This window comes from Lissotriton helveticus, chromosome 8 (genome assembly GCF_964261635.1).
Source record: "Lissotriton helveticus chromosome 8, aLisHel1.1, whole genome shotgun sequence".
In the NCBI taxonomy this organism is placed as follows: Eukaryota; Metazoa; Chordata; class Amphibia; order Caudata; family Salamandridae; genus Lissotriton; species Lissotriton helveticus.
This window is the reverse complement of record NC_136069.1, coordinates 1,187,258,814-1,187,330,902: the sequence shown is the minus strand read 5'-3', so window position 1 is coordinate 1,187,330,902 and position 72,089 is coordinate 1,187,258,814.

Below are 72,089 nucleotides of genomic sequence, written 5' to 3'. Positions count from 1 at the left end.
GAGTAGAGTAGTGAGTAGTGAGTGCAGAGTAGTGAGTAGTGAGTGCAGAGTAGTGAGTAGTGAGTGCAGAGTAGTGAGTGCAGAGTAGTGAATAGTGAGTAGAGTAGTGAGTAGTGAGTGCAGAGTAGGGAGTAGTGTGTGCAGAGTAGTGAGTAGTGAGTGCAGAGTAGTGAATAGTGAGTAGAGTAGTGAGTAGTGAGTGCAGAGTAGTGAGTGCAGAGTAGTGAATAGTGAGTAGAGTAGTGAGTAGTGAGTGCAGAGTAGTGAGTGCAGAGTAGTGAGTAGTGAGTGCAGAGTAGTGAGTAGTGAGTGCAGAGTAGTGAGTAGTGAGTGCAGAGTAGTGAGTAGTGAGTGCAGAGTAGTGAATAGTGAGTAGAGTAGTGAATAGTGAGTAGAGTAGTGAGTAGTGAGTAGAGTAGTGAATAGTGAGTAGAGTAGTGAGTAGTGAGTAGAGTAGTGAATAGTGAGTAGAGTAGTGAGTAGAGTAGTGAGTAGAGTAGTGAGTAGAGTAGTGAGTAGAGTAGTGAGTAGTGAGTAGAGTAGTGAGTAGAGTAGTGAGCAGTGAGTAGAGTAGTGACTAGTGAGTAGAGTAGTGAGTAGAGTAGTGAGTAGAGTAGTGAGTAGAGTAGTGAGTGCAGAGTAGTGAGTAGTGAGTCCAGAGTAGTGAGTAGTGAGTGCAGAGTAGTGAGTGCAGAGTAGTGAATAGTGAGTAGAGTAGTGAGTAGTGAGTGCAGAGTAGGGAGTAGTGTGTGCAGAGTAGTGAGTAGTGAGTGCAGAGTAGTGAGTAGTGAGTGCAGAGTAGTGAGTAGTGAGTGCAGAGTAGTGAATAGTGAGTAGAGTAGTGAGTAGTGAGTGCAGAGTAGTGAGTAGTGAGTGCAGAGTAGTGAGTAGTGAGTGCAGAGTAGTGAGTAGTGAGTGCAGAGTAGTGAGTAGTGAGTGCAGAGTAGTGAGTGCAGAGTAGTGAGTAGTGAGTGCAGAGTAGTGAGTAGTGAGTGCAGAGTAGTGAATAGTGAGTAGAGTAGTGAATAGTGAGTAGAGTAGTGAGTAGTGAGTAGAGTAGTGAATAGTGAGTAGAGTAGTGAGTAGAGTAGTGAGTAGTGAGTGCAGAGTAGTGAGTAGTGAGTGCAGAGTAGTGAGTAGTGAGTGCAGAGTAGTGAGTGCAGAGTAGTGAATAGTGAGTAGAGTAGTGAGTAGTGAGTGCAGAGTAGGGAGTAGTGTGTGCAGAGTAGTGAGTAGTGAGTGCAGAGTAGTGAATAGTGAGTAGAGTAGTGAGTAGTGAGTGCAGAGTAGTGAGTGCAGAGTAGTGAATAGTGAGTAGAGTAGTGAGTAGTGAGTGCAGAGTAGTGAGTGCAGAGTAGTGAGTAGTGAGTGCAGAGTAGTGAGTAGTGAGTGCAGAGTAGTGAGTAGTGAGTGCAGAGTAGTGAGTAGTGAGTGCAGAGTAGTGAATAGTGAGTAGAGTAGTGAATAGTGAGTAGAGTAGTGAGTAGAGTAGTGAATAGTGAGTAGAGTAGTGAGTAGTGAGTAGAGTAGTGAATAGTGAGTAGAGTAGTGAGTAGAGTAGTGAGTAGAGTAGTGAGTAGAGTAGTGAGTAGAGTAGTGAGTAGTGAGTAGAGTAGTGAGTAGAGTAGTGAGTAGTGAGTAGAGTAGTGACTAGTGAGTAGAGTAGTGAGTAGAGTAGTGAGTAGAGTAGTGAGTAGAGTAGTGAGTGCAGAGTAGTGAGTAGTGAGTGCAGAGTAGTGAGTAGTGAGTGCAGAGTAGTGAGTGCAGAGTAGTGAATAGTGAGTAGAGTAGTGAGTAGTGAGTGCAGAGTAGGGAGTAGTGTGTGCAGAGTAGTGAGTAGTGAGTGCAGAGTAGTGAGTAGTGAGTGCAGAGTAGTGAGTAGTGAGTGCAGAGTAGTGAATAGTGAGTAGAGTAGTGAGTAGTGAGTGCAGAGTAGTGAGTAGTGAGTGCAGAGTAGTGAGTAGTGAGTGCAGAGTAGTGAGTAGTGAGTGCAGAGTAGTGAGTAGTGAGTGCAGAGTAGTGAGTGCAGAGTAGTGAGTAGTGAGTAGTGAGTGCAGAGTAGTGAGTAGTGAGTGCAGAGTAGTGAGTAGTGAGTAGTGAGTAGTGAGTAGAGTAGTGAGAGTAGTGACTAGTGAGTAGAGTAGTGAGTAGAGTAGTGAGTTGAGTAGAGTAGTGAGTAGTGAGTGCAGAGTAGTGAGTAGTGAGTGCAGAGTAGTGAGTAGTGAGTGCAGAGTAGTGAGTAGTGAGTGCAGAGTAGTGAGTGCAGAGTAGTGAATAGTGAGTAGAGTAGTGAATAGTGAGTAGAGTAGTGAGTAGTGAGTAGAGTAGTGAATAGTGAGTAGAGTAGTGAGTAGTGAGTAGAGTAGTGAATAGTGAGTAGAGTAGTGAGTAGAGTAGTGAGTAGAGTAGTGAGTAGAGTAGTGAGTAGTGAGTAGAGTAGTGAATAGTGAGTAGAGTAGTGAGTAGTGAGTGCAGAGTAGTGAGTAGTGAGTGCAGAGTAGTGAGTGCAGAGTAGTGAATAGTGAGTAGAGTAGTGAATAGTGAGTAGAGTAGTGAGTAGTGAGTAGAGTAGTGAATAGTGAGTAGAGTAGTGAGTAGTGAGTAGAGTAGTGAATAGTGAGTAGAGTAGTGAGTAGAGTAGTGAGTAGAGTAGTGAGTAGAGTAGTGAGTGCAGAGTAGAGTAGTGAGTATGACATCACAGGCAGCAGCTGTGCAAGCTTCTTACACTCACAAGGAGACCACAGGCAGCTGAGGTGCAATCTTCTCACACTTACAAGAACGACATCACAGGCAGCAGCAGTGCAAGCTTCTTACACTCACAAGAAGGACATCACAGGCAGCACCAGTGCAAAGTTCTTACACTCACAAGGAGACATGCCAGCAGAGGTGCAAGCTTCTCACACTCAGAAGAAGGACATCACAGGCAGTAACGGTGCAATATTCTCACACTCACAAGGAGATCACTGGCAGTACACACCACATGAACACACTCCACAACACATAGCAACAATACATTGGCATTTATAATGCCATTAGCTCAAACTCAAATAAATCCGAGCCCGATTGCATTTCTAATGCTTGTTTATTTTGCCCGCACTTGACTCCTATTCTTCCCCTTGATCCCACTCCCCGCCCGCCCACCACTCGTCCACAATACTGGACACTACTTTTACTATTGCCTGAATATTCCAATTTTATTCCCATTTTATATGTTTTGTGGCCAATCCACAAGGCATGTAAGATTGAGTAAAAGAGTACTACCAGAGTAGTAATTTAGGTACTCCAAAATGCCTTTGTAATTGGTACCGATGTGCGGCTAATTAAAACTCAGAGTTCAGGGTATTGAAGTAACCAACATAGGAAGAAACATGAAGAACAGAATTTTATACAGCAGATTACAGGTGTTGGTTGCTCAGAAACTTGAGGTCAGGCAGAGACAGGGCTTAATTTATGCCAGGGAAGAGTTGACATTCTTACTTTTTGCAGCGGTCCGAAAGATGCCTTAGCCATTTGCATGTAGGGGGATATTTATTAAGCCAGACCTTATGGGGATATAGTGTACCCGACGGTGAGCTGGTTTAGCATGGCATGACTTCTTAGTCACATGCTGCATTTACCAGCCAAATTTTGGACAAATTGCCTTTCCGTATTTGCTTCTTTGGCTGCTTCAAAGAAAATGCATCACAAAAATCCAACCTAATTACAACAAAGTCTCCTGAACTAGAAATTGGGCCTGTTGGTAGCCATGTTGACCTGCAACCTGAAAGACAATGCTGAATAGAACAGTATTTTGAGGTTGAGGGCTGCGATTACTGGTGCCCTAAGATGAAATGTATGATAAAAGGGGTTGGTCTAGTGAAGGGAGCCTGATTAGGAGGCATTTTGGGGCATTGCGCCACATGAACATCACTTTTAACGATGCTCTTGTGGCAAAATGCCCTCCTCTATAGTTATAAAGTGGCTATAAGCCACTTTCTGTGGCTTAATGCACTTTGTTAATATGGTACCCTTTCATGCAGGTATCTGCGTGAAAGGGTTGTGCAATGGGTGCTACTGTGGGTGTTGCTTTTTGACGCTGCCCCAGATTTACAAGGATCTGTAAATCTAATTGTAGATAAACTTACAGGAAATTGTCAGAATGGCTTCAGAGTTCTAAACTGCATTTTTATGTAGATGCTTTCCAGTGCAATCTATGTGCACATTTCCAGAATCCATTCTTCATTATTGTTTTTTCATTCCTCCAATTTTGTAAAAATCCTTCTGTTGCCCATTATTATTGTTGGGCTAACTTGACGTTTGGAGGGTACCAAGATCTGACCAAGATGAGGCAGCGGGTGGTACCTCAAATCAACCCCTAAACCCATTTATTGCCACCCTCACTCTCTCTGCACACAGCCCTTACTGGGAGCCTTTCCTGGATTTCCCTTTTAAATTACATTTGTTTTACATTTAGTGATACGAGGAGCTCTTCTGCTGTGCATGCAGAGATCCCACTTGCCCATCATGTGTCACCAGTCATCTCGTTAGCAGCTCTTTGGTGCAAACTGGGTCTGGAGTAATTCAGAAGTAGCTGCTTGTAGGGTAATCCCTAAGATTGTTCAATCTCCTTCTGTAAATGTATTTTTTAGTAGCACATGCACACTTCCATCAGGGTTATTCGTCCCCACAGCTAGTTTGAGTGGTACTTGAAATACAGAGAACACATAAACATGCTTGTCATACTAACATGTCTTTAATATCAATGAACGTTCAACTGAAACATGAGGGTGAGAGCAGTTCTTCTCAACCAAATATTTAAAAAGCCAGTGAGGGTGCAAGGGAATTCAGAATAGACCTTAAGTATTTGCAAGTTTACAAATTAGAAAAGTCTGCATCAGGCTGGTAGAATCATAGTGGTTAAGGGTAAGTTAGAAAAATATCCACAGTATTTTGAGAGTTCTTTTGAAAAACAGTGAGTGGTAAGCAAGAAACGACATTAAGGAAAGAATCCCCTTCCTTCCGGAAGCAGACGCGAAGACGAGGCAGTCAGTGTCCAATAAGTATTGGAGTGCACAAAGAACACACTCACGGGCTCCTGAAGCCTTAGTTTATCAAATACAACTTCACTATTGATATATTACCTTCCTTATACATATATACCTTCCATGTGCCTATATATCTAAATATTTATTACTTTACTCCGAATGTTAAAAAAAATAATCAGCCTCTCCAATGCACTATCCTATAGCTCACCCTATACCTCTCTCAATACATCCTCTAACTGCACTTTCTGACTCATCCCAAATCTCATTATACTGCTGTGACCCCCAAAATAACCCTTTCTAGACTCTTTCCCTACTCTATCCCTTCTTGCATTATCTCAAACCTCTTTTTACAATTTAGATCTCCCAAGCAAGCCTTTCTAAACTCTTCCCTCGGGGATCCCTTCTAGACTCATCCAATACCTCATCATCTTTCTCCCTATTCTGCTTTTCGATACTCTCCCTCCTTCCATCTCTCCTTTACTCATTCCAGATCCCACCTACTGCTATGTTCTCCAAATAACCACTTTCTAAACCCTTCCATCTTCTATCCCTCCATTATCCTTTTCACTCCAACTAACAGACTCACATGTCCAACATTCAAATGAATTCATATTTCCCTATACTAATTCACCACTAATCCTTTTTGTGTTCCGGAGTAGCATGCTGCTCGCCTAAAAACACTTTGTAGCTTATTTTTACATGTCTGTACATCCCTGCAATAGAATCCAGTCTGTGCTTCAACTGTCAGCAAACACGTGAAAATAGTAATTATTTGCAGCATCAGCTATATTCTTAATGATGTTGGTACTGAAGTGATATGGCAAGTCACCAGTAATGTTGTTCATGATTTCATTTCTTATATCATCTGTGTATATAAGTATAATTCCCGTTGCAGGTAAAAATACTAGCAACATCCTTGTAGCTTGTTCATAATTGCTATGTATAAAAACAGACTGTACTATTAATACTCCCTTTTTGGGATTCTGTTTTTTTTTAAATTTTCACCTGCATTTTGTATATATCTTTTTTTTTTAATTATTGTGATTTTGTACTGATGTTTTACTTGGTATATTGGATTTCAATAAAGCTTTCTAAACATAAAAAAAACAGACTGTACTTCCATTGTCTGAAAAAATGTCTCAAAAAGACAAATGCAACCATGCTTCAGTGATGATATTAATTAGCTGGTACTATTATTGACGACACCAGTGATGTCCTCTTTGATGCCTCCTGTGACGTGTGAGGTCCTGTGCAGTGCGTTGAAAGAGTTACTGTTGCCTATGGCACTTAAAATGATGAATTTCAGTGGGTGGGTCCTGCTCCTTTAATAGAAGTCTTATGAGGGAATTATTATGAGCTTTTTAATAAGGTTAACTAGACACTTAATGAAGAACCATAACATTCCTCTATAAACGTTATCTGTGATTCTTTTGTCTTCTTTGCTATATCTCCACAATTCCCTGTAACTTGCCGCTACCTCTGCCCTCAGCATCTGTCGGTATCCATTAACACCCAAACTCATTTTGTGACGCTTGACCACACCCTGCTGCAGCTATAGTTCTCCGATAAGCCAACTGAGCCCACAAGAAGGTTTTTAGCCTGCATCCAGTTCATTGTCCTCAGAGTCCACTGGGTGCTGGGGTTAGGGCAACGCTGTTAGCCCATGTAGGAAAGTGCCCCTTTTTAGGTTTCGGATGCAGAGTGCTTGCACTGCGCTTGGGAAATCTATTGTTAATATCAATCTTAAAAGAGACTTGCATCCCTCCTCTGGCTTTTCATTAGTTCCTGTGCTTGCAACTTACTTTTCCTCCGTGTCTATTGGCTGTAGCATATTATTTCCTGTTGTTCCTTGTGTCTTTCTCTTATCAGTCTCCTGTTTCACCTTTGACTTACCTGTCACCCAGCACTTACATTCCTCTCACCCTCCACACATACTTCTCACCCTGAACTCAAGCCACTCATCCTTCAATTATACTATTGAGGTACCGTGCACCCTATACTAGCACACCTCTTTCCTTGTGCAAGGTAACATCTCTCACCCTATACACTCACACAATTCTCATTCTGCACTAAACACACATCAATCCCCATGCATTGGGGCACTTTCACACTGTACTCAGACACTTATCAACCTTCATGCATGCACCACTCAACCTGCACAGAGAGCACTCACCCCATTCTCCCTGCACTCATACACTGCTCCCACACCCCTTAACTTATTATTAACCCCATAGGCGAAACCTAATGCATCTACCAATGCTTGTTTATAGTACTTTAAAAGCAGGATGTCCAACTTAGGCCCAGGAGGGACGGATGTAAGCTGGACTTTCGACATTCAGTTAAAATAAATGTATATTCAATTAATCTGAATGGGGATTATTTTCCTAGTCTGTGGTGATCCCAAAAGTATGGCAAGGATCCAGCCCTCCTGTAATGCATGTAGCCCTGAAAGTTCTGCTACACGCCAGTTACACAAAGGAGAGAATAGGCTCATGTATGATGCACAGCAGCCTATGCATCAAATGTAGAACTATAGATGGCTAACAGTGACTAACAGATGTTGTTACACCTTGGGATCGAAGTGACATCAAATAGGCAACTAGAGTGAAAATCGAGTTGTCGGTGAGGTCACTCAGAACCCCGAGGTAAAAAACACAACACGCAGCCACATCACACCCCACCTGAGAGGCCTGCACTGGCTCCCGGTCAGCAAGAGGATCACCTTCAAACTCCTCATCCACGCACACAAAGCCCTACACAACACCAGACCCACATACCTCAACAACCGACTCAGCTTCCACACCCCCACCCGAAGACTCCGCTCAGCCAACCTCGCCCTCGCCACAGTTCCTCGTATCCGGAAAGCCACCGCCGGCGGCAGATCCTTCTCCTACCTCGCCGCCAAGACCTGGAACACTCTTCCCACCAGCCTTAGAAATGGATTGATTGATTGATTGATTTACCTTTTACTCATCTATAATTGTATGGTATGTATGGTCCTCAAAATCATCTTCCCCTGCTTTCAAATGATGTGCAGGGGCAGAGGAGTGGTGGAGGAGCCGTGCATAACAAGGCACCTCCTCCTAGTTCCAAACGTTAATGAAAAATAAGTACCTGGCCTCGTGCCACCCATCCCCATCACTCTCTGTTCTATTGCACCTCCACCACACCTCCCAAAGCTGAGCAGTACACCAGCGCTGCTCTGACAGACTCTCAAACAGCCCAGCCAGAGAAGCCTGGAAATCCTTTATGAAGTAGCGAAAATGGATTCTGTTATCCGCCATTGCTACATCGTAATGGTGAATTAATGGTTTTTAGCATCCAGTTACTCACGTTAATGGCTCTCTACGAGAGCCATACACGACAAGTAGAATTATAAACGAGTAACTGTGAGTTAAGGGGATGTTTTTGCCAAGGGGTTCTTTAAAGGGCATTCTGAGTGATAGCCTACAGACAACGAGAGTGAAGTTCGAATTGTCTATGATATCACTCAGGATCCAGAGGTGAAAAACATCCCTGCATCTCACAGTTACCATCTATATTGTCATGTTATGTGTGGCCCCAAAATCACCTGCTCCTGCTTATAACTCCTAGGCTGAAGAAAAGGACCGAAGGGGAGCCAAATATAATATTGCCTCTCCTCCCTTCTCAAATGTGAACAAAAACTACCTTGCCTGCCATCATTGACCAACCCCCACCAAACTTCCCAGCATTCCTTTCCCCTCCTACAACTGTGTTTTCGGATTTCAGTCAAAGCAGACAAGCAGAGCTGGACTGACAGGCTCTCAGAGAGCCCAGTCACCTGGCCTGGAAGGCCTTTTTGATGCAGCACCAGTGGGTAACTAGTTTTGTTATAATCTGTTGCTACGTCATAGCAGTGAAATACCAGATTTAGAAAGTGGTGCAAACGATAGAGGCATCCTATGGAACCAGTGCATAACAAATACATAGTTTACAACTAATGTATCTTTTATGAAGCTAAACACTGCCACTGCAAGTACTTAGTATGTCAGTCGAATGATGCTCTGTTTTACCTGAAGACCTTTCTAGTTGATCAATATACTTTGATGGTATTGGAAAAACTCAATCACAATACACATTTTCTAAGCTGCCAATCTGCCACCGTAAACTTATCAAGAATCAAATGTCAGAACCAAAGCGTGTGACTAAATGCAGTTCTGAATTGGTTATGTTCTAGTAGTGGAATCTAGCCTAGGCTTGTCTTTGGTCCCTGCTCCCCACTGGCTACAGTGAGATGTGAGCAGCATACAATGCATGGTGTACCATGGGCTTCATCAATTTCCATGTGGGCTTTTGAAGACCATCGCTGTCACGAGGTGGGGTGATGGGCACATCATATTTCTGCACCACTTTCAAGTGGGTCAGTAAATTAAGCTTGCTGACCTCCACTGGACTTTTAGTTTATTCACAACATGAGGACAGTGCTGTCGGAAGGCTACGGGCTGTGGTGGCCGCTTCGCTGAGGCTCAGTCAGCGGGAAGCCTTGTCTTCTCAAGTCCACACTGTCATACGGTTAAGCTGTTTTGTCAAGGTGGTTGTTTGGACTCCATTAATATCAAGTGACAGTGATGTAGGTTTTGGGCAATTCATTTACTTCCTGTCCATAGGTGACATAAAGAGCCCAAGAATGTACACTGCTCCATTTCCAAGAGATTTATTGTCTGTGAGGTTTGGAGTGGCATTATTTTGTGTTTATGTTTGGTCAGAAGTAGTGTTGTTTAGCATGTTCAGTCGGAGATCTTTCTTTACAACCTCAATATAGAAAGATTGGTATAGCATTGCTCAACTTGATGTAGTGTGAAGTAACAGAATGTGTTTTATCGTCAGGTTCCACAATATTGCTTTAAATCAGTCTGGCTTTGGGAATTTTGGTGGGTGCTGGGTTAATATGGCTGATTTAGTGTGTTGTTTCTTTGAGGTATATTGCATTATGAAGAGAAGGGTGCTCAATGAGGTTTAACTATATGGTGCCGCTGAAATGCGTTGGATCGGTAATGTGCCACCTCGCGTGGTACGCTGCCCACATACCCAGGTACCCAATGATCTGATCCATAATGATTCGCACCAACAAATACTGTGATCGGTCCCGGCTCAAGGAAAATGTTTGGTCATGGTGCTCTAGTCACAGGGTGCCTGGCAAAACAGGCATGGACTCTGGGCCTCAACATCTGTCACTGCACACGCGTCAGAGTAGCTCCCCCTCAACACTACTCTGCCTCATAGAGCTTCAGGAAGACCCTAACCCACCCAGAACAGCAGCCCAAAACAGGAGTCGCAAGGGGCACAGCATCCCTTGACCCTATCAAAAACACAACCAGGTTTGGCAAGAAAATGGAAAGGGTCAGAGGCAACCAGAATCACTGTCATTCAGGCCCAAAGGCTAAGCTGAGCCACAAGGAACTTCTTGATAAAAAGGGCATTGAAGGTAAACGAGTGGGTACAAATTTTAATATGAAGCGCAAGAATCTTTTATGGGGTGGATGACCCAGGTACAAGGAGTATTGATGTGGATTCAGGCAGGCTGGTGTTGATTCAACTTACCTGTTGGCCATCTTGCACATCTTAAGTGTTCTGAACAGGGAACTCCAATTTATGTTTGTATCTAGGGCTCCAAGACCCCTTAAAATGGGTGTGGGAGGAAAGGCTTTGATAGAATGGTAGAGAGAAGTGGAGGGAGATGGTGCTAGATGAATGGACATGGAAGGGAGAGAAGGCAGAGCAATGAATGGAGGGAACAGAGTAAGAAGATGAGAAAGGAGACAGAGCACAGACAACATCATAGCCCGATATTAGTATATTCAAAGCCTGTGTAAGGTTCTTTATGACTTGTCTAGGACCAATGTGCTGACAGTTAACATGGTGAGTCCGATCTGGAAACTGGGAGTCAAAATGTAACTCGATTGCATCTGGAGAAACACATAAGCGCAATGTGTGAGTTAAATCCCATGGTCACTTATGTTTCTACACTGCCAGAATTCCTTAAATTTTTTTTTTTTAAACTGCTTCATGTTTCTACCTCCTTCAAAAAACGTTTGTTTTTAATTTTGCTGATATGACTATTTTTGCTCATTCTTTTTCAAAATTATCTTTTATATAGCTATACAAGCAGCCTGCTTGAAAGGAAGACAGTGTCATTCCAGAAAACCATAACTATCACTAAGTATAAGCATTCTGCATTTGAGAGCACTGTTACAGAACTTCCTAAAGGAGGCACTCTAAAGCATAACATTTGGATAAAGCACCTGGGTTCATTACTTCATTTCGATTCACGGCTTTCTTTCTGGATATCATTTGAATGTTGATAGTATGCAAATTCAATTTGTCAAATGCACAATCTCAAAAATACTCATAAGTGATTCTTCATGTTTTTCATGAATATATTTTAACTTTGAAATGTGACATCTATGAATTAAGACACGATGGGCCAGATGTAGGAAGCGTAATTCCGGTCGGTAACGGCCGAAATTGCCGAATTTCGGCCGTTACCGACCGGAATTAGGCTTTTCATATGTAGGTAGCTTCATTTCATATTCGGTAAATTACCGATTCTTAAAAATACAGAATCGGTAAATTACCGAATCTGAAATGTAGGGAGCACTCAAATGAGTGCTTTTCCCATTTTAGGATTCGTTATTTACCACCAACTAGAAGTTGGTGGTAAATAATGAAAACCTTAGAAAAAGCATTTTTTTTGCTTTTCCAACAGTGCCATGTTGCAGACATACATGCCCTTAGGGCATGTATTTCTGCAACATGTGCACCCATACACATTTGAGGGGTGCAACAGGGTGTCAATGTTTCCCCCATTTACCGAATCGGTATTTACCGATTTGGTAATTGACATTCATTCCTATGGGCCACCAGGCCCAAAGGAATGAATGGCAATTACAGAATCGGTAAATACCGTTCGGCAATTACCAAAACTTACCGATTAGGTAATTATTTAAGAAAAATTACCTACATCCCATTTGCCTGTTCTTAAATACCGAATCAGTATGATTCGGTATTTAAGAATCGGTAATCTGGGATTACCTACATCGGGCCCGATATCTTTTCTTTTGCAATAATGACAACTTTCTTTAACATTGAATGGAGGAATTAAATTTGCTAAAATACTTATTTTGCTGCAGCCTCTGTATTTATTTGGAGCCGTCCTCTGTTATATATCGGTCGTCCTTTCATAACTGACATTTCTTAATTTCTAATTTTATAGGGGATCCAAGGGCATAAGCTTGACAATGTTTGCCTTTTTATGAACTATCAGTTCAAGATGCAGTAGAAGAATGCATTTTCCGACTGCAGCGGTCTAATCAAAAAGTGACGGGTGGGACTGCCAACTACTTGCTGGCCGGTCTCACTCCTGCTGCCATCGTAATGTGCTCCGATGTTCTCACTTCTTCGGTGTTGTGTCCCTAGTACCTCTTCTCCCATTCTTGCTTCCCCACCATCTCTTGACTGACTTGGGACCACTCCCTGGCACATTAGCCACTTAGACTTGGCAAAATGTGAAACAGTGTGCTAGTTATCCTCCTCTACTGAATCATAACAGGTCATGACAAAAGATTTTGAAAGACAATATTTCTCTAGATGTTTTGTTGGGTCCACTGACTGCTGAGATTAGTTACTTATAGATCTGGAACTGAATGACTAATCACTGATAGCAGCCAGAGTTCTACTGACGCAATACTGCCTGCAACACTTTGAATTGCTAAATATTAATTGTTGTATTGTATTGCAATTGCATTTATTTTCCCCTGGCAAGGTATCGAAGTGCTTTTTGGTGAGTAGCATGCTACTTCGAAACCTCAAAAAGGATTAGTGGTGGATTAGTATAGTGAAATTTGAGTTAATTTGAGCGGTGGACCTGTGAGTCTGTTAGTTGGATTGAAAAGGATAATGGGGGGATAGAAGAGGGAAGAGTCTATAAAATGTTTATTGGAAGATCATAGTAGTATGATGAGGTTTGAGATGAGTAATTGGTATTTTTATGAATTATGCTTCTGTCTTTTGCGTGTGACCAGAACTATTATACCACATACGTACTCATTTGTAAGGTTTCAATGATTATTGTCTCTCTATTTGGAATGATACAATAATGCACACTGCAAGTCTTTCCCGATTGCTGAAGCACACTGCAGCTAGACTCGGGGTATTCAAATGATCCCTCAAGCATTTGACTTTAACAGTATTGTCTGTTTTGTAGGGTTTACGTTCACCTCGTTATCTACGCATCCGTTTTTCCAATCTAGACCGATTAGGCGCCATTTATTGTCACGCTGGGTCCAAAGAATGGGAATAGAATCTCATCCCTGCATTGACGCTTTTAAACACCTCGATCAATTAAGGTTTATCATGCTTGCCCTTATAATCAAGCATAGGCTAATTTAACCAGTTTACATGAAAATTGATTGTAGACACTTTAAGTGTATCTTTTATATAGGCTGTTTAATACTGCATTGAAACCAGTCCGTCTAAGGATTCAATATTCAGACTTTCGCAGATGGTTATTATACATTTAATTAGGTTGTTTATTGAGGTCTTACAGCCTTTGCAGGCTTCATTAAAGGCCATCAATGTAGTTTGGACTTAGCTCCCATTGTCTCAAAATTAGCCCCTTTGACAAATTCCTCTACTCCCGCCTCCAGATCAATTATATTGAACTTTGGTGAGTTAATTAGTAGCCATTGAAATGATTGTATAGATTTCATTTAGAATTGTATTATAGCAGTTCGGTTAATTGTTGCTCAGGGCTGGTCGCACATAAAGCCATTGACAACAGGGCTCTGGCTTCTACAGATCATGAAGAATTTTACCTTAGAGTAAATGGCATTTACGCACAATCAATTTCATAGGCGTTTTTAGAATCCAGTGAAATCCATTGTCAAACTATTTGACCTGTGATCGATTTTGTTGACCGCTATTTATGTGAAATGCCAAGTTCAATTCGTATTGGTTTTCACTTTATCTGACTGATGCCCCAATAATGATACAAAAAACAGTCGCCCTAGACCAATCTCTTAAAAGTAATAACTTTATACATTGAGTGATTAGTGCTGTATAAAGTTATTACTTTTGAGAGACTGGTCAAGGATCACTGTTTTTTGTACCAATCAACACCCAGGTCCAAGGACTTTTTGTTGGGTTACCCCATTGTTTATATTGATGCCCCAATAAAGCTTAAAAAAAGATGCCTATTCGCTTCCATGGGGCTCTAAGCATAAATTCATGAACACAACGTTTGCACAGCAACAGCTGGCTCAATCGTTGCAAATCCCACATTAAGAAAGGGATGTATTGTGCAGCATATGATCAAACCATCGCCTGCAATAAACTCACAACTGTAGATTGGTTACAAGCCAGTTGAGCAAGAATCCAACGACCAGTGAATCTATGTGCTTGCGAGCTGAAATGTGAAGCTGTGTAGGACCTCAAGTCCATATCAATTATTTTAACCTACGCGTGATAGCATAGGGCATCTCTTTTAATGGCCGTCGTGGTGGTGTGACCTCAATAACCAGGAAGAAGAGCCCAACTGATTCCAACAAGCCACCGTCTTTCCTTTACGTGGTCATTCTTGCTAAGTGAATGCGCGAGAGATGGACTGGCGTGCCCAGGCCCCTTTATATATTCATGCACAGATCAACCCGTAAACATTATGGCTTGTGATTTTTTTGTACTGCATAAATACACCATCTATTTCGAGATTCTTTTTATGTTTCCAGTCATGTGCATGTGTATATTGGTATTTCAATATAGGGCAACACTAGCTTGGGTGTAAAGGAGCACTACATATTATGGAAGGTGTTGGGAGAGGCTACAAGATCATCTAAATCAAGTGAGAAATTACATCTTTGAATTACACATTTACATGTTTAGACAATGGGAGGTTATGTGAATAGCCCACCATCATATGATTTTTAGGGGTGGGCAAAGAATTCCACCCCGCCGGCGGAGTTCGCTGAGTTTTGCCCACTCCGCTCTCCATGCGGTGCTCTGCAAAACTCTGCGAAGCGATTCGAAGTTAAGTTTTTTCTCTCGTACAGATTGTCAATGGCAAGTTGGCTAGAACTTGTGAGAGAAAAGTCACGCACTAGAGCTCCTTTCAGCAAGATTTCTCGACGCGGGCGGTTGCAACAGGTCGCAGCCGCTCACGTTAAAAAATCTCCTGCTCGCATTGAGGAAGCTGCCACTCGAGTAGAATGTCTACTCAAGTGGCAGAAAGTAGCAGGGCCCTCCGGCGTGATGCAGAGTGCCATTTGCTCTGCTTTTACAGCGTGTGACAAACTCCTGCGCTTAAAATCAGTGAGAGCAGCGCGACTTAACATAATCCGCTGCTGGCAGAACTCTGCAGAGCGCAGGAGAGTTTTTCTGTCACTTCACGAAGTTCCGCAGAGTAGAACCCCATGAACTCCGTCCAGGCCTAACATTGATTTTCAGTAAAGTACTGACGCTGTGATTCAAATCCAGGTTCCCCTTCCTTACAGTCAACAGTTTAGCCAGTAGACCACCTGTATTCTTTAACAACCCAATACTAATTACAACAACAGCGACTATAGTGATTGTTCTCGGCTTCTAATGAAAGTTTGTGGAAATGGTGACTATACTGCTCTAAGAGAAGACGGCAACTTTGAATCGACTGTTGAGGGACGACACCACTACCACAAACCTGGAACTGAGAAAAGCACAAAAGCTGTAGGGGTACTTGAAATGTGCTTGCAAAATAGTGTCACCAGGAAAACCATGTATAAGAAGCATGACCTTAGTAATGAGGGTCATCAAAGCCACATCTATAGGTGATGATAATAATGATAGTGCTGGACCACGCCCAGGCAGTGCACAGGTTTTGGAGGACTTCACCGGGGTGTGTCTGCGGTTACTAAAGACACAGGCTCATTTGCAAGTGAATACAACAGGGGCAATAGGGTTCAAGCTTCCACGCGAAGCTGTGGAATATGGGAAGAAAGGAGAGAGCCTTCCCATTTGTAGTGGCAACAATGCTGTGATGGGTCAGGGGAGGAAATGGTAAACAGGTAGTAGTTACTTTGCACTGGTGGTTTCAAGTAGTGGGCATCAGCACTCGCATTTTTTGACTAGGACTTATTTTTCATCATCCGACATTGACAGTGAGCAAGAGAAAGTCAGAAAAGGGAGGACAATGGAGGACAATAAGGTAGGAAAAAGTGACAAAGGAGGTAAGCAGGGAGGAAAAAGAATCTCCAGAGGTGAGAAAAAGAGATCTGGAATGTAGGGTAGTGGAAGAAATAGGCATGAAGTACCAATCTTGGTGTGTGGCATCCCAGGCATTTGGCAGGGGGAAGTTTCTAAGAAATACCTTGGCCCCCTGCTCTTATTGCTCTTACAAATAAAACACTGCAAATGGGGGCTCTTTTTTCAAGGAATAACCCAGCAGCAGCGTTCATCACCAACAGACAAATCAGGGACAAATGGATGACACAACTTCTCACAGAATTTGAATTTGATGTGCTTAAAATGAATGGAATATATAGCTTTCAGGGAAGCACATCCATGGTCCTGGAAGTTTGATAGTTGATGCACAGCTTGCAAGATTGCTCAGACAGTCACCAGAACTTGTCCTGGCTTTAACTCCACAGGAGATTCAGATTCTGGGTGTTTGTAGCCACTGCAGACAGTGGATTAACTCCTGTTTGTGTTGATGAAGGACAAATGCACTGGGACAAGGTTGGAATTTGTGAATAGTGAAACAAGCACCAGATCCTAAACTGGTAAAAGGTTGGGAGGACTGCAAGGAACATTTTAGTCCATTTCTTACTTTGACTGACAGAGTGAGGCCCTGTCCTCCAGTTTGGCAAATTTGACTTTGAGGTTTTCAGCCATCAGCAGATCAGATGGGTAAGAGGATGCTAGAAGATTGGGCGAGAATTAAAGGGAATAGAAAAGGATGTACGAGGCAGGGCCTTCTTATCAGCATTGTAGGCCCTTGGGCAAAGCAGTGCACTGGGCCCTGCCTACACAACCACTCACAGGAATAAAAATGGTTAATGAAAAATTAGTGTTAAATTCTGGTCTGCATGGTGCTCCAATGCTCTTGAGGCCCCCATGCAACTGCGCAGCATGCCATGTGCTAGGCCTTCACTGGTACGTGCTCCTTAACAGTAGTTTTATCACAATCACTGTGCTGTCTTCTTCTAGGGTGGTAATGACATGTTCATGAAGTTCTTCAAGTTCATGTTTTTTCGGGTGTGTGGCTCTTGAAACTGGTGGGAAGGGGAACAAGCAGTGGGGATAAAAAGAGATACAGATGTTACCATCTCAGGGAACATGGTCCAATGGGGAAGGGCGCATTGATTGTACTGGCGGCATCAGGTGATACCAGGCCATGCCCGCTACTAACATCCAAGGATTTTTGTAGGCCTGGGAATGTGGGGGGGAAGGGTATGTATTGGTTCAGTAGGATGGGACATGGATGCCCATTAGCCAAGTTTGGGATATTTTGAGAAAAAGTTGGAATACTTTGAGTTTGGAGGAAAAATAATATTGGATACACTTTTCTAAGAGGAGGGCTGCTATAGAAGAAGTCAGGACAGAAAGATGATCCAAGGGACAAACAGGTGGACATCATCTAAGTTTCATAGCTTTGTGACAATGTCCTCATCTACTGTTGGGAAGAAAGTATTTTTGGCAATTTAGTCCCAGTGCTTGGGAGATTGGGTGGAGAGAAGGAGGTGTGGGTCTGTGGACACTCAATAAATTAGTAATTAGTCAGTAATTTAGTCTACGAGTACATGCAGATTAAAGAAGTTTTGGAAGGCAGCTCTAGCTTGGTTCCAGAAACCTGGAGGTGTTATGGTCGAACAAGGTCATGGGTGAGAACGCAGGGCTCAACTGATACCGATGTTGCAGGAGTTGGCAGGAAGAGGGGTCCAGCTGATTTATTTATTATACACTTTGGGGAGAATGGTCTGGTACAAGATATAGATTCATTCTTGATAAAGAGAATAAAAGCGCACATGAAGGACATAGTGACATGATGGCTCCCAGTTATGAGAGATTAAGTCTTTTTTTTCTACTAGGAGGTATCAAGAGTCTCACATAGGAAAGGGGTACCTTTGTGCAACCAGAACCTGTAGCTAATGGCTCTGATCTGTTACGATAAGATGCAATACAGGGCACAAGTTCTAAAAAAGAAAGTGGGGGGACTGACCAAGTTAGGCAGTATGCAAGTGACATCATGACGTGTGCCATCAAAGCACATGATGTCATGACGGGCTACATTCCACGTGGCATCACAGGAAGTGACCTCACGGGAAGTGACATCACGAGAAGTGACATCAGATACTGAGATCTCACACATGTGTTTATAAGGTGCATCATGAGAACATTATGTTATTTAACATATGAGATTTGGAGTCATGCTTGTGCCAAAAAAGTGGCGCAATCCTGACGCAAAACGCTGGGCCTCAATGAATTTTTTTTTTTTAAACCTGCCACAAAGAAATTGGCAACAAGGAAAAGCATGGTAGTACATCTGTCCTGCTTAACTGGTTGCAAAGTCTCCATTTTAAAATATTTTATGGGATTAAGGCATCTGCTGCAGAGGTGACCCGTAGATAAATCTCAGGGAATAATAACATTAGTGAGATAACTTGGGAGCCTTATGCATTTGTTGGAGAGATCTGAATTTTGTGTAGTCCCAAATTTTAATCAAAGTAATATAGAAGATTAGGTTGTCTCCTGCGAAATATAATCACCCACTGTTCTTGGGGGGGCGATTTGGGATTGTTGAACCTCTATTTTGTGGCTACCGTCTTCAGGTTTATTATTCATGATATCGCAACACGCATGGTGAGCATCTTATACAATGTTGTGAGCATAAATATACCACTTAATTATGCAGTGGTGCTCTGAAATGTGTATGTTATAACATGTACCAACTGAAAATGCAATAAAATACGTTTTTAAAAAAAGTTGTCGCCTGGAAAGCATATCTTGTAACATGCAGATCACAGATTTGTATTTTGTGTTGATAGCTAAGTGGATTACTGCTTTGAACACAGAGATGCCTTGGTACTTGCAGTTAATAAATTGTAATCCTTCCAGTAGGCCACAGTGAGCTATGAAGGGTATTTGACTCCTACACCTTGTAACCCTGACTGTCTCTTGTAACACATCTTGTACATTGATTTACACACGTACATGATTTATTTGGAATGGATAATGTGTATGTTATGTAAAGCGCTCTCACACTCTGCATTGTGATGAGTAGCGCTATCAAAGAAATAAAATGGTGATATTTATATTATTTGTCTAAATACTGGGACTGACCAACACATCTGACATTCTTACAGTGCATGCACTTATATACAACAAAGTAAAAAGCATGCATCTCTTAAGTACCTGTGAACAGATACCAATCAGTGTGCTTTTGTTTCCTCGCTGGTGCATTTGTGAGGTTCCTGGATGCCTCCAGTCCAATACTCGATCAAAAGGAGGCCTGATGGCCCCTTAACTTCTCTCTTTATCTTCGTCTAGCTGGAGGTGAAAAAAAGCCCCGGCCTACCTGCACGTTGCTGCTGGGAATGGAAAGCAGACAATGTGCAGGAGCTGCTAAATGAGTCCCGGTGTCTCACAAATACACTGGAACAAGTTCAACATATTTCTGCAGGGCCCAACTTCTTAGCAGGGGGGACGGCGTCCACCCTGTGCAAATAGTGGGTGGACGCGGTGTACCCGCGTGTACCCCCGACTCCTGCCCGGATGAAATCTATGCGTCCTTCAATGAACTGGTCATTTATATACGATAGTCCAGGCGCTTATCAAGTGGTTTCAGATTGGAGTAAGGGAATATAAAGAAAAAGACAATAAAACAACCTGGGAGTATTCTCTCTAGTGGTGGAAACATCACCAAAAAGTACTGAATTTCAGGTTAAAAAGCAAACAAAGGGGAGTGGATGCCCCCCAGCAGAAAAGCATGATGGGTATCTTGTTGATCTGGATATCATATTGGGTTTTACCGGGGCGGAGGTGGTCATGACGCCTCATGGGGATCCTGAAGTTCAAGAGGATGGGTGCCAGAAGGGACCTGGAAGTGAGAGCAGAAGGGTTACTAAGCCATTCCGAATGCCAGTGAGGATAAGTAGTATAAGGGTACTTGGGAGCATGGCTGTTATTTTGTATTTGTGTTTTGAGGCAGAACTTTGTAGATGGTAGTGGTCTTAGAGTTGTGGGTTGTTGTTTATAAGCCAGATGTGTCTGCATACAAATGCAACCGTTTCCTCTAAACAGCGTCTAGTGGTGTGCGCCGCCCGCCCCAATGTACACCAGGGATTTGCATGAAACTATCTCTGATGCCATTTGGGAGTGGACAGACACTAGAGTAATCAGTCGCGTGTAAGGAATTTTTTTAATGTCACCTCTTTTGTTGAATTCTCTCCAGTCTGTCCCAGTGATGTATAAGGTTGAGGATTTCTGTTGTCGCAAAACCGCATTCGTCAACTAACATTGCAAGCAAGGTTCATGAAAGCACACGGAAGTTGGGTTTGCCTTCAGCAGCGACACCTCCATCAGTTCACGTATTTTTGTCTTTGCATGCACTCCTGTCGCCACACGCTTGGATCATACATAAACGCAACACGCTTGGACCGAAGGGCAACCCCCATGTTACCAAGCTTTGCATGTTTACCATCTCGCGTGTAGGCCATTACCAGCTGGGAGCTATGTTCCCCTTCTCAGATCAGGAAAGACAAGTGCTGGCGTTCTGTTTTTTGTTATTGTTTCTCGACTTTCCACCGCCTTGGATCTTTTCCTTGTCGAGGGGCCAAGCCTGTGTGGTTGTTGGCAGCCTGGGTGAGCTTCAACCGTGCATAGCGTCTGCACCAGATCTTCCATGCACGGATTCCAGCAGTGTCCGGGGGCGTCTGACGTAAAACCTGCTGAAATGAAGTCAAAATTCACGATATCACAGAAACGGGAGGCAGCCGTGAGGCTCTTACGATGTCCCAAAAAAGGCAACCGTGTACCTTGCCCTTCAAAAGTATGTTTTAATAATGTGAGATCTCTCTAGCGTCGCCTTTGCCTGACTCCGCGGGCAAATGGCCAACTTCCAGGAAAAGTTATGGGATAAAAAAGCGCATGGTTTCTAAGAAAGACTCGTTTTCGCCATTCCACTCGACCACAGATCAGTTTCGGAATTCTGAAACACGAATCAGGCATGTCGGGGTGGAACCCACTTTGAATACATCTGTTTGCACTCCATGGTTCATAACAATTGGAATCCGGCCACTGGCATACTTCAGTGCACGGCTAGCTTAAAGAAAATGAGCATTCCAGGACAAGTGGTTATGTCTGGATAAGAAGGTTTCAGTTTTTTTTTTATTCTAGTTAAAATTTTAGGAAGGGAAGTCAATTGCACAGCAGCTTATGAAAGAACCTGGGCCTGGACCACTCTGCACATACAAGGATGTGACGCGGGGGGGCCATCAACCCTCTATGGAGCCCCAACCCTCCAGGGTGGGGGGCATTCTGCCCAAGGGAATGGATATCTGTGAGATATGGGAAACTCGTTGCCCCCTCATCAAATCCTCTGGGGGAGGGTGGTATTAATATGTGTTACGCCACTTGTTATCGGGTGTCTCTCGGTGGTAAGTGGGGGTTAGCTTAATGCCTATAAATATATGTGAGTTTTGGCAGTCCCAGGGGCCCCTCACCACACTCTGCAGGAAGGTCCTTTCAATTTGCCATACATAACTAGGGCCACTGGAATTATGCAGCAAGGGAAGGCAAATTATGTGGCATTATGCGGCACAGTTTGAGATAGTATTACTATATTTGTTCGCATTTTTAAACTTGTGAGCACTGTCTGGGCATTGGTTGCAATTCACTAGTAACAGTTTAACACCCAAACACAGCAATAAGGTACAGAAAGGTGGCCAGTCAACCTTTGCAAAGGGCCTTCCACTGCTCGGCAATGCGTGTTGCTACGTTTCTAGTAACCTTTGAACCGCTTGAGCTAGAAACACATATTTTTGTTAAAATCAGCAGATTACGCAGCAGATGATGGATTATGTGGCAAATGCGGCAAATCTATAAATATGCAAAAATTGACGAACAATCGCATATTTCCAGTGGCCCTGTACATAACTGAACTGTTTGAAAGGTAATGCAAGAAACTCAGTTTAGAACAAGCAGTTGCAAAGCCAATAGGTCTCGCCAATGCAAAAGCTGTTGTCTTTGCCAATATGTCTTAGCCATGTTGTACATTAGCGTGGCTGCTGTTCAGCATGGCTACAACTTAGTAGCATAGAATGTTGTAAAGTGGAGCAGAGGGGAGTGTTATTGAGCAGTGTAGAGTTGTGAAGTGTTGTGGTGTGGCGTGGAACAAGTAGACTGTCTTAGAGGTGAAGTGCATAGAGTGGAATTGAGTGTGGTAGAGGTGAGTGGCATAGAGTGTTTAGAGTGTCCAGGAGTGTCGTGTAATGGAGTTTCACAGCCTGGCATAAAGTGGAATAGAGTGGTGAAGAACAAAGTGGATAGTAATAGAGTGGATTGGAGTGGCATAGAATGGATTAGTGTAGTAGAGTGGAATGGCATAGAGTAGAGTGGAGCAGCATAGAGTGTCATAGAATGGAGTGGCATGGAGTGGCATACAGGCGTGGAGTGGCATAGAAAGGAATAGTGGAGTGGAGTACTGGGGAGAAGTTTGTCATAGAATAAAGTGGAGTAAAGTGGTATGAGGTGGTGTAGAGGGAGATGCGTACGGTGAACAGCCTTTACGACGTGGCTGTTACACCGCCGTGCCTTTACAACGCGGTCTTTTCAACGCAAGTCGTTACCACGACTTGCGCTGGAGGGCGCTGCAGGACAAGGAATTTTTTAATTTACTATCCAACACCTTCCCTACTGCACGTAGGCTGGTGTTGGAATAGTAAATAAAAAAATTCCTAAGTCCGCACCCCCTCCAACGCAAGTCGTGATAACGACTTGCGTTGAAAAAAACGCGTTGTAACGGCACGCATTGTAAAAGTAAGCGTCGTAATGCCGTACATCCATGCGTACAGCTTCAGAGAATGGAGTAGTGTTGTAGAGTGGCGCAGAGTGGAGTAGAGTGTTGTAGAAAGGAGTGATAGAGTGGAGTAGAGTATCAGAGTGGAGTAGAGTTTAATGAAGTACAGCATCATAGAGTGGAGTATCGTGGAGTGGAGTAGAGTGGCGTAGAGTGGAGTGGCATAAAGTGCACTTGTGCAGAGTGGATTAGCATAGAGTGCGTTGGTTTTTAGTATAGTGGTGTAGAGTGTATTACCGTAAAGTGCAGTGACAGAGTAGAGTGGGGTACATTGCAGTGGCGAAGAGTGGAGTGGTACAGAGTGGAGTGGCATAGTGTGGAGTGGCAGAGAGTAGATTACGTCAGAGTAGAGTGAAGTGACATAGAGTGGAGTGGTGCAGGGTAGAGTGGAGTGAGGCAGTGTAGATTGTGGGGATGCAGGGTAGAGTGTAGAGGTGTAGAGTAGAGTGCCATAGACTACAGTGGTGTACAGTGGAGTGATGTAGAGTAGAGTGGCATATAGTTGAGAGGTACAGAATAGAGTGCAGTGGTGCAGAGTAGAGTTGCTTGGAGTTCAGTGCCAGAGAGAGAATTCTTGCAGAGTAAAGTGTTGTAGACTGCAGTGGTTTAGAGGAGAGGGCAGTGGCATAGAGTAGAGTGGTGTAGAGAGTAGTGGCACAGAGTACTGTGGTGCAGAGCAGAAAAGAGGGGCATAGAGTGCAGTGGCATAGAGCACAAGGTTGTAGCGTGCAGTAGAGTGCTTCAGAGTAGAGTATACTGGCATAGAGTGCAGTGGTGCAGAGTAGTTGGCATAGAGTGCAGTGGTGCAGAGTGCATTGTTTTTTAGTACAGTGGTGTACAGTGCACTGGCGCAAAGTGCATTGGTTTAGAGTAAAGTGGCGTAGAGTAGAATGGTGCAGAGTAGATTGGCACAGTGCAGACTGGCACAGCATAGATTCGAATGGCACAGAGTGGCGTAGTGTGTAGTGGCATAGAGTGCAAAGGCATAGATCAGAGTAGTGATGTGGTGTAGAGTAGAGGGGTGTAGGGTAGAGTAAAGTGGCATAACGTAGTGGCATTAGAGTACATTGGCACAGAGTACAGTGGAATAGATTAGAGTGGTGCAGAGTAGAGTGGCACAGATCGAAGTTATGCAGCATAGATTGCAGTGGCTTAGAGCAGAGTGGAGATGAATAGAGTGACGTAGAGTAGAGTGTTTCAAAGTAGAGTGAAGTGGCCCAGAGTGCAGTTGTACAGGGTAGAGTGCAGTAGTTCAGGGTAGGGTGCAATGGCATAGATTGCAGTGGGGTAGAGTAGAGTGGTGTACAGTGCAGTGGTGCAGAGTAGATTAGAGTGGCATAGAGCGGATTGGCATATATTGCACTGATGTAGAGATGGAGTGGTAAAGAGTAGAGTGCATTAGCATAAAGTGCAGTTGTATTGAATAGGGAGGTGTAGAGAGGTATAGAGTTAAGTGGGGTGGAATGGTGCAGGGTAGAGTGCAGTGGCATAGAGTAGTTGCATAGAATGCACTGGCATACAGTGGAGAGGTACAGAGTACAGTGCATTGGCATAGAGCGCATTGGTATAGCGTGCAGTGTTGCAGAGTAGTGTGGCATAGAGTGGAGTGGCGTAGAGTGCAGAGTAAAGGGGAGGGAGGGAGGCTGCCTTTCCAGATGACGAGGAGAGCCGCAGGAATTGGCGCAGGACGGCGGGCGTCGGGAGTGAGTCGGGCCCATCCAGAATCTGAGTACGTTTATTTGTATATTTTTATTTAATTAAATCCCTCCTACCTCCCCCCATCCCCACAATGGCAGCGTTGTGATTGGTGAGGCGCAGGGGAGAGCACCCCAGCCGCGCCATTTTCTCCTACATAGAGAATAACTGGCTGAGTCCATATAAACACTATCCTGGGGTGGGGTAGGGTGGAAGGCACAAGGGTGCCAGGGGGCACTGAGCAATGAAAATTGGTATTACGAATCAGTGTTGCCCGAAAGGCGCTGGTGGGAGCGAGGGAGGGTGAGAGTCACTGCAGGAAGAGCTAACCTGGTTATCAGGGACCAAACCCCTCCTCAATGCCTCAAATTAACCTCTTGCGCCTCACCCAGACCTGAGGCAGGTGCGATGCTGGGCACTCAAGGGACGTTTACCCTACCCTGTTTCAACCTACCCCTGCCCTCTTTCATTGAAGTACAGAACGACTGGGGTTGTAGTATGACATCACTGAGTTGATACATTTTACATCTTTAGTTCCTTAATAGTAAGTGGCTACGGGAGAGAGAGCCAGGAGTATAGACTACCAGGAGTGGAAACTACCAGAAGTAAACTGGCAAACTAGATCTTCCCTTCTGTTACTGTCTTCATAGCCCAAGAGACAAGAGCAGTGCCAGGGGTCCGAAACGGTAAGCTGGGTATTGGAGCTGCTACACCGTGCTGACTGCTGACCCTAACCACTGACAGGTTACCCCTTTTTTATATTTTTATTTTAATATCGGGCCGCTGTAACTTTTAAAAAAGTCAAATCAGAGCCCTGCACTCATCACAGAGCAGCACCTCAAACAAAGGGAAAAAAATCAAGTCTACGGTGGCTTGGACAATTCCAAACAGAATCACTGCCAATCAGAGCGCCCGATAACTTCTACCTTTCCTGAAGAATGCAATTAGCACCGAGCACTCAAGCAGCATGACCAAGGACAGTCCAACAGCAACTAAAACAGACTCATTACCACATTAGTGTCCCCCGGGCTTTAAGTGGGTCGGGTCTGTCCGGCGCTCAGCACCGGCAGTTTTTTTTACAGGAGGCCTTGAAACGGTTCTCTATCCGGCTCTGTTTTGTGCCCTGGCACAGGCGGTCCGTTTTTTTCCAGACTGCAGTGACAGCAGACACATTGATATGCGCTGCTCACACTGCTCACTTCTCACTAGTGGAGAAGTAGCGGCATTACGTCATGCCAGGTGAGTGTTGTAGGAGAAGGGAAATCCTTTAAAGAGTCATTTTCTCTCTGGATTGCCCCTCTCTTTTTTAAACTCAAGAGCAGCAACATTGTTGTGGTGTCACCAGGGCTTGAAGTCGAAGCTTTTTCAATATTATATACAAGCCATACTTTCTGCTTATTTATCTTATGCAACAAACAACTGATGACACAGCCAATAGTCAGGACTTTTTGTAGGTATGAGGTTACTTGTTGTATCATATATCTGGATGGAATGACAGAAACAGCAAAATACATGTCGGGTGGCACACTATGCTAAGCACAGATTTTTAGTTTACGTGTTTTAAAGCCACGCCCTAATTACATTGGCCACGCCCCTTTGAGAGACCCCCCAGTTTTTTCATCCCACTTAAAGCCCTGAGTGTCCCTCTACTGACCGCCGAAGGATAAACCACGGAGCAAGCCCTGCAGTAACCCAGGCTGTGAGCGACAGCCCGGATGTTTACCCCAGCAGCCTGCTGGCAGCTGTCCCCAGCTTGGGCTGTAACCCGGCCTGTTTACTTTTCAGCCACGACTCTACACGTCACCAGCATGGCAGCTCCGCATCCCTATGCTGGCCGAGGAGGCCGCGGCCCCCCTTTGCGGGGGTTAATCTGCTGGCTGGTGGCGTCTGCCTCAGATGAATGGCAGGCGGGTTATTACACGTCTCAGCTGTGAGGCACCAGTTGGTCCTCTTTACTGCCGGGCACACAGCAGCCAGTGGCTGACCACAAGAGGCCAGCTTGGGCGGGGAGAGATGCAGACAGCAACGCGGGCCGAAGGTATTACCCAAAGGTCCACGGGGCTGAGTTTTCAACTAAGAGTGCACAACCGTGGCGATGCCTGGACTGGCAGAGCGGCGAGCGCCAGATATCAAATCCACATAGTGAACTTTCACCAGGAAGACACCAGCTTCTTCGACCTTAAGCATACACATGGAGAAAGGAAACCCACATACAAAACAGTGACACACACTTGCACTAAAGCACTCACCAAAGAACCTTGAGGGGCACCTCACCATGCAGCCCGCCTTTCAGAATACGGAGCACTACACTAACAAGCGGCAATGAAAGTGATCTCGAAAGCGATCGCTATTGTAAAAAATAACAAGCATTTACAATGCAATGGTTTCGCCTTTGGAAAAGTTAGAGTTATTGGCATTGTAAATGACAAAATTTGTATTTATGTGTTGGTTTTGAAAACAGATAAATAAATGGCATTGTCATTTACATTGCCATTAGCTTAATCTCTGCAGTCACCACTCTGCACTCCCTAGTCACTCCCTAGTCACTCTTCACTCCCTAGTCACTCTCCACTCCCTAGTCACTCTCCACTCCCTAGTCACTCTCCATTCTATTTTAAGCCTAGATTTTCATGATGTCCACTTTATTGACTGGTCCGAAGTTACTAGTTTTAACTAGGTGCAGGCCCACTAACCTGAAAATCAGCATGCAAACTATTTCAACAATTGTGGTCTGAAAAGTAGAGAATCGGTTTGTATTTTGACCATCCCACACAATATTATAACCTTTGTTAATTCAATTAAAATGAGTACATTTCTCACAAGAATTACAAAGGTATGGAGAATTGTAGGCATCAGCAACAGGTACTGTATATCAGTTTGTGCATGAAGAATTTCGGAAAAGAGTAAGTTAAAACGCTACTCTACTGCCACTGAGAACTGTACCTAAACCAATAACGAGCACTGGCAAAGCCAAAGAGTCTGGCTTTATTATCCGGCCTTAGCGCTTTTGGCTTTTGCAATGATGGTTTTGTTTGATAGCACTTTATCAGTTTTCTAACTAGGTAAGCCAAAGAATTTTTTCAACACGTCGGCCATCTAGGAACAGTAAAATAATTAAAGTACGGGGGAAAAAAACATTAGGAAAACCATTAAAAAAAGACCAATCCTGCATATGTACATACAGACAGCATGCTCTGAATACTTTGCTAACTTAACCATTCTTTACCCTTCCCAAGATGACTAACGTGTTATGGAGCCATGAGTGACCCATCTTAGAACGCAAAATAATTAAAAAGAATTTTTAAAAAAAGTATTCAAAGATAACACCCTATGTTTGCACACCGATGAACAGAGTCTTGATTGCCTGCAGGCTTTTCTTCAACAGTAAGCCTTGTCAGCCACTAACACATATGAAGTTGTAAGGCAGTGATCTATTTAACACTTTCCAATATGCCTGAACACATGTCTTTTCACTTTACCACTCACTAGTGTGACGTATTAACTGGACCACTGCTGCTAACTCCAAGCTGCATTTCAACTAATATTGTAATCGTAAATGTAAATTAAGTAGTGAGGCCAAAAAAACGAACCAGTTATGAGGCTTGCAACCGTAGGATTATTGTGGATACTTTTTTTTTTTATTACTGGTCGAGTCATTTCCTTATTACTCTCTCCATGTATTCGTCCCGTACAGGCAAAAGCACAATAAAATTCAGAACTTGCCACCCAAAAGAATCAAACAGCATACATGTTTCCATAGTAGAACTCCTTACAAAGTTGACAAGTGCCATCTAACCTACACAGCAGTCTTTGACACCCTGGAACATACTCAGTGATGAAGGCAGATTATTATAAGGCTCAGACTGACGTATACCCCGATTGTCATAAAATCGCAATTGTGTACGCTTAAATAACTGTGAAGGAAATTGATTTTTCTATACTTATGAGCACAAGCAGTGCCTACTGTGTTAGTTACAACATTGTTGATCCTTCCACAAACCCCAAACCGGTTTATAAACATCTGGGCATGAGAAAATACGGATGACTATCCAAGGTGCAAAAAACGTTTGCTAAATCTATTTTCCGAGGGGATGAAAGAACCGCAAATCCCAGCAGACGCCGCTATTCTGCAGCTAGGGATGATGTCATCTACAAGTCGGGCACACGGACAGCGGGGGGGCAGGGGGGAGGACAGCGGCACCGATTTGGAAAAATGATACGGTGGTACCGTATTCCTTCTCAACTGTAACTCTCACCCCTCTGAAGAGTTAGTTCACTTTAGTCATGCCGACTATATAACGATGGCAAGGGCTGTACTGTGCGGGAACAGACATTCACTCTCATCAAGGTTCAAGGCTGCCTGCACAGCTTATGGGGTTTACTTGGAAATGGGGGAGGGGTCCAATTTTTGTAAGCAAGGGGGTACAGATACCGGTGAGATGGTGCCAATCTTACAAGTGTGTCACTTTCACGCCCTTAAATAAGTGTGTCTCAATGCACAAATAACATGAACAAATTCATTAAAGAGAATCCCTTTCTTTGAAAACACAGTGAAAACAAACATTTTAGAAACACTTCATTATAAACATTATGCACGATCATCTCACATCCATCTTCCCGCTCCTCGATAGTGGAACATGTTAAAATCGTAAAACATTGACGACATCTATACACAAGCACCATACTTGTAATGGAATACCTTTAACACAACATGCATTGAGCACTGTTCCGGGGACAGTGCTTACGCATCTCTTATCATAAACCCACCTTCGGCTCAGTCTACTTTATCAGTGGACCACTGTAAGTAAATCGCAGACCCCGGGACGAAAATCCTTGTTCTGATGACCGTCAGCTCAAAGGTAGAGGATCACACACTTACACGCATACGTTACTGCATCCCAGCCTTTATTCTCATTTTACTTAAAATGCAAACAGTCCACACGGGCATTGTTTTCTTCCCGCCGACCACTATCCTCTCACCACCACTCGGTGTTTCTCAAGACCCCTTGAACCGGATGCCAGCTTCCAGTTACCGCCAGACAGGCATGTACTTTGTAGTGAGAATTACAGTACCACCACACACTATCATGAACACTGTCGCACACAGGCATCGAAGGGCCCTTGTACAGCACAACTAAGGAAGGTTCTTCATAACTAGGTGGATTTCAGGTTCCCAGATACACAGCAGATTCCGAATGCACGCTCGGTCTATATTTATTACAAGCTCAAAAGCTAAAAGTCCGTTAATCTTTGGTAAAGACATCTACGGCCCGTAAGACTGCTCACTCGCAGACCCCTGGTTTACTTCCCCAAACACACACTTTCATGCCATGGCACCCTGCCGTATAAATAATGCTGCAGAGCCGCCCCCCCCCCCCCAATTGTAGAGCATCCTTTACCACCGACTTCGCCCCTACTTCTCCCTCCTCACCTGCAGACTCGCCGGTGTTGATCCAGTCGGGGTTGGCGATGCTCGCGATGGCGAAGATGTCGGCGGCTAGAAAAAGACATCCTGAGATGATGGTCAGTATATCCATATCTCGCTCACCGCGGCCTCAGCTCGCCCCGCCACCGCCGCCACTGGGCCTCAGAGCGGGGAGCAGGCAGCGCCGGAGGGGAGAGTCCCCTCCACTGGCCGCGTACGGGAGCCAGCGGCAGAAAGCTGGCCGGAGAGCGCCGGGACGCCGTACCGGAAGTACAAGTCCAGCTCCAGTGCTTCCCGGAAGTACACCACCCCACTGTCTGTTCTCATGAGTGTTATGGGTTTTCTGCGCTAGAAAAAGAAGAGGGACAAAACCCACTGTTTCCAGGTCCAGAAAAAAGCATGCCCAGGCACTGAACGCAAAGACTAAAGCAAGCCCCACCTACAAACGAAAATAAGCGGCTAACAAAGTGAGCGATAAAGTGGCTGGCTTAATGTTTCAAAAGTAACACAAATACCGAAGCAGAACTCTGAAGTTTTCAAACTTCATGCGAGAGTAGCTTATCACCGAAGCAGAACTCTGAAGTTTTCAAACTTCATGCGAGAGTAGCTTATCCTCATCACCACGGTTTAGCTTTCCATTAAGGAACTTACAGGTATTAATAACTGAGAAACGGGACTACAAATACCAAAATGCAAAGCAGAAAACTGAACTAGAGCCTCTCACCAACAACCCGCATGGGCATAGACGAACTCCGCAGGGTCCTCCTCTCTGCCAGACAATTATTTAATATACCGAGCAATCTACCCTCTCACTCCCAACCCACAAAATAATAAAACAAGGGGGGGGGGCGGGAAAGACACGGACGAGGGGAGGGGGGCGGGAAAGAAACGGATAGCGGGGGGGGGCGGGAAATGACCGGACAGGAAAGGAACCACTCACCTGGACTTCCTCGGCCGGCGGTCGGCCGCCAAATGGCCCAAACAAACCTCAACCAGCCAAAAAAAAAGCCCCGCCCACCGCCGCATGACGTGGCCAAAAGAGAAAAATTCTCGGGAACGCCCCCGAATCTGGTCCGGCCTTGAAGGACAGATCCGGCACCCAATGGCTAGCCTCCATTTATGGAGCTAGCCAATGGGAGCCGGGGGACGTTCCCGAAGCACTTATAGTTAACAAAGGATTTCGCCTGCGCCGAAAAGCTGCGCAGAGCGCAGCCTTCGGCAGGCGAAACCCAAAAACACGCCAGCGAGTGGTGCGCACGCCATATGTTTTCAATTATCACGCCCATGTCTGGGCACCATAATTGAAAACATATGGGCTTTGGTGCGCGTAACAGACACCAATAGGCCATGGGCGGAACAATGCGCCCGCCTTTGGCCTATTGCGTGGTCTGTTTTAAAAAAACACGCAAACAAAGCCCAATAGCGGAACCCAAAAGGAAAAGCACACACACGAGCGTTTGTGATTCCAGGGTCTGTTTTCAAACCCCGGACAAAGGGGCTCTCACCTGCCCGAGCAGTGCGGTCGTGCTCGAGGGAAGGTGGAGAGTGGCTTACCCACTGTTGTGGGTACTAACTGTTTGGTGGGCCGACCAAACAGTCACTACCGACAACAGTGGGTAAGCCACTCCTCCCCTGCCCTCGAGCACTACCGCCCACCCTCCCGCCATCAACAAGGCACTTCTGCTTTCTCGAGTGCAAGAAGCAGAAACATAAAATGATCGCTTTTACCATTTTATGTTTCTGCTTCTCGCACCGTGAGAAATCAGTGGGGCAATACCCAAACGCCCCTATGGAGGAGCCACCACGGCCTCTGGGCAAGTGTGGCAGTCAGAACATTTTTTACTGCCTTCTCCAAGAGGTAAGTAAGATTCCAAACTTTGCTGGTGCAATTTACATTTCGTATAACCTTAGAAGAGTAGTAGAGATTTGGGGAGAATGAGGTGGGAGTCAGTAGGGAGAGTGAGGGGGAGAAAGAGTGAGACGGAGGGAAATAATGGGCAAGGAAGATCAACAGAGTATTTATCGAAAGTGTGGAGGAAGACAAAGGAAGGAGCTTGAGTAAGAACGTGATGAAAACAAATTAGAAGATAAAAGGGGAGAACACAGGAGGAAGATGAAGAGAAAAGCAGAAGGGGAGAGAGAGGAGAGGGGGGATTAAGTGATTAAGTTAGAAGAAGAGTGAAAATAGAAAGGGATAGAAATAGAAGAATAGAGACAGGGTAGGACAGACAAGAAGAGAGAAAGATCAACATAGTGATTAGTGGAGGTAAAGTGAACAGACAAAATGGAAGAGCGAATGGGGGAGGGAAAAGGGAGAAGTGGAGCGACGGCAAGAGATTGAGGGAGAGACGGTGACGACAAAGAAGAGATGTAGACATGAAAAGGGAAAGAGACCAAGAGAGAAACTTGAGAAGGCAGGGGAGACAGAGGCCGATAGACACATCAGTAATGTTGCGGTTGACATTTGACCTGTAGCCAACACAGCTAATCTCGTTGACTGATCTCGCTTGTCACCGCCCGCCTAATCCACGCCACGCACGCACGTACGTTGCCGCGTCACCGTTTCCTCGCGAGCCTCGCCGCTGACAGGCGTACAACCGGGCTCAACAAGTCTCTCCTTAATACACTGCGCCGAGCCGCTCGGGGGTGTAGGGCCCGGTGCACAAGCATAAAAATGTTATCCGGCTTAGTCACGGGCTGTTTCTTCCATAAATACTGCAATTGTACATGCAAAGTGCGTGTTCTGGAGGATGTCTGAGAAGAAGAACAGATGTACAATGGCGGGAAAGGAAGACTCGAGCACCGAGGCCCCTGCTGGCCGGATGAAAGGCAGCGACTGAGCCACGTGCGTCCAAATACCTGACTCTGATAAATTAGTATAAGAAAGTATAATACATTTTTTTTTCACCGCAGAAGACATTCAGGGTTCTAAAAAATATCCAGACCTAATGGTTTTGCCAATGCTTTTTTGGGATCCGTGGGGTACTTTGTTTCTTAATGGGCTAGTTCCTGGTGGAATAAGACGCATGGGAGAAGGGTTTGTGTTCCTTCAACTCCCATTGTGGTGACAACGGTGCTCAGATTCCGTCTTCACGCTCCCAAAACTAAGGAACAGGTTTTGTGTGTATTTTTTAATTACATATTTTCGTTTCCCTTTATCATTGGAGCATTGACAACTGAATCAATAAGGGTTTCAAGTGTCCTCCATTTTCATTCGTTTAAGTTTTGTTTAATGTGTGCTTTTAAGTGATTTTAGTATGGGATGCCTTCTGTCCTACCAGTATTATTTTTCCATCCGAGTTCTCCATCTGTTTTGAGAATTGTATGGCATCTCTCCTCAACTACATTCCTGACTCTATGTAGTGGGGTGGGTAAAACCCCTCAACACTCCTCTGTTTCCCCCTTCCCAGGATGTTTTCCCACCACTTCTACCACTTCTGCATAGACAGTGCTCCCCCGAATTGCTGATGTGATGCGAAATTGCAGTGTATGACCTTTTGGCATAGTGTGGGAGACATGGGGGCGTGCTGCAGGAATACTACGAGGAACCATAAAGCAAGAGGTTTAAGTGGGAAGAAAAAACCGGGGGGGGGGGGGTTTCTCTCAAAGGGGCGTGGTCGATGTAATTAAGGGCGTGTCATAGGAACATTTAAGCTAAAAATCTGTGTTTAGCATAGTGTGCTGCCCCACTAGTATTTTCCTGCTTCTGTCATTGCATCCAGATATATAATAGAACACGTAACATTACACCCTCAACAAAACAGGATTATTGGCTTTGTCAATGGTTGTTAGTTGCATAAGATAAATAAGCAACAACTATGGCTTCATTGTATATAATATTACAAATGCTTCAGTTCTGAAATGATGAGAACATGCAAGAACTGTAATGAGTCTCTGAAGTTACATCACAGGCAGTGAAGGGTGATACTGCAGCAGGGTTAAGATTTTTTTCTTCACCCTGATGGCGAGGGCAAAAATGGAAAGCCCGATAGGGACCCGTCTCATCACCTTCTTTTTAAAACTGCCAGTGCTGAGCACCTTGCCGGACCCTGCCCACTTAAAGCCCTGCATGGAGCTGATGCAGCTGTGGCTGACGTGTAAAGAGTTATATCAATTAAGAGTTTGTGACCACTTTCACTGGGGTTTCAGTGGTACTTGAACTTTACAAATACCATTACTGTGTTCACACTTGGCAGTCAGTTGCCAAGGTGTGGGTGCTTCAGCACAGTGTCTAGCAATGTTTTTTAATCTGGTGTACACAGTGCTTAATTTGTAAACAAATAAGTGGCGGAGCCATAGTCAAGAGGCCACTGCAGCTTGCACTCATTGCCCTATACATGCTGCCAGTGACAGAATCAACACAACTACTAATCAACACACCCTACAAATATGACATTTCAGGCTATTACAGACCCCAAAGCTACAATAATGGCTTGGGCAGCTGATATTAGTCATTTTTAATGTTCATTGAAATAATAGACAACTGGTATTAGGTTAACCTCTAACTTAGATAAACAGTGCAGACTTTCATAAGTGCCGGTGTTGACAATTAAGTTCCGGTGCCGAGAACCGGAAACCACTGGCTCAAATTAAGCACTGGGTGTATAATTTTTTACAGCCAAGTCATTATGCATCATGTAATGTTCACTTTGTAGGCAGGGTCCTAGCTTCCATCGGTGCAGGAGATGTAGTGGCACTAGGACCCAGAGGCCTCAGGGGCTCACTGAACCCTTTTTATTGCAATACTGCATCATTCAACCAGCAGCCAGGGGGCAGTATCCTTCCTTACACTAGGGCCCATGACTCACTGGCTATGCTGCTGTTAGTGGGCAGTAAATATTGCAAGATTATTATCCAAAATGAATGCACTCCCTAATTGTTAACACCATTCATTCACCATACCATGGGTAAATGGCCTGCAGTGGTTCATAGATATGCATTCTTTTGCATTACATCATGCAAGAAGCACTTACGTGGCCAGACGTTTTAACATCAGGACAGGAAGCAGCACTTTTAAAGCCTGGTTTTGATCACTCTCAGCAGACTTTGAACACTGTCCAAGTTCAACATCTAGCATTGCTTGAAATCTTTCAGTGGGGAACGTTTTAACCCAGTATCAATAAGCCCCAACTCTCTCTAGAAGCAATTTACACTTTCGCTGTGTATACTCAAGCTCTTTTTATTTCCCTTGCTATAGAAATCTCTTTAAAAGCAGAATCCATGCTGTGATGTAACAGGAACAAGAAAAATAGGGAAATAAGCAAAACAAAAGATATATATATATATATATATATATATATATATATATACGCGGCCGGTGGAGGGAGTTATGGTGGGGCAGGGAGGCGGGGAGGGGGAGGGGCAGGGTGGAGGGTTCTAAAAACCGGCATATGGATAATTGCAGGTAAGTACACAATTTAATTAATAAAACGAAATTCGTAGCGCGCACAGCATCGCATTTTGCCATGCTGTGCGTGCTACGAATTTCGTTTTATTCATTAAATTGTGTACTTAACTGCAATTATCCATATGCCGGTTTTTAGAACCCTCCACCCTGCCCCTCCCCCTCCCCGCCTCCTTGCCCCACCGTAACTCCCTCCACGGGCCCCGGCTATCTCGAAAAACTGTTCCAGCTCCGTCGTATACAGTCTCAAACGGGGATTGTCTGGGGAGGACCTCTTCGCAAAGCCACAGGAATCAAATCAGGACCATAAGATATTCAGGTGCAGGTGCAAATTTATTCGGCATATAACAATCCTCGGACAAATATATATATATATATATATATATATATATATATATCTGTCATGTGATCAAGGCTCATGCGAGCCGAAACGTTATGGCGACATCAATAAAATAATTCATCTTCCGAAATTGTGGTCCGTGCCTGGTTCCTGTTCGACCAGGGACAGACTAATTTGCATATAGCCAGGTTCTGAGCTGGGATGGGGCAGTGAGCTAAATAACGGTGATGGATCAAGCCCTGATCTTTGGACTGGGTAAGAGTGGTCTGCTTAATTCAGACACTCTGTTCATCACCACCCCCTTTTCTGAATCGTTTTTGGCCACTATAGGTGTGGCAGGGTATACTCAGACATGAGTCCCTTGCTCACTGCTCCATCAGGATTCAAGCAAGCCGGGCCGACGACGGCTGAAATGCCAGAAACCGGTCCCCGGAAGCTTGTCTCCTTTCTGGTGAAGAATTGGCTTGGTAGTTTGGTCTGCCCTGTTCCCATGATGCACTGGGCCAGGGACAGACTAATTTGCATATAGCCAGGTTCTGAGCTGGGATGGGGCAGTGAGCTAAATAACGGTGATGGATCAAGCCCTGATCTTTGGACTGGGTAAGAGTGGTCTGCTTAATTCAGACACTCTGTCCATCACCACCCCCTTTTCTGAATGGTTCCTGTTCGTGACTGATTGCGAGAAGGCAGCGCGAGGGAAACAGAGGTTTTTGCATATATATATATATATATATATATATATATATATATATATATATATTTGATGTCTACAAATAATTTTATGAAACTCAGGTGGCCATGATAGCAACGCGCTACACCAGCTGTGCCCTAGGCTACCTAATTTAAAGTTGTCTACCATCTTTGCAAAATTGCTGCACTTGAAGCGTTCTCACAAACATGGCAGGAGCTGCTTTTAGGACAAAAATTACCAGTGGCTGTGGGTCCACCATTCCAGGCTGGTATGGGGGACTTATTATCACTTATGTTATTCCAGAAAATAGTCCCACAAATGAAGAGTCTATCTTCAGCAACATTTTTACTCATGTCTCTCCCAGTATCTGAGCGGCATTTCAGGAGTTTGTTTATTTGGGGCCACCATGAGTTATAGGTTGGCTCTGGACACAAAGGTTACAGGTGGAAATTGCGTCAGAGGTGCCTCCCATAATTGGGCAGTCCCAGAGTTTCCACTAGAGGCAGCACCATCTCCTCCTTTAGAGACACTGTATTCTTCCACCTCCTAAATGAGGCAGGGCAATATTCCGATGAGAGACGCCATTTTGTGGCTGATGTGATGTAATCACCATCCTCTAATGCAGCCCTTAGCCTTGAGAGACCTACCCCAAAATATGGATAGTGCTGTGTATTTTAGACTCACATTTTGTAGCCATCACTATAGTCTTGAATAGTCCTCACTGTTCAAAGAATGTCAATAGCCCTACTTCCGTCATGTGTATGTGTTGTGAATAAGATTTAAATGTACATATGTCATATGCCAGAACATTCAGTAACAGAGATTTGCAGTCAGTGAAGGTGTTGCAAACAGGTGTGAGTACATTTTCCCTAGTGAGTAATATAATTTATACTTGTAAAGCGCACTAATACCCATGGGTGTCCTGGTGCTGTAACGCATACCGCTATGGAACCCTTCCTGGCTTTTCCCTGTGAAATGTCCACTCCTGGGCACCCCCAAGGTGAAGCCAGGCATCCCAGCGCTGTTGGGGCTGTTGTGGCGATTAAGCAAGCTATTGCCCAGAGTTGCAGAGTGGGACCCATGATTAGAATGGGCACCGAGGCGAGAATGATCAGGTCCGAGGAAATTGAGCCCAAGACCCGCCAAGGCGGGAATTGAACCCTGGTCCCGGGCCAGACCACTGCATAAGGGCTTGCCGCTCTAACCATTGAGCCACACTTCTCCACACGCAACCCTGTCTCGATGTGCAGATACCTGACATTATTACATTCTGGCCCTTTGTTGATCGATCCCACCCCAGGATCAATGTGGTGATGTATTGTGACTTTGCCTTCCAGTAGGCAGGTACCAACTTCACTAATAGCCCCCATCACAACAGGCACTCATTTCCAAGATTATTTACGACCACAGCAGAGTGGCGAAGATCAACTGATCATGAGTCAGAAATCTCTCTCCAGAGATGGGGGGGGGATATGTCTGGAGGTGTGGGAAAGTGGACCTTGCTTACAGGGATCACTCAACAGTGCTATCAATCTAGTGAATTCCAGCACCAAACACTTCTATTAAAATGACACTGTTGGCTGCGATTGATATAATCACACTGTGTGCGATTATCTACCCACTTCATGAGGACTTAGTCTACGCGATTCATGGATCTGTATTAGTTTTCAACTATTGCAATTCATATTATATCACGATTGACAAAAAAATACTGACTTCAAAATATCGAATTTCTAACTTGTATTTAATTTGAAACCAAAATAACGTTTTATATAAAAATAACAAATTAAAAAGAGATTGACATGATGTCCAGTTAAGTGACCACATATACAACTGAAAAATAAACCGAAATGAATGCGTACTCAAGAGACTTGACATTTTCCTATACTAATAATGGGCTTGTTCTTTGGTTTCCCTGGTACTTCCATAGCTACCTTTAGCACCAATGGTCACAAAGGCAGTGGCAGGAACAGAATGTAGATAGGACACCAAGAGTTCTGTTTATTTTTTTGTAGTTTTCACATATTTCCCTTCCTGTAGATTTTCAACAGGAAATGGATGCTGTTGAGGGGCTATGGTTGGGACCAGTGGTCAAGGTTGTAATGTCACTGGGGTTCACAGTGTCACAGACATTTAACACAATTGACATCCCCGGTGAGAGATCAGATGACCCCTTTTTTCTCTGAATTTGGTCTGGGATTTTCTCCTCTAACTATAAAGTATTATCAAGTGCTGTCAATTTTTACACTGCACTTAAATTGTTTTTAAAAATTTCTAGTTGCACTAATTTTTCCAAGCTGTAACAGTAGCCTCTTCACAATCTTCAAAGCTTGATGCGTTTTGTGTACATGGGTATAAGTGTATCCGGATATGTTGTGTTAGTTTCACATGACTGATCACAATGCTTAGATCACATTCAGCATTACTAGTCTACTCTTGCTATCGAAACCTGGTACACCAGTCAACATTGACTCCTCGTCTTAACAGGGTTTGCCTGCAGTTCCTTTGTTATGGAATAGTGGGGAATCTAAATGATTGACAACTACACAGGCCAATCCGCATTGCTGACTTCCAAAGGCTTCCAACTATTACCCTGCCTTTTCCCTGATAGCGGAATTATTGATTTGTTTAGAAATTATCAATTTGCCTTTATAAAGGCAATATCCTGTCCGAAGGACTTTAGCGTCCTGAATTTTAAACACATACAGAACGACAAGCCAGAACCAATGGAAGCCCCAACCAACAACATCAAAAGTCCCGTTGAAAATATCAGGGATTTTCATACTTACCTTTAGATGATTTGCCCATTTGCGATGCATAGACAAACAACACTAACCTCCTCTCGCAGTCTCATAGAAAACTAGCTCATCACAACATTTCAACCACTCACAGACATTATAAGATCCATTGGTGACTGTAATCAGAGAAGAAAAAGAAAGTAGAGCAGGGTTAGGTATTGTACCAAAAGTCAAACCAACCTGATCATTAGTAAAATAGTCCCAACGCCAGCAGATGAATATCTAAAATGCAAAGATCACCAACAACACAACGTATAGAAAACCAGGATGTGAGAGCTAAATAATAAACTGGTTAAACATACTAAAGCCAATCTTTGTGGTGTTGGATCACACTCTGTCCTTTGGCACATTTAAACTGACTGTCCAAATTCACAGTCCACAGAAAGAGTACACTTGAGACATCACTTCAGCTTAAGTAACACTTTTTACACTTAACATTCTCTGTGGTACACAGTAATGAGCAAATAATGTTGTATCTATAAGACCTCAGCAAATCCTGTCCTATTGACTAATTCTTAATTCTCAAAAGCATCAACCTCTCTAACCTTTTAACCAGTTTCAAAGCTTATACTCAGACCAACCCTTCACTGACCTGTCCGTTCAATAACTGCACTGAACAGCCAGAATTTCAACACCATACAAGACTAGGTATTAGCATGCAGGCCAAATATTAAACCCGGTTGCCCATGTGAAGCTCAAAAACCCTTAAATAAATAATCTGTTTCTTCGAAATGAGTATACTACAAACGGAGATTTCAGAAGTAAATAATAAATAATGCAAACCCCCACAATCTTCAATCTTAACTGTCTGAAATAACTTAAATGATTGAGCAATACAAGCCCTCATCCGTGCTTGATGTCCTAGCTCTGCATTAAAGCATGTGACCCCGGTTTGCATGTAATATGCCTGAATGGATGAGCTGCAGGCCCAGCTTTGTATTAAGGGAGGGATGCAAATCTTCTACAACCCTATTGTTTATAAATATTTCTCAGGTGTCGCCCGTTCACCACCCTTGCCATATGAAGTGGACACTCCCTCTGTTCCATGCCGGCGTGGCCCCATTCAAATGAGTTGATGTCTTTGCCTAGGCATTTGTGCCTCATTACTGATGCTAGTGTATAAGTTCAAAAAGGCCCTATAGTATAGGCTATATTTGCACCACCAGAGAGGTGATACACAATTAATGTGACCTTACCTTTGAGGGGTCGCATACGGCTCCTGCATTGTGCTCCCGGGCTCAGCCATGGGCTTTCTAGGGATGTATGACGTTACAACGCAGGCTATTATAACGCCTGCCTTTACAACGCGGTTTTTACATCGCAGTCCATTACAACGCATAGCACTTTGGGGTGCTGGATAGTGAATAGTTTAATTTACTATTCCAACTCCAGTCCCCGTGGACACTAGCCAAGGTTATTGGATAGTAAATTAACCTATTCCCTATCCTAGAGCGCCCCCCAGAGCAATGCGTTGTAATAGTTTGCGTTGTAATGACCGCGTTGTAATGGTAGTGCGTTGTAAAAGTTTTGTTGTAAAGGTTGTTCACCGCTTTCTAGCCTCCATCTAAGTCAGGCCGGTGCTGTGCATGCTGACAGCAAGGTATGTCCAGCAAGTTCTTCAGCCTTTGACGTGGCTCCTGGAGGCATCCATGAGAGTGGATAACGCACCCATCATCGTGAAGCCGTGTGCATGGAAAACCAGCCTGGAGGTTTGAACCGCCATTACCGGTTTCCACCTGCCCACACTCCAGCTCATGAGCTGGAGAGCACACACTTTTTTGCAGATCGGGTGCCCAGTCCTGGTCTGAGCCAGGTGTACCCGATGTGAGTGTGTACTAGCTCAAAATGCCATTGCGTGCCTATGGTATTAATCAGGGACCATGTACTGTTGCTGGGCACCATCTGTCCCCCTACCTGTGTGGTAAACATACACTTGGTATTACTGTGCATTCATTGAGGAAACAGTGGCAGTATTCAAGTTAACTGTTATAATTCTGTCAGTAACACCTCAACTGAGTTTGCTAGATCCTGCAGAGATGAAAGAGGCATTGAAAGGGAAATGTGCTAGAAAGCTTCATGCCCAGCATGTGGCAAACGAATTGTATTGGTCAATTGTGTTGGGGGGAAGCTTGTGGATATGGACTGTGAACCTATTGTGGTGGCTTTTCACAAACTTTCAAGCATTTCCCAGCCAAACAAATACAGAGTTTTTAAAATTTAAATACCAGGTCCACAGATCCAGTAATTACAATACGACTATTTCCATGTTGGTGTCTTTATTTTATTTTTCCATGCCACTAGTTGCTTCCTTGTGGGGGAGCATAGTGACAGATATATCCTAATTAGGTCCAGAAAAAACCACACATATCCAGCTAGATCGCAACAGCCTCCCGGTGCAGTATGCCTTGACACGGTCATTAAGATACCTGAGTCCCCTATTGTAGAGGGCTTGGGGTGTTAAGGTCAGTGCTTTATACTTAATCCGCTGGTGGACTGGCAACCAATGGAGTTTACCCCGAAAACTTGACACTGAAGTATGTTTCGGAATTTTGTATTTTAAGTGGGCTGCCATGTTCTGCATGACCTGTAACAGCTGGATCAGATATTCTGGGAGGTCAAGGTACAGACCATTAGCATAGTTCAGTCTGGATAAAAGTCAATGCTCTAACCACTGTGATATGGGCCTTGTGAGGAAGCAAATGAAGAAACCTCCTTAACATACAAAGAATCCAAAAACAAGATTTCACCACTGCTTACACCTGCGCTCCAAATGAAAGCTGGGAGTCGAACAATACCAAAATAATAAAATAAAAACTAGCTGTACTTATAAGGCTCATGTAGTGTGTGTCAGAAAAACATATTCATTTTTTTTATGAAGGCCCTCATCCACCAACCTAGTTGGTGGCATGCTTCATCATCGGGCCCGACCCAAGGCACTGAGTGTGCCTCAGGTGTGCTGCGACATCTGTTTACAGCGGAGCGGATAGTGTTAAGTGAGTGTGAAGTGATGGTGTTAAGGGTGTAAGTTAAAAACTGTCCTAAGGGTCCCAATATCCACATGATAATTTATTTGTGGGCCCGTACCAGTGTTTAAAAGCAAGGCTAGTGGATGTGATTAGAGAGACATATGGGCCCCCACATCTGGTGTGGTCAACTAGTTTCAGCCAGGCCTAGTGTTAATTCTGGCTTTCATCAGGGCCTATTTGTGAAGGTGAGTTAAAAAGGGGGTTCACAAAGTACGCTCCTAAGTGACGCCCTCGCTGAGGTGTGGTAATTGTAAGAGGATGTTTTCCTCTAAGTTTGTACTCTTATGTTCAAGGGTACAAACTCCATGAGTCCATGAGGGGGTCCGGCTTATGAGTAGCACTTTGGTAACTGCTCAAGGCCAAATAGCTCCATAATGTATTAATATTGTAAGGAACTGCAAGATATCCAAGCAAAACTGTTACATTTATATTTTCTATCTAGGTTTACTATCCAAGGTAGTGCCACCTTGACACATAACCAACTATTTCAGAATTGTAAGCACTATTTCATGCATGGAGACGCCCAAAATAATTGTGTCTGTAGCAGATCAGAACATATAGGGATCTAAGAGGCCTCTTAAATCTTCCATCACTGTTGGAAGTATGTTTTTGGAGGCTTAACCTGGGTGGGTACTGGTTTCATTTCTAGAAATATTAATGAGAGCTAATGAAGAATTCCGTTGAGCATGATCTTTGAAGCAATAAAATGATGCTTGTATTCATTTTTTGTGGAAGGAAATTAGGTGAGTTTATATTTATGTTTTCTTTTTTATTAATAACCCCAGTATATTTTCGACGAGGTTGGTACTTCATTTGGGTTACATTGACTTTTTGTGTTTTTTTCCACTGTGATGTGCTGTGAAGACACAAAATATTTAAAATATAAATTTCCCAATATATAGATATTTCCATGTTTTTCCACTGTGTTGGTCCCTCTCATCCCAGAGCTAAGGGCGTATGAATAAAAGCATTTTCCAAAACTAAATGTCATTGGTGTAAAGGTTGCAATAGTCATGCAGTGTCTTGGTCTAGCCATCGTTAAGAGAATTTATTTTTGTGTGCAGATAATTGTGTAAAAATAAAACATACCCATTATTTGTTGATTAACATGACCTCAGTATGGGATGCCATCCTTGTGTCTCCTGTAGTTACTATGTGGACTACATATGTATTTACTTTCATTATGTACTGCGTGTTCCCATCTTTGTTTATGCATGCATGATAAAGCCCAGAGTAAACTGGTTCATCTAATTTACCTTATTAAATCAAACATACATTTGATAGCACCCCAAAAACCCTAGTCATTTCAAGTGGTACCAAATTGCTCAATATCATCTTAGTCTATCCTAGTCCTGAAGATTTAACATTGCCTCCTGGCCCTAACTTCAAAGGAACTTTTTAGTCTCTGGTCCCTCATGGTGTTGGTAGTGGAAATGAGCTGCTGACCAGATTGCTTGACACCAGCATACCAATAAGAACGCAGCCTTATGAGTGGAAGCCCAAAAAAGGAAGGAAAATTGACCACAATATCTTAACCATGCGAGAACTACAGTGACTCCATTTCCAAACAATCCTCAAATGCAAGGCCTGCTCTCTCATGTACAAGGCAACCACTCCAAGGGATCCAAATTACCAGGCCAACAAACTCCATTGTCTATCTTGGGCTGTGCCTACTTGGGTATTCAACCGTAATATTGACTCCAGAATATTGAGCTATTATGATATTGTGGATGAAATATCAAGGACCAAAATGTCCTCAATTAAAGTATATATAGGTACATGATGCCATGTTTAATTGAAAAATGTAAATAAAGTAATAGAAAGTATATACAGGTAAGCATAGGGTTACTTTACTTTGTTGCATATCTAAGTACCTTGAAGATAAATATATTTTCAAGGTACCTAGATGTAGCGTTAATTATAGTAAATCTACCTCTATGCACTTACCTACTCAATATTTTGGTCCTCAATATTTTGGCCTCCATATTTTGGTAGCATGATGTTTCTGTTGTCAATATTTCAGCATACAACTGCCCACTTTACATGAAGCTGCGGTTCCCTCACTCACTATATGCTCAGAAAAGAGATCGACCTCTTCTGGTTTGTTTAGTTACTTAGCTACACCACCTACAATACTTTGACCACTCTCAACTTATCACTAAAACCTCTATTTTCTTTCTCTTGCTCCACTATCTCCAGCCACACCATCGTCCTTATGCCAATGATATCGCTGTCTGACAAAATAACGTCTGTCTGATGAAATATTGCCAGCAAAAATATAAGCGACTTTATATGTAAAGTTATAAATATCTACAATAAAATACAGAACAGCACAATAGTGTCTAAAAATTGGCAAGTATGTTTAATTATAAATAATATGCACTATATTAACTTTAAAAATAATATATCTTTTTTAATATACTTTTAAAAGTACTTAGAACTATAACTTACAAACATAAAATAAAAATATATACTTTAATATAATTGCAAACCATAATAAACATAATATTATAAAAGTATTCTTGAAACAAAAATAATAAAAATGTAATACAAATAAATTATTACAACAAACACGAGATACTATAAATGTATACAATAGCAACATAGAAAGCTGATATGAATAAAAAAATAATCAGGAAAAATAATAAAACCATTACATTACACTACCTTTTAAAATAAAATTATATGTGAAAAAAAAATTAAAAATCAAATAAAACAACATTTTACTTGGAGAGCTAAAATTCACTACTCCTTTTCCAATGTAAGCAAAAGTAGGGAAAGTGTTGGACTTCAGTGGGCCAGATTTGCTATTTCCACTCCAAAGTAAGCAACAGTAGGGAAAGTGTTGAGCTTCGAAGGGGTAAGATTTACTATTCCCACTTTAGCATAAGGAAAATATTAAACTTTGGAGGGGCTAGATTTACTATTGCCTCTCCAACATAAGCAAAAGTACTGAAAATGTTGGACCTTGGAAGGGTCAGATTCACTAGTCCCACTCCAGCCCAAGCTACAGTAGGGAAATTATTGGACTTTGGAGGGGTTACATTTACTCTTCCCACTCCAACATAAGCAATTGTAGGGGAAGTATTGAACTTTTGAGGAGTTAAATTTACTATTTCCTTTCCAACATAAGCAAAACCAGGGAAAATATTGGACTTTGAAGGTGGTGGATTTAGTATTCCAGTAGGGAAAGTGGTGTTCTTTGGAGGAGTCATATTTGCTAGTCTCATTCCAATTTAAGCAGCAGGAGGTAAAGTATTGGACTTGGAGGGTTGCATTTACTATCCCCAATCCTACATTTTTTAAATGAAATATTTAAATATAGACCAAATAAAACACAAAAACATATTTAAAATAATACATTCATTCATTAAATATAAAACAACAAAAATAACATTTTAAAAATACTAATGTTACACTACAAATAAAAAAGTAAAATTTAACAGAAAAATTGAAACATATTTTAAATGAAAGCACCTCCCTTCCCCCTACCTAACACACAATCAAAATGAATACAAATAAATAAATGAAATATATTAATATTACATTAATTAATAAATACAATTTTCAAAAATAAAACAATGACTACATATAAAACGAATCGACACAAATTATTATATAAATAAACAGATCAATAATTAACAATTAAAAAGTTGCGGGGAGCATGTGATGGATTGGATGAGGCCTTGGCCGAAATACCACTGCCGCGCCTTGAGGCCGACCAGGGTGACATGCTGGGGCAGGAGATCACAGGGGGGGAAATTTGTAGTGCAATAAAACATATGGCGCATAGGAAAACCCCGGGGGCAGATGGTCTAACGATTGAATTTTACTCTACATATGTTGATATCCTGGCCCCCAAATTGTTGGCGGTTTATCGGGAAGCCTGGCAATTGGGGAGACTGCCAGATTCCCCGCGCGAGCCTATCATTATCCCGTTGCTGAAACCTGGTAGGGACTCGTTATCTAGGTCAGCTTACCGCCCATTGTCAATGTTAACAACTGTCTACAAGATTTTGAGTAGGATACTTGCGACTCGGCTTCTTCCCTATATGGCACAACTGGTCCATTCTTACCATTCGGACTTTATTCCAAAGCGCAATACCGCAACTAATGTACGACGCCTTCTGCGGATTTTGGGTGAGGATCATAGCGAGACCCCTACCGCGGCAGTTCTCTCAGTTGACATCGAAAAGGCGTTCGACAGCTTAGAGTGGCAGTATTTGTATCGGGTCCTACACGCGTTCGGACTTGGGGACTCCTTTGTAGGGTGGACGGCACTACTTTATGAGTCGCGATGGCGCGAGTGCGGTCGGGTGTGACGATCTTATCAGCCTGCCAGGTAGGGCAGGGCACGCAACAGGGTTGCCCGCTCTCTCCGTTGTTATTTGCCTTGGCCATTGAGCCTCTGGCCTCCCATGCCCGGTTGGGGAGGCACTATCCTGGTTTATGTCTCAGTTGGGACATGGAATTCATCTCCCTCTATGTGGATGATTTATTGATCTTTCTCGCGGACACGGATATGGCTTTGGAGGACGCACAACATTTGCTCACAGTCTTTGGACAGTACTCGAGGTTGAGGGTGAATTGGGCAAAGACTTGCTTGTTTCCGTTTGCGCCGGCTGCGTTGAACCCTTCGCAGGTGGCGGGCATCCGCTGGGAACCCCACTGTTTACCTTAATTAGGCACCAACGTTTATCATACCCCGAGGATTTGCCGAAGGGTAATTTGGGTCGGGCCATATGCAGGCTTAGGGGCAGTTTTGGGTTTTGGAGTACGTTACCACTATCAGTAGCAGGTCGGGTGGCGCTCCTGAAGATGGTGGCGCTCCCGCACTTATTGTATTATTTTCGAACATTGCCGATATGGGTGCCGGGATCCATCTTCTGACAGCTCTGCTCTACGGCTGTTGGGTTTATCTGTGGGTTGGGCAGACGGCGGGTAGCTATGGCTACTATGACGCGCCCGAGAGCTGATAGGGGTATGGCAGTGCCGGACTTCGAGTGGTACTATTTAGCAGCGCAATTGCAATGGCTCACCCAAGCTGTAGCTCGGGAGTTCCAGGGCCCGGATGGCCCCGAAGGGCGGTTGGTCCCACGCTATATCTTGTCCTTTATAGTGCTTCAGCAGAAGATGCGTCTTGAATCCCTCACTGCTGAAGAGAGGATCCTACGTTTGTGTTGGAATCGCAGCCAACGCCGGGCTGGATTCAGTTGCCAGTATGCCTCGGAGATACCGCTGGGCATGTACACGGCCTTCCCGCATGGCGGGGATTGGACGGCACTGGCTAACTGGGAAGATTTGGGAATACAAGTGCTAGGAGACCTCTACGAAAATGAAACCCTGTTGTCATTTCAGGCCCTTCAACATGAATACGATCTTCCGTGAGAAGATTATTTGCTGCATTCAGCGCTTGTTTCGGCAAAACAGCGATATTGGGGGATGTGTCTCTCAGAACCGCGAACCACGATGGTGTGCCAATTTGTGGTAATGGCGGCGGGAACTGTTAAGGCCATAACGTGCCTTTACAGGCGCATGTTGACTGAGGCTCTGGAACTGTTGCGCACATTGCAGGGGAAGTGGGAGGTGGACCTTGGCAGGGAAATCCCTGAAAAAACATGGGCCCAGTTGGTTAGAAGAGCCTGGAAGAGCACGAGGAATGCTAGATTTCAATTGATAAAATTCTATGTCCTGCATAGGGCGTACTTGACACCAGCCAAACGTAATCAATATTTTAGCGCGGCGGCCGCTCAGTGCCCGAGATGTAGATTGGAGGGAGCAGACCTCCAGCATATGATGTGGGGATGTACGAGTTTGGGAACATATTGGAAGGAAGTGTTGGAACTGTTGTGTAGTATAACTGATCGTACGATAGAACTAGACCTGGGCACTTGTTTACTGCACTGGTTCCCACATACCGCTAAAATGAATGTAACAAGCACATTTTTAGACCTGGGCCTCGTATTTGCCAAGAGGGAAATTACAATGCATTGGAAATCAGAGATGGGGCCGGGAGTGGGGAGATAGCAGGTGGAACTGCTCAAGTGGGCACAGAGTGAAGGCACACTTAGATTACAATAGGCCGCACGCACTAATAATGACAAAGCGCAAGAGGCGGCAAGGGCGTGGGAGGCTTTAGTTGCAACACTGGAGGCTCCAGAAACAGGTTCGGAGGAGGGATCGGACTTGAAAGACCGGAGGGACCCATCTGGCCCTGTGGCGCAAGGAGAATGATCCAGGGTATGGTCAGTGAGAAGGATGGTGATCTCTAATGAACATGTATGCCTTGTACTGAATTTCTGTTGTTCAATATTGCTATTGTACTAAATTCTGATGCACCGTAATTGTTTATAGACCATGCTATGGAAGCACACCGGTGGCGGAGGGAGGGATGTGGGCGGGGGTCACAGTGAGAAGCGACTTGAGATATATTATGCTTTCAAGTGCCCATTTGATATTGCTTTGCTGCTCATGACGATGGTTGTTTGAAAATCAATAACAAATATATATATATTTTTTTAATCAATAATTAACAATTAAAATCAACAAATAATTTAACCAGCAATTAATCAAAAACTAATTATCAATTAAAAATTACATAAATAAATAATTAGGAATTCTAAACAACAATCTACAATTTAAAAAACATCCCGCTCTAATTCCCAAAAAACCAACAATTCACTACTAAACCAACAATTTCTAATTACATTTTAAAAAATCATATAAAAATGTAAAACCTATACAAAAACAAATTAAACACAAATATCATTGTAATAATTATAACATAATACTAAATAACAAAAGTTTATCAAACTAAATAAAGAATATATTGTATACAACTATTGTTAAGTTGAACAATATTATATACACCTGTAATTAAATAAAACAGTATTAAATAACTAAAAAGACAATATTTTTACTGTATATCCCACAATATCTTTAAAGTCATGATATTTTCAGCATATTTGTAACCCCATTAATTGTTGTAGAATATTTTGTCAGAATACCTATGAACTGCATAATGATCCTATATATCTGTACAATTCACTCCTCTACTATGTGTATTACAATGTATATAGTGCATTGCTGTATATATTCTATAATGATGTTTGCCATTAATCGCCTTTCTATTCATGGAGGCCCACAGGGGGTAGCAAGGGTGCTCTGAGCTCTTGTGTCCTTGAAGGCAATTGGGTCTTCCAAGTGGTGGTTGGGTAGTAAAATAGAGATCAGTGTTCGGAGAACTTCTCGGGACTCTGGCCCCTATTGCCACTGCACGTGCTGTACCATTGATAGTTACACCTCTGGCCACTATCCGTTATAGCTTGGTCCATGCACTAAAAATACACTTAAAAATAAATTAAATTCAATCTTGTTTTTGTGAGAGTGGGACACTTATTATGAATGGACATATTATGCACTTTTGCTGGTGCAAACTCATTAGGGAACAAAAAAGTCCTTTGCAAAATGATACCTTGCTGTTTTATACTGCGACACAAACTAGACTAGATTAGATTAATCTAGGTGAAAACTATTGAAGTGTTAACGATGCTACTGGAGGCAAACGTAAAAGTATAATTTTATTTTATGAGAAACTATGTGCTGTTTTAGTAGGCACTCTTTATACTTAGCTGCCTGTAACCTTATTGTATCACGCCCTGTCCATTCCCTTTCTACTTCGAGAAACAGATACTCTGATTTGAGTTTTTGTTAGAGGCAGCAGCAATCATCTGAAAAAGTAGCAATCATGAATTTAACTTGATAAAAAACACTGATGAGAAACATGTGGCCTAAATTGCAATAAGCACAATGTAGTCCTGCCCTGAATGACTAAGCCGTCAAAGAACGAAAGGCATGCATGAAAATATGTATAAATTTCAATGGCTTGCAGACTTTTGTGCTGTTAATTATGAGGATTTTCTACATAAGGGCCTTGTTCCTCTGTGAGTAGCATTAGGACTCGTAGTTTTATGATTTGTATTTTGTTGAAAATGTATCCTATGTTTATATATTACCTATGTTAAGCTAATCCCACCCCGAAAGCGCCCCCCTCCCCCAAAACTTAACCTGACCTGAGTTAGCCAAGTTTAGTGTTGTGGATAGCGGCAATCTAGGCTGAAAGGGGATGGGTAGACAAGCTCATGACTGGGCGAGGCAGGAAGTTTAAGGTTCATTAGGAAGATGAGTTACAGGTTAATAGTTGCAGGAAAAATGTATTGGGCGTGTAAGGTCTCAATTACTGAAGATCAACACAGGAGGAGGCAGATACTTGCAGGTTAACCGCATCGCTGCGGCGGCTATTCCTCCGCAGCGCTAAGGGCGCGGGGCGGCCGCGCGGCGGCCGCATGCTGGTGACGGAACCGCTCCGTCACCAGCCACGGTTGCGCGGTGCTCATGACGGAGCGGTTCCGTCATGGCCCCGCCCGCTCAATAGAACGCCCAGCGCAGGCGCGGAATCCGCGCAGGCGCGGCGGCCGGGCCATGACGGAACCGCTCCGTCATCAGCACAGCGCCACCGCAGCTGATGACGGAGCGGTTCCGTCATCAGCATAGAAAGGGTTAAGTTTTGTGAGGAAGGGACTGTTAGGGATGGGGGTCGTTTAACATAGGTAACATATTTGTATAGAGGCGTTATTGTTTTGTAAGTGGAAAGGCATAGGGTTTATATTTGTGATGTGCAACTGTTTCAATAAAAGTGGCCTTTTTCACACAAATCCAGTGTCCAACTTTCTTCCCTTTCCATGCCCTCTGTATGTAATTCATGTGTTATGTGGCAAATCTTAACAATGGGAGCGCTGCTTTCATAAGGCATGTTTACAGGGGGGTATCCTGGCCAGCCAGCCTTTCCCGAGAAATACCACAGCCTGGAGCGCTGAAAAGGTCAAACTCATTTTTTCAATCGAGAGTTTTGCTTAACTGCACATAGTAGACGCGTGTTTCACCGCGCGTAATTAATTCTCAAGGTTCCTGAATGACAGGTCGCAGAGGCAGCAGCGGGCTGCAGTTGGTTCACGGGAGGCAATTAATACTGTTCACCGCGGTGCCTTGAGAAGGCGCTGGGCAGGCTGCGTGACTTAACTGTCTTTGGACCAAGAAGTTAAGAACCCGGCGCAGGGTTACTTTTTTTTAAGGAAATGTATGGTTTTATTTCTTTTTACAGGCTTGCTTGCAGACTCGTACTCCAAACACAATCTGTATTTCTTGGACAGCTCTTTTACAGTCAAAAAGTTCTGAGACTTGAGAGCCTGCTAAAAAGTGACATTATGATTTGTTTTTACAATAATAAAATCATATGGGAAGAAAAGAAAACATTTATCAAGTTCCTTATGTTGGTTGGTCCTGTTGTGTTAGGTCTTTTCCATCGAATGAGTCGACACTGCAAAATCATTTTTATACGCGCTGAAATGTGATGTAACATGGCGGTTTGAGCATGATCTCTGGAGCTTGTTTATATGGAGTCCAATCCTAGCCCCCTTCACATTGGAATGCAGTCTGATTCTCCGCTAATTTATTTATTTTGAAGTTTATATCGCACCGCCCTTTGCCTTTTGGTCACTTATTGCTGCGTTTATGAAAGTGTCTGTACGATTGTAGGAGTACTTTATAGACTAGTCCACTTGCGGTGTCCCTTTGGATGCTTAGCGGGGATGACTTCTGCAGCTATTCCATTCTAACTGGAGTCTTACATCTGCCAGGAGTCAGTTCAGTGATTTCACAGCTTCTTTTATGCGATCACATTTCCTTAAGTTCGATGGATGGATGAATGGATGGATGGCTGTATAACACAGATGCAATTTAGTCCCACATACTCTAGCAGGTGTCTCCTAACTTCTCTTTTCTTGATTTTATTCACATTGGGGAGGATGGAGATCTGTTGGTAGTTGGACAGAACCTCTAGGGTTGTCGTCAGCTTCTTCAGAAGAGGCATTATAATGGCTTCTTCTAAGGGGCCAGAGATTACACTTTTTAGAGGGATCAATCCTTCATGAACATGAGGTCACCTTCAAGTGAGAGAGTGAGTGTAGAAAGTAGCCCTGAAAGAAGGAAGTAATTCAAGAATATTGCTTGACCGGGCTCAACAGAGAGGATGGACACTTAGGGGCATATTTACAAGCTCCTATTGCCACAGGAACGTCACTTTTTATGACATTCCTGTGGTGATAAACACTTCGCCTTATTTACAAGGTGACATTAGGCCACTTAATGTGGCTTAACGCTGCCTTGTAAATAAGGCCCCCTTTCACACTATGCTTAGCGTGAAAGAGGTGTGCAATGGGTGTTGAGGTGGCCATTCGGCCGCATCCATCCATTGATTTTGACACTGCTCCCTATTTACAAGGTTGGTGTAAATAGGAGGCAGCACCAAAATTAAGCCCAGGGAAAACCTGGTCTTCACTTGGCAAAAAGAGGAGAAATGCCTAATTTCTCCCCTTTTTTGCTATCTATGTGTGCTGCAATGTGCAGCACACATAGAAACAGCAAATCGCCATGAATGATAGTTCATTCTGGATTGTTTATGTGCAGGAAGGGGCACTTTCTTGCACATAAACAATCATTTCCCCCAACGCACACACCATTGTACTATGGTGCAAGGGTGCCTGCGTTGGCTCCAGGCAGCTAGATTTAGCACCAGCGCTAGGGGAAAAGCAGCGGTGTGCCGCATTCTTGTGAATATGGCACATCCTTGCTTTTTCAGAATGGCGGAGCTTGGTGTTAGCAATGTTTGCTTAACGCCACACTTCGCTATTCCCTTGTAAATATTCTCCTTACATTTTATATCCAAACTCAAAATTTCCTGCTTGGCCTTTGGAGGAACCTGGTTAGTGTATTTTTGCAGCTGTGCGACAACAGGAGGGAAAATGAAGGGTTAAAGATGCTGAAGTTTGACTTACAGAATGATAGAACCTTGAGGTATTACGAATCAGCTTTGTGAAATAGACTTTTTAACTCTCTTCATACCTTTATGGTAGTCCAGGCTGGACTGACCATACCAGGCTTTAGGTGTTTCCCCGGAAGGCTAGAAGGTTGGGGGCGCTTTTGTTACAGGGGGTTGCTTTTGTAGCAGTGCAGCAGTTCTAAATGCATTGCAGAGTTACTTGTATATCCAACAGTTTTCAGGCAGCAATAAAAGTGCCAAGATAACTCTGGTGATTAATGTACCCACTTGAGAGAGATCAGAATGTTGTATGGTGGCAGTTCTGAATCATCTAAGGTAGCGCAGAGGGTTAATATGCCTGCTGCAAAGAGCATGTACTATGCTGATCACAGAACAGCATTTTATGTGCATTGCTCAGTGGGTTACTGCCATTGTCACAGATCTTTTTGTTACTGTGCAGTTCATAAGTTACAATTGTAAACTAGGTTGGAAAGTTATGTTTTTTTCCCAGTCTTTCATTATACTAATTTTGCAAAAAAGGGCTTGTTTGGGTAGAAATAAATTCTTATTAGTAAAGTCAACTCTAACCACTGTGTTACATTCTGAATCCTGACGTTGGGCTTCCCCAGATCAAGTACTCTTAAAAAATGCCTACCAGAATGAATGACATGTGACTCCTTCACCTTGTAGTCCCCTGTGTCTTATGTACCATTTTATATATACTGATTTACACATGTATGATTCATTGTCTCTGTATGTGTTTGTGATGTAAAATGCTCCGACACCCTACACTGGAACAAAAGGTGCTATAAAGCAAATAAAATACATGTGAGAGAGGTGAGAGAGGGGGTCTATGAAGAGATGAGAGACCCTGTTGGAGGGCGATAGTGAATCATAGAAGAGCCCCAATAAAGATTGCCAAATCCTGGTGCCCTGTAGGTCATCATTTCCAATGTTTTAAAAACTAATACAATTGAATATATAATGAAAGATTTGTTGTAAAATGTACCTTATTGCCATTTTTTCCCAAAAACTTTTTGTGGGAGAACCCCCTCCCCCCCCCCCCCCCCCCCCCCCCAAAAAAAACCCCCTTGTAGTTGTTAGGCTCTCTCGCTGCACTCAATTGCTATGCACCGTATGGGGGCTGGAATAACAAAATTTGCCAGGGCTGCTTTGGGTTCCTAGTCTGACCCTGATGATAGTCTCTCCTGTGTAGCAGACACAACAAGATAATGGATGGAGTGCGGAAACTTTTCCGCCACTCACCCCCAGTTACATATATTGGTTTAATCCATTGTTCTTTTGCTGAATATGCCACCCCTGTTTAGACCCAGCCTTATGCAAATCAATCTTGACCCTATTCCTCGTGGGAATTTTCCAGCCCGAACTGCCAGACTGGGTCCTCCCTGGACTGGAAAGAAGCATCCTGGGACCGGTTTTGGGATATTTCCCCTCATCAGCCAAGCTTGCTTGAATCCAGTGGCACAGCGAGCAAGGGACCGAGGTTTGGACATACCTGTGGCCACTTAGAGCAAACATAACAAACACACCAAGATGATGGACCAAGTGCTGAATCTTTTCAGCCACACACTCCCAGTCACAAATCTGGGTTTAATCCATTGTTCTTTTGCTCACTGTGCCACCCCAGTTTGGACATAGCATTATGCAAATCAGACTTGACCCAGTTCCTCATAGGAACAGTGCCGCCCATAAATAAAATATATCATATAATAATAAAATATAAAATATTCAGAAATGTGCATTTGTACGTATATATTTTGTTTATCAACAGGAAAACAATGGGAAAAACAAAGGAGAGATGCACTGCTCTAGGAGACTGAGAAGATGTGGCCTAGTGGTTAGAGTTGCCAACCATGGAACTGGCGGTCCCAGGTTCGGACCTCAGCCTAGGCCCATGGCACAGGATTGTGATTCTGGGCAAATCGCTTAATCTCCCTGTGCCTAAAAAAATAATGGGCTAAATGTATTTGCGTAATTCCCATTTGATGTATAGGCCCATTTTTTTCAAGCACAACAGACAGAATCAGACTTGGCAACTCACATGGTGCTACTGTATATCACATGATATCGACTCACTTCACACGGCCATCCAGTGAATACCCGATGTCACACAGTGAGCTCATGTGCAGAGGCTTTGAAGTACTGAAAACCATTACAGATCCCACAACCTTCCCTGGGAAACCACACACAGGTGGCTTCAGTTCAAAAGCTTTTTGTGTTTTTGTCCAAGGAAGGAGTGGCACTCCTGTCCAGTCCCAGCCAGGGCTCGACTGGGAACAGCAACCAGCCCTGGCAGATTGCTGGTCGATCGGCCCTGGGAGCGGGGGGAGGTGGGGTTGGGGGGACTGAATGTGGGTGTGCTCCGCTCCCGCTTTTGTTACAGGGGGCCGATATTGCAAAACCAGCCCCTGGTGATGAAACTGGCCCCCACGGGCACAAAACCGGCCCACTGGGGAAATGCCCGGTGCTCGCTACGGCCAATACGGCCCTGGTCCCGCCCTCCATATTCAATCCAAAGCAGCTCAATCTAAAATTGCTTTAAGCCAGTGTTACTCGAAGTACGGCCTGGGGGGCGCATGCACCCTCCTGACTTAAACATGTGACCCCTGCTGAAGGACCCCACTGGGCTGCATTTTGTTTGAGAGAGGGAACTAACATTCTGCAATGTATTAAATAAACAGGGCGGTGTGTATATAGGAGCTAACTAAAGAAAAGAAAAGAAGCCAATAAGATATGCTGCAACACATAACTTTAGAAACAAATTATTTTTTTATGACATCTTGCAGCAAATGTTTAAAAATATGACAAATTCTCTTAAAAATGCAGAAAGGTGTATTTTATTAACATGCAGAAGTGTTTCCACCTTAGTATATCAGATTATATCAGTGCATTGAGAAGTAGGTTTTTAAAATGATCGTTTTCAAAAATGAACAAATAAACATTCATGCCTACTGCCGCCCTACAGCAATGCTAATAGTGAACTTAAAGGCAAGGCAGTTGCCACGTCGAACCCCGGAGTGGGCTGGGTTGTTATTACAGATGAACAACATTATAGTTTCTTTAATCTAACACAAGAGAAGTTTTTGTACCGTGCATATCCTGAACGCGTGTATTTCAAGGTGCTCTTACATGTGATAATGAGGAAATGAGGCAAAGTGAAATAAAACAATTGCCAAGGACCACACAATTTGGCCAGGTGGGTGGCGGAGCTAGGATTGATTCTTGGTTTTCTGGTTTCACAAAGTGCAATTCCATTTCATTCCAATCAATAATAAAGTTACTTCTTTTTTACACTTGACTCGTCCTAGCCTTACCCAAAAGTGAGTCCTGAGCACACAAGGGGTTAAAAACCAAAACATAAATAAAAAGCATTATCATTTACAATGCCAATAGGTCAGACGTGCGTAAATGCAAGACCTGTTGCATTGCAGATGCTTGTTTTCAAAATTGCATCCAATTCCATTCTCGGGGAGTGTGGCCCAGAGGTGGCCTGAAGGGCAAACTTTTAAACTCTTTTGGAAACATTTGGTTTTCTGTCTAGGCTGCCTGTCTTCCGGGTGAAAATTCCAGTTAACCACTTGGAAATGACTTTTAAGGAGAAACCTGCGGCATGTTTTTTTTAAAACACTGAATTATTTGTGCAATAAAAATAAAAAAAGTACATCGTACAGTTTTAACAAAATAACAGCTGTCAGTTAGATACTATTGTACACCAGTAACCAAAATCAACCAAGACTTTCTGTGTAGCAGTGCAAGTGTATAACATTTTTTGTAACTGGTCGACTGAAATTCACACCAGGAAATAAGGCCACCATAAGAGAATTGTAAGTCAACAGGTTCATGACGGCCCTCAAGCACATGCCTGACTTTCGATAAGTTAGCTTTTTTTTTTAATACCGCCAGCAGGCTGTGGTAAAATGAGCACTGAGAAAAGCTTACATTTTTATCAACCCTACTGGCGCAATTTATTGCAACGTGCTAACAAGCTTTCCCCCATGGGGAGTCCTCTGTTCCCCGACATCTTTCCCCCGGTGTTGGCAAATCATTAGTTCGCAAAATGATTGAAAGCGATATATTCCGGGGCATTTGTTAACCTGGCCAACACGTCACGCTGTGTGTTTATGAGTACGCCGTCTCCACTAACGAGATTCGCCTGAGGGCGAACAAGGGCTGTGCACAGCTTACTGAGTACAATGCACAATGTATTCTGTTAGGTGGGCTGAGGGAATGGCTCTGGGAAATGCACACTGGAATCAAACAGGCCTGCTGAGGTGCTGTGATGTCTAAAGGAATTAATCGCACACCACCAGCAACGAAGGACATCTCTCCGGCGAGGTTGTTCATTGGCCTCTGCTACAGCTACTACCTGCCATCTATGAGCCGAGATGTGCCTACAGGGATGAGTTGTGCGCTATATCAAGTTCCAAATAACATAACATAACATTGGGCCAAGGGCCTCGCTGGTGAGTTCTGTGGGCAGCTTGCACGCCCCATGTTTGAATCCAGGTCGCACCGACTCGGCCCTGCATCCTTCCAGGTGTCAAAAAATTTAGTATAATTGGCGTGGGTAGTATTAACCCCCATTTTGCTATTATCTTGCGTTGTGATTGGTTCCCTCAATGGGAGATTGTTCTACCAACTATGACTCAAGACAGAGACATCCCAGCCAATTATATTTTTGCTTTTGGAATGTGCAAGTTGGCAGAGCAGCACTTCACAGGTGTAGCACTCACTGTAAAAACATCTGCTTTATAAATGTGGTGTTAAGGGCCTTATATTCGTAGAAGGCATTCGGTAAACGTGGTCGCAATTTTTACGGAATGCGTTGTTTTTTTGCGAACGAACATATGTTCGAACGTGTTGGTTTGCAAAATTCCAATTTGTAGGAGGTTCCAATTTGACCTACCTCATTAATCCACGTGAGGGCGGTTGTAAATTGTGAAAGATTATGAATCGCTGCCATCACAGGGCTTGTGGCTTTCTGGGGTCAGCAGACCACCGAGTCTGTAGCTGCTTTTAAATAAAGTAGTCTTTTTTTTCCCCGTTTTCCTTAAAGGAAATCGGGATGCATTGGAGAAAAAAAAAGTTTCAAATGAATGAGTAAGCAGTGGTCCCAGAGACCACTTCCTACTGTTAAAAAATGTTTCTTTGCAACATTAGCAGAAGGGAAGGGTTTTCTGAGGGACTTTTTTCTGTTTACGAGTGGGTTACCACCTCCTTTGAGGTGTAGGTAACCTATCAATGATTTGCAACCGCAGTAGCAAACCATTGCTACGTGCCATTAGAAATTGCTAATTGGAAGTGATGCCCTAAACACACCCCTTTCAATTTGCGAATCAGTATGTAGTTGCAAACCATTTTGAGATTCAGTAACATGTAACCAAATTGCAATTTGGATTTTAAACATACCCAAAAGGTATTTTACATTCATTCGGCTCCGATTTTTTGAATCAGGGCCTTTGTGACGACAAAATGGATGTCAACATTAGGCTGCTGGAAGCCGTTACTTTGAAGTGTACTACTCTCCGTGGACCGACAAGTTTTATTGCCTCTTACCAAGGATTTTTGGATATTGGATATATATTTTTAATCTCCTGTCCGGAAAAGAAACGGACACAGTGTATAACGTTATGCCCTGAGGAAGTCGATGGGTGATTGACCATAGACGAAACACGTGTTGGCCACGTCAATGTGATGATATGAACCATTCATGAATCAATTGTGTCCTTCATAGCTGATGACAACATATGAATAAAGAGAATTGACTCTGGACCACTATGGCATTATGAACTCTCTACTGATATTTGACAGTATACACAATTGCTCAGGATTGGAGACTCAAGTTGGGCAAATTCCCTTCCGTGAACTCGTGCCCACGGAAGTACTTGGGGAACGTGGTGGCCGTTCCCCCCTCTCTCCTTTGAGAAGACAAACAAGCATTTTTGGTGTACTAGTTACGTAGATGGTTAAGCGCAGTAATGAACCTAGCCACACTTCGAATTTGCCGAACATAAGGCCCTTAGTCCATATAATGCCAATGCAATGCACAACTTGAATCTGAAGCGCTACTGGAATTGTAACCTTTGCTGGGAGGGTAACACTGGCCCAATTATCAGTCCAACACTGTGTTCCCTAAAGCAAGTTGTTATAACGAGTTGCGTGCTAAAGGAAGTGTGGTAACTACACATTCAATGTAGTGCCTGCGTTGTAAAGGCACTACGTGGTTTAGATTGCGTGGTAAACGGTGTTTCCCATGTCAGGCAGGGGACAAGGTCAGGCTGCTCTTGCAGCCCGATCTTCATGGGATTTACCTGTAGGATTTTCTGGCTGCAAAAATTGGGTGCAGTGTTCCCGCACTGTTTCTAAAAACGCAGTACCTGCTGTGATCGGGCGAAGCTTATCCCATCAGAGTGTATGTCAGAATATCATAAGTAAAAATATTGCCGTTTCAAACATATTGGAACAATATTTTCGTAAATAATATTTAGGACACTATCCCCCAGATTCATCAAGAACACATTTTGCTATTCCTTAATAGCGAAAAATACAGATTCGCTATTAAGGAATAGCAAAATTCTATGCATCAAGAAATCCCTACAAAAATAGCGATTTCTAATAATTCCTTAATTGTGACTCGATAAAAACATTATTATGATGGACTAAACAAAAGGTGCCCTTTCGAAAATTGCATACATTGTGGCTGACGTTCAAAGAGCTGTAGTTTGTTTGACAAATATTTTCATAACCCAAACAACTGTAACAACAAAAACAAGCCTTGTAATTGCAAATGCTCTCATTCCCTAGCTCGAAACAATTATGTTTTGCTCAGATGAAGCCAGTGATGCAAGAGGCATGAATGTTGATGTGCGGTAGGCTATTACATTTTAATGCCACAGATAAAAACTTGAAAAAAAGTGATTCGACTGCGGGAATTTGACATATTAAAATAATGTGCAAGCTGCCGGTTGAGAATTTGAAAGGTCAGAAAAGGGTAAGGCGTATGATAAAGATAAATATAACAGCCTGACGTTAATCTAAACCCCCCGATTGCCATACAGAAGATGTGGCATAAAAGAAGCCCCGAAAACTCCGGTGGTTGGGGGATTCTCCCCCTCTTAGGGACCTCTACTTGGCACAAAACGTGCAGACTTGTGAAGCAGTCATCCATTGCCATCATTTGTAGGTTTTTGTGAAATCGCATTTTTTTTCTTTGCAAAATACATGTCATTTTCATTAAAAACTTTGCGAGAGACGTTAGAGTGAAGATTGCACATGAGTATATTTCTCCCCTACAAAAGCCACTCGGGATACTGGTAGGATACTGGTTCGAGCAGAAAAGGTTTTGAAATCAGGGCACACATCAGTGGTGGATGGTGACCCTCAACACTGGAGGGCCGTCGGGGGGGCCAAGAGACAAATGTATTGTATTTAATGTACATAGTCCGTCCATTTGTATTACATGAATATATATGCACAAAAAATTAGCTTTTTGAAAAATTAATTTTGAGAAAACTGTGAAATAAACTATTTAGTGGTGCAATTAAAAATGTGGATCTTCATGTTTCATTCATAAGGTCTAGTCAGAAAGATTTGGAGACTCATGCTGATGAACAGCAGCATGAGAGCAGCGCCAGAAATGACTGGAGCGGGCTGCCTTGACACTCCAGCAGGCACTGAAGGCAGGGCCGGACTGGCCGTAGTGGGCACCGGGCATTTCCCCAATGGGCCGCCAGGATTGGGGGCCAGTTTTGGGCACCTGGGGGCCGATTTTGTTACAAGGCCATTTTTGCAGCATAGCTGCAATATCGACCGCTGTTACGAAATTGGCCATAATCGGCCCTTGCAAACTGCTCCGGCGCTACCCTAACCCCCCTGGCGGGCGGCCGAACCCTTTGCCAGGGCCGGTTTCGGGTCCCAGTCTGGCCCTGACTGAAGGTCTGTGCCTGCTCTTCACCCAGCATTCTGAGACAGCTACATAGAGAGGTTTGCACTGCGCATGTCAGGTGGCCTTCACAAGATGACCAGCCAAAGTGACTTGTGCAGTGTAAACTGGTGGAGTGAATTTATTTATTTATTTATTTTATGCAATTTTGTATAGCGTGAACATTACCCAAAGGTGTCAGAGCGCTTTACAAAAGAACCAGTTGCGATACATAAGGAATTAAAATTACATGAGTTACATAAAAGATACAAACAGAAAAAATAGCAAATGTACAAGTTGTAAAGTCACACAAGAAAGAGATACAAACAGAGAAAATTGCAAATGTACAAGTTGTAAAGTCACTCAAGGAAGAGATACAAATGGATAAACTCTAAAAATTACATAGGAATGTTAATGAATACAAGGGTCTACTACATATACTAGTGGTTAGAGTTATCTCTATATACATATATATATACAAATAGTAGATTTTCTCAGGATTACATTTTACTTGCGATTAGGCTGGGCAAGTATATATCACCTATTTACAGAGTTAACAGGGAAATAAAAAAAGTCAAAAGGGGTAGAGAGCAGTAGGTGGAGAGAAGAGTCGGAGGCTGAGATTGGTGAGAGGAAAGAGGGGGACCTGAGGGGGAGAAAGAGATAAGGCAGTCCAGCAAAAGAGAAATGACTGAAGGTCGGCAGGATGGAATCCAATGGATCAAAGGAAAGGACAAGAATCAACAAAATGGCGTACCCGGGTCGTGGGCATCGATGGAAACCATCTCAAGATGCACCCAGGTCGGGACCCAAAATCCATGAGAGCAGAGTTCCATTAAGTGGGGTCGGAGGGGGGACGCAGTCACAGCACCAAGGGAGGGCAGCAGAATGTCTGTTGTATGCGTGCACAGGCACAGCCCCACAAGGCCCCACCCCTAAACACTGATCAGGCTGGGAGCAGTGAAAAACAAAACAGTGATTCATTTTATTACCATTTTTCACATTTGCTGCACTGGCAGCAGGGGGTGATGGTCCTCCGCCCTGATGGGGGGCCGCTGCTGGCACACATCAGTACCACAGTACCTGTAAGACTCCTGTGGATGAAATCTACACAGAAACATGTAACTAGGAAGATAGTGGGGTAAGTTACGCAAAATATACGTAATTGGAAAAGCAGGAATTAGAATGATGCTTCACTTGTTCAATAAAAATTTCACCTGAGCCTGGTCATTTCACAAAAATCTTTGGAGAAGTGAAATTGACAATGATAATGGCTCAAAAGATGACACCGCATGACTCCTGTGCCTGGGGACTTCAAAAGAAGGGACATCACGATCCTGTGACCCACCTGAAATCACAGGAAGTCGGGTGAAAGTCACACAGCTGGTTTAATCATAACATTTTAAGAGGTAAAGAAAATTGAACCATAGAGTTGCTAATGATTTGACAGGGAAGGACAGGGGTTGCAAGTGCACTCAGCTGGTGATCCAGATGCACATCTAAGCCATGCAAATGGAGACGTTTTGATATATAAACTTAATGTATCCTAACATAACATGAGATTCCAATTATATAAGTTACAGTGACACAGAATTCCAGGCCATGAGATTCAAATCCCTGCCTGTTTCCTGGGTGCCATGTCAGTGCTCAGAATTAGTGGCATTCCCATCGCTATCAGGGACTCTTCTTAAAGCTGTGAATCCCAAGAGCTATATGCTTGTAAGCAAACTTCATGGGGTTGAGTTATGACTTCTGGCTGGTCCTGTAGGACATCAATATGTCCAGTTTAAGTGAAGTTTTAGGGGCCCCACCTCCACGTTTTGAAGGGGGTGGAACCAGCAGCAGCTGGCACAGGTAAGCGCGGTGGGCAGTGGGGCGGGGCAGGCCGCAGCAGCGGGGGAGCTGACAGATGACGTAATAGGTATTATTTATTTATTTAATGATACATATTCCATTCGACTTCCCCCGACTCACCCCACCGCTCACCCCATTTACCTGTGTTGGCCGCCTCTGGTTGGAACATCACTTACAATATGATATTGGCTGCATGGTAATCTTACATGTAGGATTATGTAAAAAAGAGAATGAGCTGCAGGAGGGGCTAAAAACCGCAGGCCTGATTTACAAAGCTCATTTGCTGTTTCAATCCCTGTGATTTGCAAAATCACTAGGTTGGGAAATGCATCAGGGAATTTGTATATGTACAAAATATACTTTTATGAGTCCTAAAATTATTATCAACTCACAAAAGGACTTTTGTGGTTCTTTCAGAATCGCAAATTTGAGGGGACTGCCCCTCCTATTTCCACAAAAGAATGTGTCAGTGGTTTATGAATGCAATTGTGGCTGAAAACCATTGGTGGGTAACCTCCTCTTGAATTGGGGTGGTAAATAATTCCCAAAGGGGTGGGAGGCCCTTTAGAATTCTTTTCGCTTTGAGAATCGTGTTGGCAGAATCAGGGGAAATATGTGGTCATCCAGGGGACCACTAACACTCTCATGAGGTTTTCCAAAACTGAAACATTTTTGCAGCACCAGTCCGTTTTAGAAACATTGGCTCCTTTTGAAAAACAGTGTTCAATCTTGGAATGGGCTCATAAGGATGGTGGTCTGCTGACCTTTGCAGGCCTCCATCCTTGGGATTCCAGCCAGTCACATGGGGCCGCAAGTTGCAGCCTGCCTAATAAATATTAATGTAAGCAGGGCCAGACTGACCGTAGCTGGCACCGGACATTTCCCCGGTGGGCCGTTAGGGTGGAGGGCGGTTTTTGGCCCCTGGGGGCCGTTTTTGTTACCGGGGGTCGGAAATATCGGCGCCCTGTAACAAAATCATCGAAACTGGCCCTGGCAAACTGCTCGGCTGCACCCCCCTCCGTCACCCGAGGGAGTGCCAGCCGAGCTGTTTGCCAAGGCTGGTTTCGGTTCCCTGTCCAGGCCTGAATATAAGTATGAAAAGGGATTTCCCATTGTGGTTTTGAAAGAAAACATTTTGACGCCCTGCAATTTTGTATTTTGTGAATTGACCAATAGGTTGATAGGTCAGTTTCCAAAATACTATTTCATTCTCAAAAAGTCAGTGCCCAAATTATGACCACTTTTGGTGAATGGAATAATAGTGCATTGAGCCCTAAGTTTATGATAGCCATTGATCGAAAATGTATCTCTACGAAACAATATGGACAGCCTTATAACCCTGGGAACCAAGGCAATTGGGAAATTAGACAAAACACTGGTCCCCTCGGGGTAAGTGTAGGCATCAACTTCCTCAACAAAATCTAAAAAGCCTTCCATTGATTGGTTTTAAAAGGAACCAGATCCAATTTATTTGTTATAGACACATCTCAAAGGAAATATGAATATATATATGAGTATATATGAACACATTGCACCATAAAGACATTACATCGCAAAAAGGTGCTCCGATGAAAATGGCACTGTGAAAGTGAGTGAGTGAACTAAAGTGCGCATGTGCTATATACAAGGCATATGTATAAAACTGTGGGCTGATATGAATACAAATTTCGACAACTCTGAATCAGAACAGTTGTGTAATGAAACTTGAGGGGGCCCCCTGCAAAGTACATGTAGGCGGTCCCCCATTCTCTGGACCCAGTCAGGAGCTCTCAGGCCAGGAACCCGTGCACAGTGCCAGAAGGGGCCTGCTGAAGATCGGTGCACCCCCCTGCACCGCAGGGGCTGCAAGGGCTAATGTTACACCACTGATACAGAGTATGATGTACCACATCATAATTAAAATCAGTCCTCAGGTCTACTTTGACAATGTTTCGACCCCAAAAAACGTATTTCGTGAGGGGCATCACCAGGATAAAGAATAATGGTACGTGAATATGAAGCAATAAATCCAGTAATATAGGTTTCTCAAACTCCAACACTTTTAAAATGGTTCACCCGAAAGCAAATCGAACATTTATTTTTTACGAAAATGTTCACAAAACACCGTCCAAAGATCAGAAGTGGGTGACTCACAAGAATTAACCAGAATCAAAAACTTACTGGTGTACCATCACAAGATCAGTAATCACTGATACTCATATATATTCATATTTTCTTTGCAATGTGTCTATAACAAATAAATTGGATTTCATTCCTTATGAAACCAATCAATTAATAGTGTTTTAGTTTTCGCCCAGGAAGTTGAGGCCTACACTTACCCACAGGGGACCAGTCTTTTGTCTTATTATTATCGAAAATGAGCAGAGGTGGCACAGGGCTTTATCACAATACTTTATCAGAAGTCAAAAGTATGAAAAGTAATTTCCAGATGTGAATTTGAAAGGAAGCACTTAAAATGAGGCATTTATGACATCATTGTGCGTCATTTAACATATGTGACTGTTGTAGGTAGATTAGGTAGGCAGCAGGACAGGTCTTCAGGTTATTTAGATAGATTTATTAAGATAGTACAGCAGAGCAGTAAACCTCACAGCTGACCAGACCATCAACTGTCAAGGCTGGAACCTTCACATACCAGATAGACCACTCTGAGGTACTATGGGAGGTTGGGAAGATAGAACACAAAGAAAGGACTACTGACACCAAGTAGCCATATTGAAGAAAGTATAAATATACAACAGTGACCAATCGGGTTAAAGCACTGACTAATGAATTTCATGAAACTGCAGATAGAACTTGTCTTGAGCCGCTTTGGTCAATTAGTGCTTCCAGGGAGACTGTAAAAACCTGGCTATTGTTGCCCAGCTGAACCTCCCCACTAGCGCCCGCCCGGCCTCTTTCATACAACGGCTATGAGCTTTGGAGGCAGCCATTACTAGTGCTGACTGGAATAGTTTGACAGGCTATGACTGAAAGGCAGCGGGTTCCAGGCTCCGTCATTTTAGATGAAGGCAGCATTGAGAAACTGAGTACTGTCAAAGACGTTCTTGTGCACCGAATGAGCAAGTAGATCCTGGGTGACAGCTCTTCACAGCTGGGCGGTGCATTTATTTGGGACCTTGCGGCCATTTTTCTGAGCCGTCAACCTATCTCAGTCCTCAGTGGAGAACATGTAAAGCACTCTAACCAAAGTGTGGCATGATCACGGTGCAGTCTAAAAAACTGGGGATTTGAAGCCCTTGTCAGATGGTAACAGGAGGCGTCATTCGCCTCCATTTTGGATTGGATTGCAATTATGAATTAGAATTCAGGAAAGCATGAGATTTGCTTTGCTAAGCCAGCTGTTGTTCACTAGCTGTTCCATAAATGTGTTGAACAACATTACTGGATCATTTAGACCCAGGTATAATTAGAAGGTGCAAATCTATTCTGGATCTGTTGATATTTGTGCAGGCTATCTGATTTGGTTTTGCACCCAATTTTTGACTGTGTGCTAATTAATGAAGAACAACGACCACACATTATTTTCTCTTATTTTACATGCACTATTGCCCTTGCCACCCTGGTGTGCTTGGTCAAAAACTACCTGATAGGACATGATGGTACATCTATTTATTTATTGTGTTTTATATAGCGCTGGCTAGACCCAACGGTATCAGAGCGCTTTACATGTTTTGAGAATAAGTTTACAAAAAGTACATGATGAAAGTCAAGTTGGATTTAAAAACAGTCATATAGATGTTTGCATAAAAATATGTTTTTCCACAGCCTGCGGTCATCTGAATGGTGCTTGTTTAAAAACAGGCACAAATGCCACTTAAGCCAGATTTAACACCCGCATTTATGTCTAAATGCTCTCAAAAGCGTTTCCGCCCTCATCCACTATTCAGCATGGGCATTCGCAGCTTTGTAATGTGCCAGAGGGTAACAGGGTGTGCTACCCCTGGCTGCCCTGGATGTTATTTTTGGCGAGAAGAGCACAACATCCTTCTGTTCCTGGTGGTTTTTCTGTTTATTTATTAGTAGACTGCCCTCCTTTTATGATTATAAGAGATGATTTGCTGGGTTTGGCTTTTGTAACTGTGCCAGGATATAGTGCATCTCAAATGGAGAAAATGTGGCTCTCCCCTTGCACGACCTTGGCGAGAGTGGGCTAGACAATATCAGGATATATATATATATATATATATATATATATATATATATATATATATATATATATATATATATATATATATATATATATATATACGCGATGGATTTAGGCCCAAATCTCTGTACTGGGGTGAATGTATGACATTGTTCTGCATTCTGTCCATCAACTGTTGTTTTGCACTAGACAATATCAGGGCCATTGTTGTCAATCCAGGCCCTCAGACCCACCCAGGTTGTTCTCTCCCAGTCTGTTGCAACTGCAGTGGTCTGCTGTGTTCCTCGGATCTCTCTTTGCTATTAGGTAGCTTCCCTCTATCTCGACCAGGTCTTCTTTGTTTCTTCCACCATCACAACCTCTTATCTACATGGTGTGGGCAGTTACATGCATGCCCCGCCCATTCATTATGTTACTTCAGAGCCTTCACCTAACAGTCTTACCTTGTGTATTCTTGTTTGTGGATTTACATCTTGAGACCAGATTATGAATTGGAACGTGGACGCGGGTTTGCAGCAATGCACACCCACAATAGGAGCTCCACGCATATACCAAGCATAGGAGACCAATTATAAAAATTAAGCAGTTTCCGGTGCACGTGCCAACTTTCACAATTAGTATGTGCATAGGAAGGTGACACCACCTCTATGTGTAAGTGGGCGGGTGATATCCCTGACAAGTGATGGGCCCTAAAGGGTATAGACTGGGATTTACCCGAGCCTCTACAGCTACTGGGCACAGTGTGAGCATCTGTAGATCCCAACAGTGTGGCTACGGCCACATTGAGATTTCTGCGCATGTGCACTATACCTCTATTAGGGATGGATCAAGGAACCTTCCCCATGGAGGTTGCGGCTTTTGACTGCACCCTTATTTGAGGACGTCACTGCAGGATCCATTGGGCCCTCTATGCCCCTTCCCAAATGGTATTAAGGGCAAGGGAAATGGGGATTCACTTGCTAATGCATTGATCTTTGGAGCAGGCACTTTTGTCAAAGGGAATCCTTCAGTTGCATGTGGGCACTCCCCTTCGTACAAAGGGCCACATTGGTTCCGGATTGTGATTCTAACCTATTTGTTGAGGGTCCTTGGAATATTCATGGGGCCGTAATATCCCTCTTAAGTGGTGCTATAAGAGGCATGTTAATGGCTAAAGGGGGAAATGCTTTTGTTATAGGTTAATGCACATTGTCAAATGGATTCCTTAATTTACATGTGAGCATACCTCTTGTAAGTAAGGAACGGCCATGCTTAAGTGCTTGCTTGTTACAGGAGCGATCTCCAGGTCGATGTCACAAAAGGGACTGGGCAGCTTCTTCTGTGATACAAATCTGCACTGCATACATGGCAAATTGGCCAGAAGCTATTTGTGCTGGCTGCACAGATTTGGCTCAATGTCATCTGGTGTTTTGAAATATCATTATTTCAAATCAAGGCTTTTAAAGAAAGAGTACTTCCTCTTCTTTCCTGCCAAAAGGTGATATCAGTGAGACTATCAAAAATCGCATTGTTGCAATTAGTGTAAAGGACATTGACATGATCTCCTAGAGAAAACCTTTGTTAGGGGCAGCAGTGCCGAAACGTGTCAACTAATATAAAAACAAGGCTTTATCAACATTTCCAGAGAGCCAGCATTACTCTTGTATATTATGAACATGTTTGGATAGATGTTTTATTCACTGAAAAACAAAGGTTAAAGTGGCGTTATAGTTAGGAATGTAATTATATCTTACTTTACATAAAAGAACCTTCGAAATTCACTGAAAAAGCAAAGGTTAAAGTGGTGTTATAGTTAGAAATGTAATTATATCTTACTTTACATAAAAGAACCTTCGAAATTCACTGAAAAAGCAAAGGTTAAAGTGGTGTTATAGTTAGGAATGTAATTATATCTTACTTTACATAAAAGAACCTTCGAAATTCACTGAAAAAGCAAAGGTTAAAGGGATGTTGTAGTTAAGTGAAAATGTCAGTTAAAGCATGCAGTTTTAAACAAACAAAACTACTGATGTTCACCAGTTATAGTTACCTGAATTGACAATAACATGTGCCCTAAAGTAACTGTAACTTGCACCCCACTATGTACAGTGTTGTTATCAATGATGTTATGTAATGTGGATTTGTAGAGTGCAAAACTTGTCGCCCGTAAGGGTATCCAGCTGCTGGCTCGGTGCGGGTTCTGCAACAAGGATCAGTTGAAGAGCCAGGCTTCCAGCTTTTTGTGTAAATCCATGAGTGGCGCAGCTGACCTGATGTGCTGGGGGAGGGCCTTCCAGCATTTGTCTGCAAGGTTAGAGAAGGCCATACATCCTGTCTTGCTTCTATGGATATGGCTGGTGGGTGAGCGTGAGTGATGCAGAGCCGAGGTTCCTGTTTGGTGTCCTGGTTGATGTCATCTCAGATGTTGCAATGATTTTATCAATGATGTCACAAAATATGTCATGACTGATGTAATACGTGTGGTAATCAGCAGTGCATTGCGAGGGTGTGAGTTAAAGTTACTTTAGGGCATGAGCTATATTATTTCAGATAACTATAACTGATAAATGTCCGTGGTTTGGTCAGTTTACAACCAGTGAGACTTTATCATAAATATTATTGTTTCTTGTAGGGTAAAATGCATTGACATTATCTGCTAGAGAAAACTTGAAAGCAAGAAATAAACTGAAAAAATAGTATCTCTTTTTGCATTTTAAGAGCTAATACTATTATAATATGCAAAATGTTAATATATTCAAAACGTCCAAGACCTAATGTTCTCATTATAGTTGAGTGATGACCTATACACTCTACAATAATAAGACTGACAGTATTATTGCTCACTGACTATCCATCACTTCACTGTGAGTTATTGAAGTGCTATAAGGCAATCATTTTGTAATATGCCATTTCATATGAGGCCAGGCTCCAGTGCAGGATGCCATCAAATATTCGAATAGTACGGAGAAGGGCGCAGGAGAAAAATGACTCGCTAAGGTTTCATTGGTTTCATTGAAACTCAAGGTTTCAATTCAATTAAATAGAATCTTATTTCATCTTGGTAAAGGGAGTGAGGGGTAAATAAAGAGGCAGGGAAAGCTGGTGTGAAGGTAGAGGGCAGAGGAAAATATAACCGAGGGAGGCAGAGAAAGACGGATCGGAGAGCGAGATTAGGATGTAGAGCTGATGGACAGAAAAGGTTGTCTGTTTCTCTTTCTTTGTATTATAAGAAATAAAGTACCCCCAGCATGCATATTGCTCAGGCTGTAATATATCACCTCATGATTTCAGACCACCATTTATATGGATTCATGCTGTAGGTACCACGCTCAGTAACTTTCTTCCAGCCGTCTCAAAAATGGTTTAAACTGCATAATTCAATAACATTAGTAAGCCTATATTCAAATGAGTTTTAGATTTGTAATGTAATTTTTCTAGTAATGTTTTCACTTATTTAGATGGTGATGACATAGAAGATGAACTAGAGCCATATCATTATACATATCAATGGACAGCATAGTGTGTGCTCTGCTCTTTTCATTTAATGATCATTGCAAAATGACTATTACTCTTCATTATGACCTTACTCTTGTCAAAAAATAAATTACACTTTTCAAATACCCTGTAGTGTGAGTGACTCATAAAATCCTAAACATGCATCATTTTTTTAGGGGGACAGCGTGTTATGTTCACATTTTTGATACTTTATGCCATATCTGTCTCTTTGCTTTTTCTCCACTCTCTGCTTTTGTAGTGGCCAGCTAATGGAGCATTGTTTAATCCAATATGTTTTGATTTATTTGTAGTTCTGTATAGTGCAAATCACTCCCATCAGGGTATCAGAGTGCTTCACGTATTTATGAAAGAATAGGCAAATACAGAGCTTGATATTCAAAGTCCAAAAGTTAGAATGCACTTTGTAGGGCTTGTGATTCACTCAAGATGGACAATGTTTGGGCTAGATATTTAGGCAAGTCTTCCCTTATTGACCAAGGAATCCGGTTTAAATGGAATTCTCATCTATTAAGGTAACCAGTTGAGAACAAATAGAACAGGATTAAGGCGCTCGGCTTTTCTGTCACCGAATGTCAGATTGGCAGCAGAGTTGAGGGCTACTTTTAAGGGGGCCAGGTAGATTGGATCCCCCCAAGAAGGGAGATGCCATAGTTATGTCAAGAGAGGACTAGCACATGCACCACACTTACTTTACATGTGTGCTCCTTTCGCTGGTATGTTGATGTGTGTATGCATTTTGTTGAAAGTAGTACCTAGGGATTTAGGGGATTAATCATTTTCCATGATATAAGGCTTGCCGTCCAGCCAATGTGTTGCATCTTGCCAGGTTTGAAGTGGTGTGGAGCATTTTAGGTGGTGGTGATTTGGAGGAATTCCCTCTTTGTAGGGTTCAGTTTGAAATGGTGTGCACACATCCAGATTTGGAAAAGCTGAAAGTCATCTGCGTAGAGGTAGAAGAAAATGTTTTACTGCCTAAGTAGGAAGTTGAAGAATTGCATTTACAAAATGAAGAGCTTTGAGGAGCCTGTAGATCCTTGAGGGACTCCTTGACAAAGTTGGGTGGATTTCCAAAAGCAGTCGGTCAATTTTATTTGCTGGAAGGGATTTGTCAGGGAAGATTCAAACCACCTCTAAATTGTGCCGCTGATTGCCATCCACTCTTCCAAGGTTTTCAGAAGTGTGTCATTGTTGACTCTGTTAAATGTAGCTGACAGGTCAAGAAGTTTAGGTACACAAGATTCACCCTTGTCCTTGGTTTGTCTACTGCACCTGGATCTGAAACCTATTAGCAACTCATCAAGAAAGGAG